We start from the raw sequence: 62,500 nt of genomic DNA, 5'->3' as shown, positions 1-62,500 counted from the left end.
CTTATTTAATACGTTGTCCCACTTATTTTTTACTTTTTTCCCAGTTTCGCCCAAAGCAGAATGTATGTTCACTTGAGCTCCCTTTACTATTGCTATTTGGCTACAAAGAGATTGTTTTTCACGTTCTAATTGTTCAATGCTTGCAGGTATGAAAGAAAAGTTTGATGTTATGTAGGCAATATCGTTTTTCACTCGTGAGTCATTCAGACAATCTTTCACTGCTTTCACACACGCTGCACTATCAGTTTCAGGTAATTTATCAATAACTGTGACCACTTCTTTAAAATACTTAGAATAATACACCACTGACTGAATCCAGGTTCCCCATCGTGTAACAACCGGCTGAGGTGGGAGTGGGATATCTGGAAAGTTCTCTCTGAATATTGAAATCCTGGATGGGGCTTTACAAAAACATTTTTTTGTGTTAGAAATAAACGAATTGACAAGAGGAAATTCATTCCGGATTGTTTCAGAAACCCTGTGAAGGCCATGTGCTAGACAGGTTACATGCGTGAGGTTAGGATAAAATGTTTTAAGAAGTGGAGCTGCAGCAACCATGTATGAGGCAGCATCAGTACAAAACAACAGAACTTTAGAATCGTCTATATTACCTGAGTATAAAGACTGTAGGCCTTTATTTACAAAATAAGCAATGGCTTGGCTATTCACTTTCGAAAGTTCCTTAACACATACGAGGTGTGGAATCGAAGGTCCATCAGGACTAAGTTTTCCTACTACCATATTTGCTATATACCTATTCATAGGATCTGAGGTTTCATCCACAGAGACCCATATGTAAGAATCACCTATATCCTCCCGAATGGAAGCTAAAGTTTCATTGTATATTCTGTCTACGTAATTTTTTCTTAGGGTCGACTCAGATGGGATATTTTGTTTTCAGTATTTTTGTAAAAACTGTCTTAAAACCGGATTTTCAATTGCATTCCAGGGAATGTTAGCAGCAACAAACGCTCTGGTTAAATCAGCATAGAAATTGCTGCTGAGATTGGATGAAGTAGGCTGTGTTAGTAAAGTTTGTTGCAGTTGATTTTTCTGCTGAGCTTTAGCCTTATGAGCCGCTCCTTGCACATGCTGCTTTAGGTGGCACTTCTTTTCTTGCGAAATCTAAAAATATAAAGTAAACTGAATTAAAATAAAATCCTAATTGTTGTATTGCCGTACTTCTATCACAAAGTTAGTGGGTTCGAACAATCAAAATTTTAATGGCCTGCAAATACTTTAACTATCGGAATTTAAAAGGTTAAAATGTAGTGGTCTTAAAAAGAATTATACCTCAGGATAGCTCAGTCAATGTATAAATATTATAGGCCTACTCATTAAAATTAATAGAATTTATATATTTCAACTATTGTTACATACCTGTTTGCTACAAATCTTGCAGAATATTATTTTTCCATCATAAGTGAATTCTGAATATTCTGTTAGCCATTGCCGAATCAATGTAGATTTTGCACTTATATTTTTCGGCATTATCGCGTTAAACTTCACAGGAAAACGTCCTACCGCTCAAAACTTCTCAACACAAATAAGGTGAGGGAAAGAGCAACTGTTCACGAGCATTCAAATGAACCGTTGTTATTGAGATTCAATTGGACAAAAATACAAAGTTACACTTATTGTTGCATTTCCTGGTAGTGTTAACACTAGGAGGGCCATTCTTTTAAATATTTTGTAACGGTTTACCCTACTAATTCGCAGTTTTACGACTTTTCATAAACATTTCAAAAACACTCTTTCTCCAAAAATTGTGATTTTATGACACTCTGAAGGGCAGTACAGCTAATCGGTTTCAGACCGAAAACAGTCATTTTTATAGTATAGTATATCTCTGAATCGGTAGCAGCACATGTTGTGATTGTTGCCTGCTTCAAAACTAAGGTTGGTTCTTTGTCGGCATTTATGCCTCCAAACATGTTAAATTCGGTGAAATCTATTGCGAGTGTCGTGAGATTCAAAACATTTTGTTTCCTTTGTCAATGGTTTCATGGCCAGTGTGAAGCAAACTTTCCACTTTTCAAATGCCTTAAATTTCGCAGTGAATGCATATATAAATTATAAAAAGTAAGAGTAAAATGCGAAACTTTACAGTGAGTTAGGCATTTTTAGGCGAATATTAACAAATTAGGCTCTAATAACCGTTTTAGGGCATTTTAGGGCACTATAAAACTCTTTGAATACCTTTCAATTTCCATGAAACACAAATATTAATAATTATTTTTACTTTTCTCCTAAAGAAACAAAATAGGCATTTGCCCTAGAATCCGATGTCTGCTCATAACCGACAAATCGAGCAAATGCGTTGCACTTTTTCCTACCTAAAACATTTAAGTCTCTACTCCCCGGTATAATTGCGATATCGAGGAACGGGATGCGGTGCTGTATTCCCCCTTAACTTATTTTGGACACGGTAGCATAAAATGGGAATCCCGAACAAAAGCTTCGAGAAAAACAAAATACCAAGGCTATCCGCCAACATTCTCGCCGCCATATACGTTGCGACAACAAACTTCATAAGTGCGGTGAATAGAGCTCCTCGAACTCTATCTGCTGTGTAAAGGACCACCCTCTGCCCCCAGGCATATCGACGGGAGAGGTCGGCAATTAAAAAAAATGGTGATTTTGACTTTCCAAAACACACTTTTCCCTACACAAGGAGAACGAAGGGGCTCAGACACCTTCCCTTTGAACTGTACCATCCCCGCATGTTTACTAATGACCACCAATAAAATCGAGCAAATCCGTTGTACTTTTTCCTAGACTTATTTTTTGCCTAACAAATGTTTCAGTCTCTACTCTGCGGAAATAACTGCGATATGGAGGAACGGGAAGCGGTGTTGTATTCCCCCTTACCTTATTTTGGACACGATAGCATCAAAATGGGAATCCCGAACACAAACTTATTTTCGAGAAAAAAATACCAAGGCTCTGCCTACCAATATACCTCTATTCCGCCAACATTCTCGCTGCCATAACTCCGCCATATTTGTTGATTTGTTGTGACAACAAAACTGGTAAGTGCGACAAATAGAGCTCCTCGAACTTTATCTGTAGTGTAAAGGACAACCCTCTGCCCTCTTGCATGTGGACAGTAGAGAAAAGCAAATTTAAAAAAAAATTGGTCATTTTGACTTTCAAAACACTTTTTTCTATACAAGAAGAATGAAGCTGCTCACACACCTGCCCTTTACACTGTAGCATCCCCGCATGTTTACTAATTAATAATCACCAATAAAATCGAGCAAATCCGTTGCACTTTTTTCTACACTTATTTTTTTGCCTACCTAAAATCTTTGTCTCCACTCTCAGGAAATAATGCGATAGTAAGGAAAGGGATGCGTCGTTGTATTCCCCCTTAACTTACGTCGGACACGATAGCATCAAAATGGGAATTCCGAACACAAGCTGATTTTCGAGAGAAAAAAATACCGAGGCTTTAAACCTTTATTTCGTGAACAATCTTACTGCCATTAACTTTTCATGATATTAGGTCTGAGAAATGGAATGATCAGTATCCCCTACCGGTCAACAATGGAGTGAAAGCTGTAAAGATGGACATTAAAATTCCGATACCCACATTATTGAAAATCGGCATGTACACAGCATCTTTAACTTATCCTGGGGCAAATACAAGTTTGTTTTCGGTGTGGTGAACCAGGACATTTTAAACAAGAATGTAAACAACAATTTACTACGTTACCCATCCGACCCCATAACAAGAATAGACTATTAAGTGACATTGTTCGGCAACACACACTCATAAATTGTGAAAATGTTCTACTCAAAGAGAATCAAACATCTTCCATACAAGATTCAACAGCTCCTGAGGCAGTTTCTTCTCAACATATGGATATTCCAACGGATGGCGATCTTCAAGGCAGTACGGAGGTAGGTGATACTTGTAAACATACAATTCCAAGCACAGAAAATATTATGAATGTTCAGCCAATGCCCACTGACATTAACAGTAATGTTGACCAACGAGAGGAAAATGAAGGGCCTAGCAACAAAAATTACGACAAGAGGACGGATCTAGTGTACAGGAAACACACAAACAGTCAAATAACACAACACCAGAAGTTATGCAGATAAAACACTCGCGTGACCCTCGATTACGACGAACAGCTGTTAACATTCTACCAGAGTCTCCCGCGGTAGTAACTACGCAGACACAAGCAGCAGAAGCGGCAACCCCAGATACTGACTCCACTGTGACAGATGACGGAAATAAACTAGATCCCTTGACTCGATCCTGGAGCGACGATATGATTGACGAAGAAAGTACGAAAGTAATGGAACAAGACGAAGATATACAGGTACCAAACAAAACATCAGCTTTTGCCAAAACAAGACAACATCCATATAGAAAAGAGAAACCTAAACCTCGTGAAGAAACCAAACTGGGTTTTCCACTCTTACGTAAATAATTTCTTTTCTAATCAAATAATAGAGCTGCATCAGAATAATCATATGGCTGCGACTTAACTGTGCCATCTACCTGATTATTATGCAGTTTGTAGTTAATTACGCTACCTTAAACATAAACTGCCTAAGAAGTCAACCAAAACAACAGTTGTTAAAGCAGTTTCTCTATAACAATGATATTGATATATTATTGTTACAGGAAGTCAATATTGAGAATTTCAATTTTATAGGTCCGCAGTATAATTCAATAGTGAATGTTGGTGATGCAAACAGAGGAACAGCTATAATTTACCGTAGTGGATTATCAATACAACTTTATGAACAACATCAAAGTGGTAGAATAACGTCATTATTGCTTAACAATGGTGCTTTAATAGTCAATCTGTATTTACCATCTGGTTACAACAACAGGGTGTTACGTGAACAAATTATTGTTTTATCTAAGGCGTAAGTATAATACCTTAATTTTGGGTGGCGACTTTAATAACGTGTTAAATGCAAGGGATCAGAAAGGTGAATATCATCTATCTCCAAATTTACAAAGACTGTGTAATTAATTACAACTTTTAGATGCTTGGGAAGTTGTTCATGGAAACAATGTACAATTTACTTTTCATAGAGGTCAGGCTGCTTCTCGTCTTGACAGAATTTATGTGAATAAACAGCTAAAAGATAACATTCTTAATGCACAAGTATAACCAGCAATCTTCAGTGATCATCATGCTCTACTAGTTAAAATGGAGGTCGACAATACCATCCCATCACATGGAAGAGGTTATTGGAAGTTAAATGAATCCTTACTGTATGATGATAAAATCAAAGAAGAGTTTATGCTGAGATGGAAAGCAGCTGACAAACGAGCGAACAACCGCGCACTAACAAATATACAAAAATGGCTTACCATATATAAACCTACCATTAGGTCCTTTTTTAAATATGTTGGTATTGGTAAAGCTCGTGAATGGAAAAATATGAGTGAATTTTATTACCGATTATTACAAGAACTACTGATGAAGCAACGTGCTGGTCAGGATGTGGATGCGGAAATTAAAAACATTAAAACAAAAATTGTGCAAATACAAGAATACATTATGGATGGCATTAAAATTCGATCACGCACTACATCAGTTGCAGATGATGAACGTGGATCATTATATCATTTAGTGTCTGAAAAGTCGAAAGGATCAAACAAATATATACACTCACTAACAAGTGGAGATAATGGGTTAATCACCTCGACCAAAGATATAATGCACCAGGCAGAAATACATTTCACGCAATTGTTTGCAACTAAACAGGTTAACATTGATGAGCAAGATAAAATACTGGACTATGTAACATCTTCTCTCTCCGATGAAGAAGCATCGTCCCTTACACAACCAATAACCTCTGAAGAAATATTATTAGCACTCAAGACTGCCAGTTCAAAATCAGCATCAGGACCTGACGGTATTGGGTATAATTTTTATAAAATATACTGGAACATTATTAAAGAACCGCTAACCAAAATTTTCAATGCACTTTTACACACGACAGGACAACCAATGGGATTCAATGAAGGTATTATCATTCTAATTCCTAAACTGTCACAAGCACAGACTATACAAGATTATAGACCTATAACCCTATTGAATACAGATTGCAAGCTATTTGCCAAACTTATAGCAACTAGAATCAGATTTCACTTAAAGGAACTTATAGGGGAAGAACAAACATGTGGAATACCGGGACGGAAAATAACTGACAACCTGGAAGCACTATGAGATACAGTATTTTATTTTGATACCAATAGACATGAATCGGCTGGACTACTTTCGTTAGACTTCCAAAAAGCATTTGACAATATCAATCACCAATATATATTTAAAACCATGAAAAGGATGAACATTCCGGAAATGATTATCAATGTCATTCGTTTTATGTACTCGAATGCACACTCCCGCATACAAGTGAATGGATTTTTTACAAAACCAATCAGACTGGCAAGTGGAATCAGACAAGGCTGTCCCTTGTCAATGTTACTTTATACCATCTGTACAGAACCATTAATTAGAATGATTCACCATAATCTTCATGCCGAGAATTGTAATAATAAATTGTTCACAACATTAGCTTACGCGGATGATATGGTTATTTTGTTAAGAAAGGAGCAGCAACTTCCCGTTCTTCACCAGGTCCTACACCATTATGCAATGGCATCTACTGCTAACATAAATTTCAGGAAGTCAAACTTGCTACCCTTGGGACATTGACCACCATCTCTGACTACGGCAAATATACCAATTAAATATTTTGTTAAAATACTTGGCATGTTCATACACACAGATATAAAGAAGATGATAGAACTAAATTGGAATCCAATTTTAAACACAATCCGTTACATGTTCTCGAAATAGCTCACTAGGAACTTAAACCTGATACAAAAAATATGGAACATAAATTTATTTATACTATCTAAAGTTTGGTACATCGCACAAATAATACCTCTGCCGGAAGATGTAGCTCAACGCATGGAATTGGGAATTACTTATTACCTGTGGACAGGACATATTTATAAAATTGCTAAATCTCAATTGTGGAAACGGACAGAACAAGGTGGATGCAGTCTGATTGCAGTTAATAATAAAAGCAAAGCTTTACTCATTAAAACACTACTGCAAAGGAAAAATAAATATAAAAATTCCATTACATCTGGATTAATAGATTTTACTTTGCAACATCCCATATTCCGAAGGATAAAAATGTGCCTGAATAAAATACCAGAGCGACTTCTCAACGATCCTGAGTCTATGACCACAAAGGAAATATATACGTCATTATTAGCTGTTAAAGAAACTGTTCCCTCCATTATGACCAAATACCCGAATATGAAGTGGAAAAGAATATGGAAAATCTTCACACTACCAAATATTTCAACTGATTGGAAAACAAGTGCATATAAAGTAGTAAATGATATTGTTCCCACAGAAGCAAAACAGTACCACCATAACATCACGCACTCACCTCTATGTCAACACTGTGGCAGTTTTGATACTCTTCACCATCGATTAACAACATGCCGACCTGTAGTATGGTCTTGGTTGTGTCGAAAACTAATAAATGCCTCTCACACGGACAACCCGAACGACGTTCGAAGGAAATGCCCACCCACAGCAATAAATTCGCACTAACATGGATAATTATGGGATACTTACACTACATGAACAGTGACAACAATCCAACGATAGCTGGACTACAAAAGTTACTAATGGAAGCTGAAAGGAAACAGAAGAAGAGGACGTAACAATTTGTTAATAATTGAAAATAAGAAAAACATTCTCAATATATGAAAATAAAACTCAGTAATTGGTATAAAAAGATATGGCGATTATGTGAATAAGTTACGTAATTAATTGTACTCTGTTAATATATAGGCCTATGTATATACATATATCTTTTAACCCATTAACGCCCAGTGGTCTATTTATAGACCTTTGCACACTCGACTACATTAGATTTTTTTATTGTCGCCTCATTGATTCAATATTAATGATCATCATACATATATCATGTAAGATGTTAATTAAACTTGCCAACATTTTATCCTCCTTCAAAAATAAGAATTCATTAAGGTATCTTAGTTCGAATTAGTTAGGTATAAAATGATGTCGCACTGTGTAAAGAATATAATTAATTTTCCGTATTATAATGTGTCGATATTGTTATTGATTTGTGATTTAGTAGTGTCAAGGTTACTACCATTGCATCGCACAAGAAAAACACAGGTTTATGTAAACTGATTGGAGCTATATGAACTGAAACGGCTGAGGTCTATAAATAGACCACTGGGCACTTATGATATCACGTGAAAATAACAGTGGAGAAAGGTGTGTCATTGCACTCTGTACCGTAACAGTTGATATCAGCAAGTGACTGTCGGCAGTAGTACTGTGCTATTGCAAGTAGAATAGCATCTGAAAGATGATTAGCACCTATTCGATCCCCAGAACGTGTTATTGTATGCCCTAAATTGGAAATAAATGTGATACGGTGTACGTCTGCAGTGTATACATTTTTTAACAATGGATATATTCCTTTTTACTTCTAAGTACAATGGTCTATAAAATATGCAATAATACTTCTCGATCAATAAAGAAAACCATGCATCCTATTTTCACCAACATATTATAACAGTAAACAGGAAATAATTCAATATTGTAATGGTACGATATATTGCTGTCCCATGCTGTGGCGTCGTTGTCTAAGGCATCCTGTCTAGGATTCACGCAACGGAATGCACGCTGGTTCAAGTCCTCATGGGGGAAGAAATTTTGTCATGAAATTTCGGCCAGTGTATGAGACTGGTGCCCACCCAGCATCGTGATGCACTTGGAGAGCACTTAGGGAACTACAATAGGTAGCGAAAATCCGGTTTCACAAACCAGCTATAACGGCTGGGAGGATCATCGTGCTAATCACACAATACTTCCATTCTGATTGGATGATCGTCCACCTCTGCTCCGGCATGTGGACGTGAGGTCAGCAACCGGCTGGTCGGTCTTGGCCTTTCATGGATTTACTTTTTTACGATATACTGCTCCATTTTCTTTCGTAATATTATGTCAAATGGTATCACTTTTGACTAATTTCTTCTGTGGCCAACATCACATTGAGGTTTTCTATTCCCTGTGTAAAAAATCTCTGGTAAGGACACAGCTGAAATGACGTCAGTAATAGGCACGACTTAGTCTTAGGCAGCAGAGTTGTGCTGAATGTGCTCGATTGCATTGTACATCCTCATGCTCAAGACACTTAATTTGATAACTTTTTTTATAAGTAGAGACCTTTCGCTCCAACTTCAGGATCTTGGTTTCTGGGTTACAGAAACTGTGCGAGAAAACAGAATGGATGCCTTTACTCTTCAGGATACGAAATTACTACAGAATGCAGTATGAGAGTCCTACGATTACACATTTAACACTAATAGTGAAATTCTGTTCGTGAAGTGGATGACAAAAGATGTGTACCTGTAGGATCAAATTTTGATGTTGGAGCTTCTGCAAGCAGGTGGGACAGAAATGTAAGACAGAATATAAGTGTGCAGCAACCAGAGGTCATATTTTTTTGGTAGGTTATTTTATGACGCTTTATCAACATCTTAGGTTATTTAGCGTCAGTATGATATGAAGATAATAATGTCAGTGAAATGAGTCCAGCATTTGCTTATATTAGGTTGAGAGAAAACTCCGAAAAAATCTCAACCAGGTAACTTGCCCCGACCGGAATCGAACCCGAGCCACCTGGTTTCGTGGCCAGATGCGCTAACCGTTACTTCACAGGTCATAAAGAAACACGGTAAGTACATGGGTGGAGTGGACCATCATGATTGGTTAGCAGGGAAATATGGCACTTAAATCCATGGAAAAAAGTGGTACTGAGATCTCTTTGTCAGAATGCTGGATATGGCTATAGTAAATGGTTGGATTGTCTACAGAGAAATACATGGACGAGACTCCCTGGACCTACTTGAATTCCGACGATGCTTGGCTGTTCAATATCTCTAGATGTTTTCGAACTGCAAGAGAATGGAGCGCCCTATTTCATCACCTCGAGGAGTGAAATTTGGTATGAGGATAAATAGTAGAGGTCATTTCATGACAAAACGACCCTCTCAGAAACACTGCCGGATGGAATGGTGTAAATGCAGACCAGTAACATTCCGCAAGAGGTGTGATGAAACTCTGTCAAAGATGCTTTGAGCTTTACCACACTCGGTAAAGACAGCTATTACTAAAATAAATGTGTTTCATTATTGCTGCAGCATTGTATTGTTGCATTAAATACTAAAACAGTAATAAATAAATTTATTTATATTGGTGTAAGTGTTTCTGGTTATACTACATTAAATACACAAAAAATATATTTACTTTATTACAAATGAATATTAAGATATCGTAAGTGCCCAGCGGTCTATTTATAGACCGGGTGATTTTCAGCTACTTGATGCACTGCAGAATAAACAAAACATATTCTTGGCATCATATGGATTAAATTTATGAAATAGATATATTATTTTTTATTTTTTTAAATAAAAATAATTTGGGCGTTAATGGGTTAAATTGCTACCATATTAACTGTAGGTGTAGTTTCCAAAAGTTATTTTGTAAATAGTGATGGAAGCCTTCAAAAATGATTTAAGATCGAATATATTTTAGTATTACAGTATTTTGTTTCATATGTTCATATATTGCCAAAATAAATATCATAGTTTGGCAGATTTTAACGTAGTACAAACTTCAAATTGTTCTTTTGCGTAATGTCATAAAATAATGTTTATTATGTCATTAATGTGTCACAAGATCTCAGGTATTGTAGTATAAATAGTGTTATATAACTCATGTCATATATCATGTAAAAATTGTACATGACAAATAAACGTGTTTAAAAAAAAAAACTCCGCTGTATATGTTGTGACAACAAAGGTGATAAGTGCGGCAAATAGAGCTCCTCGAACTCTATCTGTAGTGCAAAGGACAACCCTCTACCCCCAGGCATATGGACGGGAGAGGCCGGCAATTTTTCAAAAAATGGTCATTTAGACTTTCCAAAACAGACTTTTCCCTACACAAGGAAAACGAAGGGGCTCAGACACCTGCCCTTTTGGCTGTAGCATCCCCGCATGTTTACTAATAACAACCAATAAAATCGAGCAAATTCGTTGCACTTTTTCCTAGACTTATTTTTTGTTTACCTAAAATGTTTCAGTCACTAATCTCTGGAAATAATGGCGATATCGAGGAACAGGATGCGGTGTTGTATTCCCCCTTGACTTACTTCGGACACGATAGCATCAAAATGGGAATCCCGAACACAAGCTGAATTTGGAGGGAAAAAAAAAACCCAAGGTTTTAAACCTCTATTCTGTCAACATTACCGCTGCAATAACTCTGCCTTATGTAGAGTGAGAACAAAGATAAGTGGGGCGAATAAAGCCCCCAAACTCTATCTGTAGTGTTAAGGACAACCCTCTGTTCCCAGGTATATGTATGGTAGTATACAGCAACGTTTAAAAAAATGGCCATTTTGACTTTCCAAAACAGACTTTTCTCTACTAAAGGAGAATGAAGGGGATCAGATACCTGCCCTTTTCACTGTAGCATCCGTGCATGTTTACTAATACTGGGTGTTCAGTTCAAAATGTGTCTTGGCTCGCTGTATGCCGTCATGTGGCTAGCTGATGAGCCTAGAGAATTCAATCTTCCTACACTTCCGCAGCTCAGGTGTATAATCTAAGAGGCAGAGAAGTTGGCTAGCAAGTACGGCGTTCATTCTGAAGAGTACGTACCGATACGTACAGTAACGCCGGTAGTGGCAGGAATGTGAATTGTTTGGAAATACGTACTGTCGGGATATGGGGAGAGGGTTAAGACGATTACTTACGTATTTGTTGACATTAACTTCGACGGTCAACAGGGACACGGAGCATTTGATTTGTGTTGTGGAATGTTACCGTACGCAACCGATGATAACAAATACCCTGCGTACGACTTGCCGGCGCAAAACACAGTTCGAAAGAGGTTATGGTAGCACACAGACTGTACAGACCACCATCTGTTGCTACGACGTTCAAGTTATACCGTACACGTTCTCAAGTTCAGATTGAAGAATGCCTTAAATAATAGGCAACTTCTCTAACATATAAGTTGAAACTCGCTTCAAATCGGTGACCCAACAGTGACGTCATGACACACTTTGAAATGAACACCCAGTAGTACAACACAAGTGAAAGAGAATTTATGATTGGGTTGCTCCTCTTTTTTCTCCTCTACTTCAGTTGTCAGAATGTCTTGGTCATTTGTATAATAGGGATACAAATGCTGCAACTTTGGGATCACTGTTATAGACAATTTATAGTTAGTTGCCACTGCAATTCTCTAACCATGATGCAAAAAACGGAGTCTTAAACTGTGTTCATGATAGGTGCCCATAAAACTGAAGATTACTACATGAAAAGCATAGGATCAACCTTGGAATTTTTTTTTAGTGCACTTTTTTTTTACTGTTAATGGTAAAGTGACAAGAGGCAGCAGATGGCTTTCAAGAAATTCAAGCAAACTATCTCCAAGAAAAATTGTATGCACTACTTACAGAATTGTGAGGAAATTTGGTCTATGGATTTGAAACCACAAAGCATGACAATCAACATCAACAATGCATTATGGAACTTCGTAGTAGCAGTAAGTCAAATGTTCTGAAACTCTTCACGTAACATTATTTTCTTGCGAGCTTCCCAGCAATATCTATAAACTTGGAATTCTGGAGTTTGGGGCCAAGTCGCTAAGTGATCCTCATTCATTATTGTATTTGTGTTGTTGCATACTACACAGTATAACAAGTCTAAGTTCAGTCGCTAGGCTTACAGGTCATAATGTCCATCGTAGAATGTCCATTACATTAACGTCCAGTCGATATTAGGACCAATGACAAAAATGTCCACACTAAAAATGTCTAGTTTTCTTATGCCAAAATGTCCACACAATAATGTCCATCTTTTGACCGATATTAACATAAAATTATTAGAAAATTAAATTATTTTAATAGCAGTTGTGGCACAAATGTATTAATGAACATGATTACTAAATGTGTGCAAGTAAGTGAGGAGTCACCAAATTTACACGATTTCATCAAGTTAAGAAAATTACATCATTCCTGCTCAACAGGAACCGTAATAGTACTTATATTGCTGATAAGATCATACTAGATAGATAGATAGATAGGTTTATTGATATTGGTTCAAAAAAGTACAAAACTTAATAATTTAACAAAAAGATCTATATACAAAAGTAGTTATACATAATAAATATACAATTTCCTAAACTACTTAATTAATCGCAAATCTCAATAATATATTGGTTCAAACTTGCACTTACGTCTGGTTTTAGTGCATGTTTAAACCAATCGTAATAACCATTAAGACTTAAAACCTTATTTATCTGCTCCTTTTTTACAATTTACTACCATAAATATTTTAATACTATTTTAATTTTAACTCTACGATAAACAAGTGTAAATCAATCTTTCCTGTTGCTCTATTTATCCAGTATTTATGTTTAATTTTTAAGTCTTATTTTACATAATAACTTATTATTTCAAATAGGTGAGCAGATGTCGACTTACTGTAAGTCATGAGCCTGAAATAGCTGAATCGGTACATTCCATATGTAGGTTAATCTTTACTATTGCAATATTTTCTTGTCAGCAGAATCGTTTGCATAACTTCTATGAAGACTACCGCATACCTGTTTAAACACAAACTTGACAAGTTGATTACATAGCCTAATCATCCTCAATTCAGTTTCATCATTGTATCGCATGCACTCATTTTCGATTCATTGCTATTATGATGACTAATAAATTTATTATAAATGCATTCTTATTGAATTTAAAATATAGTAGTTAACCAATTTATAAAGTCAAATTAATCTTCTGAACCTTTACTAATTAATATAGCTATCGGAATGTATTAATAACTTCATTAATTCTCTATTTTCAAAATTTTTTTATTATTATTTTAAAACCTTGACGTTATTCTATCTTATTTTCAAAAACTGTCTTATCTTATTTAGTTAATAATTAGTTTTTCTAATTTTAGGAAAATTTAATCTTTGTTGATGCCTATCTCTTAGTAGGTAGTTTCGTTCAGTATCTATATCCTTGTTTGAATTTACTTTATTCCTGTTACAGTTTCTATTTGTCATTTTACCTCTTATTAACTGTTCACCAGCTTCTACTTCATCGGTCGGTATCACACAGCTCCTCCATATTGCAGCACTTCCTCTCGAGCACCCCGGACTACCAACGGCCTGTGGCATTCTTATTAACTGATCTTCACTTGCGCTGATCTTGCTGGTTGATCAACAATCGCTTCTCCTTGTATGGTATTTTCACTTGCATGCTTCGGCCTACCTTCACTGGTCATTCAGTCTGTGCCCCAGCTCCCCAAACAGCATCTTCACTGGTTCCAGCATCTTCTTCCATACTAGGTTTCCTTTCTTCTAAAGGGATAAGATCATAATATTTGTAGCATCCTTCATCGATTTGTTTCATATTTCACGTTTACTGGGCGTCTGACATTAACATGACCAATATTTGCAGTATCTGATTTTCCGTTCATTTTGTTCTTGTCTCATGCGGTTGAGAAATCTCCAAATACTAACATGGTGGGCAGATACTATCCTCTGGAACCTTGACAGAAACCCTTCAACTACGTGTTCTTCATCTGATAGTGGCCATGGAAAGTTGATTCATAAACATTCCATTCCTCTGGTGTAAATCTAGAAGCAACAGCTCTTTGTCTATCCCTTACATAAACATGTTTCATATACTCCACAAGCTCGAGAAGATCCTCATGGTTGTCCTCATACAGGATGTCAAATGTGGCTTGTATGTCTGGAAGAGGAATGAACAACACGGCTAATAGTTCCTGCATTTGCTGCCTGCATGTTATATTTCTACTGTTGCAGCAGTTTCTTTGGTCACAGTATCATACTGGAATTGCATTACTACGAGGACATTTCGCTATGGACTAGTAGCCTTGTGGACGTTTTCGGTGGTAGACCTTTTGGGTTGGACAATATGGTGCAGGACAATAGGGTGTGGACATTTTTGTGCATTGTGTCTGCTCACCGTTGATAGACATAATATGCTGCTAGACAGTCTTTACCAGTTTCTAAGTGAAATGAGATTGGCTGCGTTCAGCCAGGACAGCACTGAGGTAGCGCTGAAATAGTGACAGCATTGAACGTCTTGCTGGCCGACAGCACTGAAATAGAGGGCGCCATTTTTCGTAGCAAAATTTTTTTTGCTGCAAGCCAGCGAAAGTGGAGGGAGTAGGCAACAACCAATGGTATCATATATTCCGGAGTAGACTGAACAATAGCAGCGTGTTTCTTTGTAAACACAGCGGACATTTTGCAATGGTCGTTCAGGAACTCACAGCTGCTGTAACTCTGCAAAAATGAATAGCTGAATTAGCGCTGTCCTGGCTGAACACAGCCATTGTTTGGTATTATGTTGGACACTAGCAGTGTTTCTCATTCTTTGTCAAAGTCTAAAATTACACCATGAAATACAGAAAAGGTATATCCTACGGAATTTAGTGTTGTGTTGGAGCACAATGTACAACCACATGCGAACATATGACACTGAAGTTGCTCCCTCAACCAATTTCGCTGAAAACAATTCAATCATTTTTCTCTATGGTTCAGGTTCATCTAGACTTAATCCTAAGCAATTTCTATTTGATTCAATGTCTAAAAAATTATTGACAGTGAGAGTCAACAGCAATGATGAGAAGAAGGAAAACATCTGGAACTTACTCAAAATATTAACGGAGTAGGGGTCCCAGTAGTGATAAGTATTAATTCACATAACTACATTCGAAAGACACTATGTATTTATGTAATAACCACACAATACTTTTGGGATGAGCATCTTGTTAGTTTCTTCTTTCAGTTTTAAGTGTACTATTCACTTCATAAATGAAACTCTTAACTGAAGGTTGGGACACTAACAACATAGAAAGCCTGAAAACTTGATTTACATTCTTTTTTTCACTATGTTCTCTTCTACAATTTATTTATCAATAATATTCTACAAATTAAATATATCAGGTTGTTTTTGGCTCATAATGAAGGAAACACACAATACAAGTTCTATTTTTCTATTTACACAAATGAAAAATAACAAACAAGCATCTCAGTAATAACGCTTTTATTGTGCAGTGTTTAATTTATCCTGAACATTTTGGACCTTTTGTTTTTTCAGTTTTTCAATTAACAGTCTCTGAAAAATTACCGACTAGCATGTGCATTAGCTACAATGCACAGCAGAATCTTTACACATCGAATCACATTGGGAATAACTTCTTGTTTCCAGTAACTTCTGCTAAATGACCAGAAAGGTCACCACAAGGTGATGCAGACATCCTACTTGTTGCTAATGAAACTTAGTCCTTGGACTGCATGTACTTAATAAGATCAATGACCCTATTTGAATACCCAAACTCGTTGTCATACCTGCAAAAAAGAAAAAAGTGTACAATAAATTCATAAAATATTACAGTAGAACCCCAGTAATTATTATATGGGATTAATATACTTTTAAATTTGATTTAACATTATTCTATTTGCTCTAAAACCCTCATTGCAAGTTAAAAATTATTATGCAAATCTGGCTTTCAGGTAGTAGCTCTCTGTAAAGCAAGTTTGAATAACTTAAAAAAAAAAAAAAAAAAAAAAAAAAAAAAAATTGTTCTAGGGCCGGGCCAATAGAGTATTTGTGCACTAAGCGAAGGGTCCCAGGATCGATACTGGGCCCTGGAACAATTTTTCCTTGAAATTATTCGAACTTCCTTTACAGGGAGCTACTATCTGAAAGCCAGATTTGCATAATATATTCGTTACTGGAGGTACGTTAACAGGAAGCCACAATTTAAGTCACACAGAACTTGTGTGCACTCATAGTTGGGTTCTGGCATCCTGTCAGCCCATTTGAGTTGTGTGGAACAAAGGAAAAATTGTGACAGTGTCGTGTATAGTTCCTGGGGTATCTCAGTCGGTAGAGCTTTCGTGCGCTAAGCAAAGGGTCCCAGGATCAATACCCAGGCCCAGAAAAATTTTTCCTTGAAATTATTTAAAAATTATTCTTAAATGATTTTTTAATTATCGACTAATGAAAAAATAAATGCATTTCTATTCATCGTGTAAAGTTTTAAGAGAGTCCAGAAACGCTGCTACTTTGCTGCCATGTGTTAATGGAGTGGGCCACACGATCCTCACTCTCTACCTGAACCTACACGAAGACGCATGCCTGTTCGTCTGCTAATTCCTGCCCTTTGCAAGTACAAATCGCATTCAATGATGGACGTAGAAACCATCCATCACAATTCACAACTAAATAGCATCAGTCTTTGTTGTGCTCACTGATGTTCATCATGACAGTACCGGTACTACAACAGTGAAGAGACAGAATTGTTTTCACTGTTACAATGCATATCACTAGAAAACTATAGCTGCGGAAAGAAAAAAGTTTTCTGTCGTGGAAAAAGTTAATTTAATTTGCGAAATGGAAAAAAAAAAAGCCAAATGCAAGGAAAAATATTCGAAATGGTGCTAAGACTTGATTGACACCCAGAGTTTCTCCTTAATGTTTTCCTTTTTTTTTTTCTTCATTATTATCTATAACACTAGTCAACAAATTTTAACTTTTTGTCTGTCACAGAAATGAAATCGGCTGATTTTTACTAAATCGACCCTGCTGATTACGAAAATCGCAGTGAAAAATCTGTAACACGTAACATTTTTGTGTGACAGAAGGGGAAGTATTTTGATTAAAAAAAAAAACGTTTTCGTGCGTTTCAAAATACATAATTACAACAGTGATAATAAATAAATTCCTAAGATACAAAATTTATGTACAAAATACACTGACGTTTCACAGAAAAATAATAACGCTGCATAAATTAGAATTACAATAAGAAAAAGTAGCATTATATTCCTTTTTTTTCCCTTCAAAATAACCTTTTAATTTATTAATTTAAAACTGGATCAAATGAACTATAATTTTTTTCAGATTTATAAATTAAATTGATTAAAATCTCAAATCAAATAACTTAGGAGCCCTGCACTGAAGTAAACGGCCATATACAGACTTTAAGCTAGATTTTAAAAAAATATTGTGACAGCGACGTGAGATTCGAACTCACGACCAGCGTCCCGCAAGAAAGCAGATCGCGCGGAGCATGGTGGAATGGCGCGCGGCGGAGAGGGGAAAGGGCCAACGCGGCGAGAGAGTGGAGCGAGAGTGAGCGCGCAACTGCTGCGTACGCAGTGAATGGGGAACGGACCTTCCCGACTCTTCGAGAAGTCCGTCGAAGTGGAGATATCCAGATAATTCTCTACACACCTGTAGAAATTTCTCGCAACTATGATTTTGCTATAAAAGAAGAAGCGCCAGCGAACTCGAGCAGAGTTTTCAGTTATTCAATGAGTAAGCCAGAGCAAGCAAGCCAGACTTGTGTGCCAGAGTACGACTCGAGTGTGCGTCCGCATCTGCGTCAGCATCCGAAGGCCTGAGTTCGAGTGCAGTGGACCGCAGTTGGAGGGACCTGAGTTCGAGTGCAGTGGACCGCAGTTGGAGGGACCTGAGTTCGAGTACAGTGAACTGTCTCTGAAGGTCTGTGGTTCGAGATACTGTGAACTCGAGTGACTGAGATAGAAGAACTGTGAACTGAGAACTGATAGTTCTGCTTTGTAAATATTAGTTAAGATTAACAGTTTCATTGTTGTTCGTACTAGTCCAAGTAAATTGTCATTGTCATCAGTGGAGTGCTATAACGAATACTGTGTTGAGTGAAAATCCAATTGTTGACGAGAGCGTTTAAGGCGAATTGTAGAAAGGAATTATTGTTGTGACGAATAAATTACATTGTGGTTACTAATAAAATTCACAATATATTTAGTTACTTAGAGTTATTTTTTCCTCTTGTAGTTTGAGTCACTTTCTCTGAACAAAAACCAAGAGTAGTCCCCAATCATACTATAGTCCCACCTTCCTTGATATTGTTGTTCCATCCTGTGCATATCTTGATGGAATATTTCCCCTTGTTCATCGCTTACGGCTCCTAAGTTCTTTGGGGAAAAGTCGAAATGGGAATGTAGGAAATGTATTTTCAAAGACATTTGACAACCAAGCTTCTGGTAACTAAGCAGGAGTTCTTGCATAAGCTGTTGGTAATTGTCAACTTTATTATTACCTAAAAACTCACTAAAACGCTTCCAAAGGCATTCCAAGCTTCTAGTTCCTCAACACGTAATTTTTTTTCGAAGCCCTTATCTTTCAAAAGTTTCCTAATTTGAGGGCCAACAAAAATTCCCTCTTTCACTTTAGCTTCACTCAGATTCGGAAACATATTCCTTACAAATGCAAAACCTTCTCCATTTTTATCCATAGCTTTAACGAAATTCTTCATTAAACCAAGCTTGATATGTAAAGGAGGAAGGAGTACTTTTTCCGGTTTTACTAAAGAGACATACTTGATATTATGTTCTCCTGGGACATAGCTTTCTCTGGGAAGCCAGTCTTTCACTATATAGTGTTTTTCAGTCGCTCTACTATCCCATAAACAGAGAAAGCAACATATTTTGTGAATCCACCCTGAAGTCCGAGCAATAAGGCGACAATATTCAAGTCTCCGCAATTTCCAGCAGTATGTTTTATATTGGATTGCATCTAGTAACACTAACAAATTTGTATAAGTTTCCTTCACATCCACTGAATACGCCACTGGAATTGATGGTTTAGTGTTTCTGTTGTGCATTAACACTGCTTTTAAACTTATTTTGGAAGAATCTATGAATAACCTCCATTCCTCTGAAATGTGCTGAAATTCTAGTTCTTCCATTAAGCCGTCTATATTTATATACGCGCACATAGAATTTTTCATTATAAAATACTTCAAAAACCGTTCATGTCTCTTCCTGTACAATGAAATTCTAGTATCTGGTGCTAGCAGGTTCCATTGTTGCAGTCTAGACCCTAAAATCTCAGCTTGTTGTTTAGTGAGATTAAGATCTCTTATTTAAGTTGTTCTGTTCACATTGTTGGATTAAATGGGGTTCTTTATGATGTTCAGGATTATAGGACGGATCAGAGGATGTTTATGGTTGAGCCAAGTCATCTGTTTGTTCTATTGGAAGAATCAATTCCTCCAATTGCGAAGGTGGACTAGGAATAGGAAGTTTTGGTCCATGTGGTACAGGTCTTATTGCAGATGGAACATTAGGATATTCAATTTTAAATCTTGTTTTCTTAGAAAATCCCGTAATCTTTGTTAAATAGAAATAACAGTCTTCTGCATGGCTTGTCGATTCACGCCAGATCATTGGAACTGCAAACAGCATACTTCGATTCTTCTCTCCATTCATCCATTTTATCAGTTTTGAGTAACATGTTATGCAGCACACATGGGAAGCCCATGATTTGTCCTCATCACACACATTACATTCAAAATAGCAATAATATGCTTGTTTCAACTTATCTGATAAAGGCCGACGCTGCGATTTTGTCGTAAATTTTCCATATACGTAACAAAAGCTATCTGGCACGACGAGATTTTTTCATTCTCAGAAAGCGTAAATGAACGCGAAGATAAACACTTAAAACCAGTAATACAACTTGTCACAAGCTCAAACAATATTCAACTAATCCTAAAATGCAATCTATTTCACTGTAAAAGCCCACCCTCTCAGTGCTTTCTCTTGGTCTAGCACCATAAAGCAATAACGTTATACAGATATAATATCGCCCACTACGCGCCTTATTAATGCAGAATCACACATTTGAAAGAACCTATTCCTTAATATACACTTCTAATATATTCTGAGCAACAATAAGTTATAAAACGTATGAATATACTGTGTAACCGTTTAAATAAAGTCCATAGTTCGATACCCAAGTTCTTTAGTAAATTCATGATTTTTTTTTTTTTTTTTTTTTTTTACGATTTCCAATTTTCCTCTTAAATGGTGCGTGATGGAAAATTTTCAAGTTTAGATCCACTATCAGCACACAAAAATTGATCTAAAATGACCATTTTAACCCTTGTAACAAAAACCTTGTTGACTAGTGTAATTTATTTACTTACTGTAAGTTTTTGTCATTAAATTGAATTTTTTCAAAAGTATTAAAAAAATTTAACAAAAATAGTAAACCCCTTTTTTTAATGGCAACCCCTACTTAAGGTTAATTATTTTGTGTCCTCAGAAAAATGTTAAATAAGGAGTTCTACTGTGCATTGCTTTTGAATTACTAATACTAACTACATGCGTTCGTTCATTTACGATATAACTAGATAATATTTGTTCAATAACAATCAATTCATTAAAAAAATTTAAATTTAGGCTTATTTAATGACACTCGCAACTGCTGAGGTTATATCAGCATCGCCGATGTATCAGAATTTTGTCCCACAGTTCTTTTAGATGCCAGTAAATCTACTGACATGAGCCTGTCGCATTTAAGCACACTTAAATGCCATCGACCTTGGCCTGGATCTGCAACCTTGAGCACAGAAGGCCAGTGCTATACCAACTGCGCTACTGTGGCCGACATAATAAATTCATAAAATATTACACTGTTTTTGAACTACTAATACCATTTATACATGCATTCATTAAATTACGACATTATCATACAATATTTGCATAATACACACTACCTTCAGTTTCCAATTGGATACAGACCAATATGAAAATAAATATCTTCAAGTAGCAACAATGTAGGCATGACTCATCTAAAATACTCACATATAGCTTTCTCTTATTAGTTGTGTGAATATTGCATTAAGTAAACACAGAACAAAATCTTTATACATGGAATTTATATCATGTTTTTTTTTTTTTATTAACTTAAATGTATCAAGAATTTAGATACGATGATCACAGAGGTTAAAATTTACGTAGAAAGTGACTTCCGAACATGATATGTTCCATCCACAGAAATTTGATGTGTAAACCTTAGAAAAATTCCAAGTCCATTTGAGTAACTTCATGTAAGTTCGTGAGCACTCACTGTATTCACACTTGCATGACTCATGCAGTTGCATAGTTGACAAACTTTGTTGTCACTGTTTCAAATGCCTCTTAAAAAGATAGATAGTATCTTACATTAATAAATCTAGAAGTATGATTGTGGTTTATAATTGTAACATTCTGTGTTCAAATCAGAAATTTGTCTCGTGTAAGTCAATTGTATTACATATTTAAATCAATGACAAAGTTAGTCAATTTTGAGGGGCAAGTATACATTACAAATGAAACAGTTGTGGTACAAAATTATTTTCCATTAACAGTAGTAATGCAATAATTTAATAATAATGCGATTGGCCATATAAATATGTTTCTCCTAAAATAAAACTAACCCTTTCTAAAAAAAAAATAAATAAATAAACAAATAAATAAATAAAGAGTACAATAACCTATTAATATAAGGTGTGCCATCCCTCTGCTTCTATGTCAGCCTGCATCCTCCATGGCATAGATGATACCAAATGCTTAGAATAACAACAATATGAAGGTACACAATTCCAAATGTTCTATATTCTCTTAGAGGACATACTTGGTGATTGCAAATCTAGTCTTTCAGGTAAAGCTCCCTGTAAAGCAGATTTGAATAATTTCAAGGGAAAAATTGTTCCGGGGCCAGGTATCGATCCCGGGACCTCTGGTTGAATGTACCAGCACTCTACCAACTGAGCTACCCGGGAACTCTACCCGACACCGTCTCAACTTTTCCCTTTATATCCACACAACTCGCGTGGGCTGAAGAAACGCCAGACCCACATTGAGTCACACTGTGTAGTTCAGTTGGTAGAGCCCTGGTACATTCAACCAGAGGTCCCGGGATCGATACCCGGCCCCGGAACAATTTTTCCCTTGAAATTATTCATCCTTTGTGATTGATGGATGAGAATCCTGTGCAATTTTGATTATGGCTTCTCCACCTCTGCCCATGGAATCTCCATCGGGTTATTTATATCTGATTAATGAGGAGCCCAATCTATCAGTCTTGATATCTGATCACTCTGAAATCCAGTTAATCAATAAAGCAGAGGTGTGGAGAGGATTATCATCATACTGGAATAATTTCATCCTATCTTTCACACAGAGGGAACCCCATACTCCATTTGTACTGCACGGCATTTAGATGCCAAACAAGCCTCCACAAAAGTCACTGGACATCCATCTCTAACACACCACAGATACCCAGCCACTGCTATAGCATGTTGCCACGTATTTAGGATCGTAATAGGATCCTAGTGAATGATAAGACTATTTGCAGTCCATCGTGTGCAGTGGCAAATGTAACCATGTCTGAAAACATTATTCTCCTCCAGTTCCAATTAATACTTTCTTCTACAAAAGCAAGGCAGTACAATCTATGGTCGTCAGTGAGATACCATCTCACTTCTTCTATTCAAGGAAAGTATACTGCAAATGGCTTATGGCTGTGCAGAATAATCCAGAACTGAGCATATACTGTAAATTTTCGTCAAATTTTCTGAATTGGAATTTGAAATGTAATATAGCCTATCAGTCAGCTTTGGCTCTACCCAGCTCGGATTTCCTATAAATAATCTTACATTCTTTAAGACCATGTTATAAATTTGAGTAGGTACTGTATTATGGAGTCAAAGATATCTCCGAAGTTTTACATTTCTCTTGTGAAATAGTACATTATGCAACGAGCCTATAATGATAGTAATTAAGACGCGAGGATGTTTATGAAACGAGCACAAGCAAGTTTCATAATTTTCATACGAGCGTCTTAATTACCATTATAGGCAAGTTTCATACGACTTTTTATGCTCGACCATCTTTCTAACTTGAAATTATTCATAACTATTCACTTTATTCTTATGTGAATGGGAAGGGAACTGACCTTGTGCAATCTCGTGAATTTTGAGATGTGCGCAGACGCGAAAGTATTGATTTTTTCCCCGAAACGAATGTCGACGACCTTGATGTAATCTCGTTAAACTTGATATAACCTTGAAATTGAATTCGACATTGAAAAACGAGATGACAAATTGAATTTATTTGAATATTATTTACAATTAACGCTAATGATTATAGTAACAGAACATAACCTTCTGAGACAGTACTGGATTTCCAGCCTGCGTGACGTTTTGCTAGTTTTCTTTCGATTGCATATCCGAGAATAATCGAAAACCTGAACTTTAATGAATAGGTGTACTTTAATGATATGCATTAAAGGAATGCTACCAGGTGTATAATTACTACATTTCGGCATGGTCGAGCATAAATGTTACTAAATTGACTTAACTTGTTTCCCCCATATAGTCTTCAAATGTTATTTCAGATGTTATTAATGTCATTTCAGTTATACACTTTTCTCATTTGTAAGTTTTTTTTTTTTCAGATCCCCATAAAAACGTGTAAATGAAATTTTACTGTAATTGGTGTTTAAAAAATACGAACATCACAAAGCTAGATTCAGCCTTTTGCATGAGAAGCACATGCTTTACCAGTGAGCTATGAACATTGCTTGCTACATAGAAGAAGCAGTTCTGCATTATACAGCATAATATCATATGTGAACCGCATTGACTTTGTCCATGACATTCAACATGGGGGTTCTTGTTGGGGTGGGGAGGTGCAATGGTGTATTTAATTTTGCATCCCTCCAGAAAGCGTCAATTACCTTTTCTGACTTCATTTCATGCATCCAAAAAGTTAGAATCATCCTCCATTTTTACCTACCATGAAATAAGTTTGACGAAATTGTTGTTCAAAGGAATTCCAGCCTTGGCATCAAAGATGGAAGAGTGAGTATCACTAATGAAATCAGAGGACACAACATCATCTTCAGTGTAGTCCAAGATGCCCTTCAGGGGCCCTGTCGCTGCCTCTTTAACTTTAGCCTTGATGTCGTCGTAACTTGCAGGTTTGCCCAATCTAGATTGTAAGAAATCAATATTACAAACATTTGCTAAAAATTACTTCTGAGGTAATAGCAAATAAGACTACTTCTGAGAAGTTGTAAATTAAAAATATTTGCTAACATATTAGAACGACTTTAGGAATTTCTCACTGTAATGACAAAAATGAAACAGGAATGCATCAAATTTTAGGCTTTCATAGTGGTTTTGTTCAGAAACAAATGTTTGGATGTGCTGGAAATTAACAGCCCTCAACATTTCAGAACTGCATACAGGTTCCATCTTCAGGGTAATTAAGTAAGAACTGAAGAATCACCTAGCCTGTTCTGCCCATGATGCTTTGCTATTCCAAAACAACTGGGCATTGACCCAAGTGTGTTTCCTTTTACTTATCAGCTACACAACTACGGTAGTCAAATGAATCATTAAAAAAAAAAATGAAAATATGTAATATGGACTTATACATATGAAAGAAAGACATATGAATTAATTTATGTGATGTGAAAAAGACAATTTATATTAAATAATTTAGACTGTTTTGTAATATTATTTGTTAGCATAGGGAAAAAAAAATTTAAATATTAAGTCTCAATAATGCAATTAAAGGCTCCTCTCCACTATTAAACATTTAACAACAACATGTTAAATGTTAAATTGTTTACCGTTAACATCCCAACATGTTGATTGAACATGTTAATGCTAATTTCATTTAACACTTTGTCCACACTGTTAAACATGTTAAACTTGACTGTCTTTGCGTAGTCCACTACAAACAGTCTATGAAATTTTAATATAGATAGTGTTTTATTTTCAAACCTTCGAGAATGGACTCAGATGATGATATGACTTTTGTAATTGCCTCTATTGCTTGTTACAAGGCTTTGAAAAGGAAGAAAATGAGAATGTGGATGCGGCAATATCTTAGTAAAAGATACTATGCAGGATACATTCTAAACGAGCTTAAAGTTGAATACAGTATCGATTTGGATTCAAAAACTTGCTGAGAATGTCAGAACAAGATTTTAATATAGTGCTGCAAAAATACTTCCTGATACATCAAAGAAATACCCAATTTAAGAGCAGCCATTTCACCTCAATTAAAAAAATTACAGCGCGATTGATTATCATAGGACCTACGACATGATAGATGTTAAAGGAGTGGGTAATATCGTATAATTATTCTTTCCGAAGTTTTACGAACGTTAACATACATCACCAAATACGACCATTACTGACGTCAACATAGCATTAACGTTTAGCATATGATGAGAGTGCAAAAACTCTCTATTGTATTCTCGAGAACAATTAAATAATAATTCCAGTTCTCTAAAACAGTCAGCCTTCTTAGTTTTGTCCCTGTATTCTTTTGCAGACACATCCCACAAACAAGGCCTTTCCATCAGAGCATTAAGTTTATTCTAATGTATTTTCTTTCGTCCACTCCATTATTTCGAACAACTTACAGCCAACACCAAGGACCAATGATAGTAGGCCTATAAAAATGATCAAGATACATGCCACAAAATCGGAACTTATGCTTGTTGCTATGGAGACTTGACATGTTTTCCATTTCTGCTGGAAAACACGCCAACATGTTAAAAGTGTTAAATTCAACATACTTAGTTAACATGTTAATTCAACTGAGACTTGAAATGTCCATATACATGTTAAATTCAACATGTTATATTTAACATGTTGTTAAGTTTTTAATAGTGGAGACACGCCTTAATACTCAAGCCGTAGTGAGACGAAGTCAGAAATGAGAAGTACTGAGCATTTATATAAAGTTGTAACACACAGTGTTTAGAACCTGCACCATGTTTTTCTTCTGTGTTTTTTTTTTCTAAGAATATGTCTTGCTTAATATGAAACCACTGTCCTTGTTAATATTTCTAATATATTATTAAACTAATACATTCAATTATAGCAAACTTATCTGGTTGATATAATGTAATGCAGCAATGTCAGTCAGCGTGCATATGCACCACAGAGCACATATATGCTGCTAGAACATGCTGAGCAAGCCAAATCAGGATATGGGGACGTGGTGTACATTTACCACAAAAATCTTGTGACAGGAACAATATGCACAATTGACAAGTTGATTCATGATGCAACTCTGATGGAGGTCATGTTTTGAAACCTGCCATTTCATTGCTAGGCTTACCGTACATCCAAGATTAGCTTGGACAGTCCTGGATTTTTGTTATGTCTGTGATTGTAAAATGTCTGGGACTTTGAGAATCAGAACAATATTATTCACTAGTGCTTTGACAGTTCACGCTTTGGAATTAGGTACAAGAAACATCGATAGCGGTATGTTGGTCTTGGTCACAGTGATGCATTGTATGGGTACAACTTCCTGTCTCATCAGCGCCTTCTGTTTGCATAACCAAAAGCAAAAGGCACATAGCATGCATGTTTGTTATCATTTATGTGATCTGCTTTTTAAATCAGTCTGTTTTACACGAAATCTGTATCAACTGTAAATATAGTTTTGTGTTGGTATTGAGAATTCACAATGGGGAAAAAGAAAGTGTGTATTCAGTGGAAATTGTAAGATGACTACAAATTTCTGAAACTATGTAACAATTACTAGTCACTGCATGCAGTGTACGAAGTGTAATGGAGTATTTTCTGTTGCTCACAAAGATGTAGGAGATAGTAAGGAGCACCTTGAAAATGAAAAACATAGGAATGCTGTTAAAGCTGCATCTTCATCGAATATCACAGTGTTTTTCAAGAACAAGGATTTGAGCTGCATACCATCAAAACATTGGGCTACACATCAAAACTTAAGAAATTATTTGAAAGAAAGTTCTCGTCAGATAGGATCAAAACTGAAGCAGTTATTGTAAATATTATTTCCCCATTTATTTTTAACATCATATCAACCGACAGTTCCAATAGAAAAATCAGAAACTTGTGTCAGTTGTCAAGTTCTTTTGTGTACATGAGTGAGTTTAGGTCAACTTTTGCATTTTGATGAATTGTCAACGGAAACAGTCAAACTATTAAGTGAATACCTTCTGGAGAGATCGAAAAACATAAATTTGAGACAAAATTGGTTTGTTATACTGCGCATAACACCAATACTAATTTTGGAGATGGTGTGCAAAGGAATGGTGAAAAAAATGTACTAAAGAAACTTGAAGTTATTGTAATTAAAGTATTTTCATACATATATAGTGAGAGTCACAAAGCTAACAAATAAGATATAGTAATTCTGTCAATTTGTTGACACTGATTTCAAGAAGGTATTATCTTACAGCCTAGACCACATATGTAAAGATATGTCGGGGTTATAGGCTTTGAGGTTAACAACTTACTACGTTCCCATCTAGTTCTTACATAAGGAGTCACGTCATAATACCCATCTGAATTGCATTAGCGACTGTGCTGCCATCTCGTGTTCATTTACGGCGGACAGGTGGCGATCCTGGCGGTTGTTCTCTTCAAAGTGCTGCCGATTTTAACGTAGTGAGGAGTTATCTGTTACATATATGATCTAGGCTTACAGCATTACTAGGTTGCTAAGTTGACTGCCTGCTATAGAGAGAATTCTGGATCTTTTTTTTTTTTTTTATTTAAGTCATATTTCCTTTCTCGATTTTACATTTTCTGTGATTTTGCATTCATTTTAAGCAGTCCCCCCAGAAACCTAAAATCCAGGTTTCACTGAAATTTATACTGTAGGCTAAAAGTATTTACACAATATAATAAATATTCTATTACCTTACGGTCAGATCCACAACAGAAACATTGGGAACAGGAACACGGAATGCCATACCAGTTAGCTTTCCATTAAGAGCAGGAATGACTTTTCCTACAGCCTTTGCTGCACCAGTTGAAGCTGGTATGATATTCTGGCCTGCACCACGGCCATCACGCCACAGCTAGAACATTTAAATGAATAGAGTTCTCAACTGCTCCTGAATATGAAATGTGCACATATCCTAGATAGAAAGAAAAAAAAATGAATGGGGGCTCAGGCATGTCATAACAACTAATTATTTTTTGTGAGAATGCAGGGGCAGTTTGCAATTTTTAAATATGATAATGAGAGGGCAGGGTACTACAGTGGAGTCCAAATCTCCTGAAGTTTTGCGAGAGCCAGTAACATGCAAGCGCAAAGTTGTCAAACCTACAGAGTGAGTGATGCGTACTCCAACAAACTCATTTGGCAGGAGGGATGGGCAGTCAGTGTTGAAAACAAGCTCTGTTCTCAATAACAAAACAGTATAATATAATAATAAATAATGTATTAAAAAAATCATACCTTTAAAGTGATGTTTGCAATACCAGGGGAAAAGCCAAAGGTGTGCTTTCCAAATCACTTAAACTCGTCACTCTTTTCAGTATATTAAGGTTTTCTTGGCAAGATGAACAATTTCTTAGCACCCTGTGTTTCCGATTTTTGCATTTCTCTGCATACATGTGACATGGTTGATACACTTATTGAATACACTTTGGCAGTTCTCGACACGTAGAAAAATTACCAGTAAGATTTTTAAGTTTTGTTCGAACAAATAAAAAAGAAAGAGAATTCAATATCCAATACAGTGACCAACACCTTCCTAGGACTTATGAATCCAAATATTTTGTAGTTATTTTCGACAGTAAGTTAACATGGAGCAACCATTTGAAATATATTTCTGAAAAAGCTCGTAAAAGATTCTCCCTTCTCAAAAGACTAGCAGGAAAGAAATGGGGATGCTCTAGGAATGCTTTGAACACTACATACAAAATGTTTATATAGCCAGTGCTGATGTAATGCGGAGAAATTTTAATTACTTCACCTTTTATAAACAAAATAGAACGTGTTCAAAAGCAAGCTCTCAGGCTCATTACTGGTGGAATCAAAACAACTCCAATAGATTCTATGAGATTCCTCACTAATATTAACAGCATCAAAATGATAACAGAAGAAAAAGCACTGATTCAATATGAAAAACTTATCAGATTACTAGGAAACAAATGGCATTCATACAGTCCTAGCTGTAGATTAAAAACTCAAAAAAGTTTCATATCCATTGTTCAAGAATTAAAACAGAAAATCAACATCTCGAATTTAAAAGAAAACTTACAAATTAAACCAAACCCTTTAACTCTATTAAATATGGAGTATAATATAAATTTAACAGAAGAAATAGTAAAATCAGAAGTAAACACTGAAATATTGAAACAATTGTCTTTAGAGACAATTGATATTAGATACCCTCGACAAAACTGGCTTCATTTAAACACCGACGGATCCTTGATCTCCAGAGAACAAGGTGCCGGTGCAGGTGTTATGTGCTGTCTCTTCTCACTTTATAGATCTCTTGGATATGGAACAACAAGTTTTGATGGAGAAATCATTGCAATAAGTGAAAGTCTCAGGAATCTTCTATGTCACATCGATAAATTTAAGAATGCAGTTATATTGTCAGACTCCAAAGCAGCTATTCTATCAATAGTCTCTAAACACACACCTTCATCTCAAACAGCACAAATAACTAAAATGCTCTCTCAATATCACTCAAAAGAATTATATTCCAATGGATATCATCCCATTGTGGAATCCTGGGGAACGAGAATGCGGATGCTTTAGCAAAGAAGGACAGCACTGCTACTTACAGACCTGTTATTAAATCTACATATTATTCTGTGACAAGATTTATTAAATCTACACACTTAGACTTCAACAAACAAAATTTGATAACACAATCTCAAGGGAAAAAATGGAACACACTGCATCATAATCCACAGTTAATTCCCGATTTACCATGCAAATCGTCTGTAGCTGCATTTAGATTGGCAACAGGCCATGACTGTTTGGTCAAGCACCTGCATAGAATTGGAATACGAGTATATCAATCCCCTAACTGCCCATTGTGCAATTCAAATCAAGAAATGGATTCGGAACACCTCAAAATCTGTGCTTCAGTGGCTGACCATGATATCTTCGAAAAATATTGGAGTGCAAGAGATCAAATGACTTTGTCAAACACCTGGCATTAGAAAACAATAACATATTTCCTGAAGAAACTGTAAACAATAAATACAATTTTGCGAACTTTGCTACAATATCCACTGAATCTTTCACTAGTACTGGCCCTGCTGAATGATGTAATTGAATTTTATACTACTAATAAACGAATGAAGTAATAAACTGATAAGAACACACAGAAAATGGTTATTATAAACGAATTATTGATTTCACTGACAGATACAAAACACGTCGAATACCTACACACAATGCAAACAGAAATCGAACTAGCATTCTCTGCTCTTGTTTCATATATTTATGTTGCTGAATGGACAATGTTTACAGTTAATAGTTTTGGTGCTTGGAAAGGCTTTCTTATCAACACGCAGCTGTGTAAATATCATTCGTGAAAGACCATAAAAACCAATAATCAGCTGAGACGCGATTAACATGCATAAAATATGCACCAATTGGCGTAGAAATGAGATTCTTGTTTTTTTATATTGAGAAAAACAATGTCATTCAACCTAATCACATGTAGAGGCCCTGTCATGAAGAACTTGTCCAAGTGCACGTATTATTTTTACAAGTGGCATCAACGAATGTCTGTATGCAGCACTATTGCTGTACAAGTAAATATGCCCCAAATGTCAGGAGATTTGGACCACACTGTAGCAGGGTAGAATAGAGTAGGGTATGATAAGGATCAAACATCCACCAATGACACAGCATCACATTACTTGAATGAGCAGGGTATGTGTTCTTTTTGAAATGGCAGTATGTTTGTTAATTGGTTAGGAAAGGGTAGGGTAGCGATCAGCCATCCATAAACAACACAGTATCATGCTATTCAGGTTTATTACAGCAGCTGGAATAGCAATACAGCACACACGCACACATTATACACCTTAAAAACCCATTGGGTTACATCCATCCTGCATGGTGGTCGACTCACAACTGCATTATGTATTATGTGTAGCCTCACTCTGTGTGTGATAACCATGTAGTCTTTTTAGTTGGTTATTTAACGACGCTGTATCGACTACAAGGTTGTTTAGCGTTGATGAGACTGGTGACAGCAAGATGGTATTTGACGAGATGAGGCCGAGGATTCGTCATAGATTACCTGACATTCACCTTACAGCTGGGGAAAACCTCGGAAAAAACCCAACCATATAATCAGCCCAAGCGGGGATTGAACCCGCGCCCGAGCGCAACTTCAGGCTGGCAGGCAAGTGCCTTAACTGACTGAGCCACCCTGGTATCCATGCATCAACACTGACATCCCCGTAGTGATACGACCACATACTTATACAATGGCTGCACGGCATGGCAGTCTACTCACAACTAAATTCGCATTGCTCTTCTATGCAATAACCATACATCACACTGCAATCTAGTGGTGCAACCACATACTATGAATTCCATATGACATCTCGTGATACCATCGCTTAACTTGGCGGGGGGGGGGGAAATAGCTGCCATGCCTAATGCATCAATCTTCGTATTTTACGAAACGGTCTGTACATATTAAATGCACCAGACATTTAAAAGTAGAATTATTAAATGGAAGTTCCATTTTCAACTGAGAAAATAAGTGTTACATAAAAAAATAAACCTCACTTTTGATTCACATGTAACAGTCCACATTCAGTATTACTTGTCTGATGTGGATATTTGGTTCAGATACTAAAAATATTGCACATTCACTATAGGACATTATCACAAGATAAGACTCTCAGTGAAATGTGAAATTTTCCATTGAGTTGAACATGATGTCAGTGTTGAAGATGCCAATGACACTTTCGTTAGCAAGTGCATCCACACATTTGCGAAATCATAATGGACTCGAAACTGTAGCAGAGAGCCAACATCAAATTCTTCGGAAAATCGACAACGGAAACCCATGGAATGTTGAAGCAAACCTACAGGAATAAAGCAATGAGTCAGGCGAGACATTTTGAGTGGCATTCGCATTTCAGAAATGGCAGAACATCACTGGAGGATGACGAGAGGTCAGGTCGATCACACAAGTGCAACACTGCAGAAAAAATTCGACAAATTGTGCATAATGATCCTCACATCCATTTTGAACATGAAAGACCACAACTCTGGATTGAAAACAAATGGATCCTTCACGACAATACAATACTCCAGCTCACAGAGCTCTCGCAACATGTAACAAGATGGTAGTCGTTCCTCACCTATGTATTCACCAGATTTGGCCCCCTGCGACTTTTTTTGTTTCCGAAGATGAAATTGAAGCAAAGGGGTCGCTGTTTTGGCACAGTGGAGGAGATCCAACATAAATCGCAGAAGGTGCTTGACAGGCTTCAAGAACGCGACTTTCAGGGGACTTGGAAGGGAATGGCAGCCAAATTTAAATCAGGCAATTTTATTTCCATTTATGGGACAGGTCTCGGAATTTAATGATCACACCTCGTACGTACTTCATATTAATAAAGGACATGCCACTTTTTACAGAACTAAAATGGTTTAAATTACAATTCTAATTTAAAAATTCCTTAAAAATAATGTAAGTTTACCTTTCCTGAAGGACCATCTACAGTCTTCTGTGTTGCAGTGACAGCATGTACTGTGGTCATAAGACCTTCCACAATCTCAAAGTTGTCGTGGATTACTTTGGCAAGTGGTGCCAAGCAGTTGGTGGTGCATGAAGCATTTGAAACAATCTTCAAGGAAGGATCATATGCCTCAAGATTCACACCAACAACAAACATGGGGGCATCTGCACTAGGAGCAGAAATAATTACTTTCTTAGCACCTCCTTCCAAATGTGCCTGTAAACAGATACAAAATTACATTAAAAAATACTGCTCTTCTTATTTTACATTTATACTTCATCAAATGTAAACACAATACTTACAGAAGCCTTATCAATGGTTGTGAATACTCCAGTAGACTCTACAACATAATCTGCACCAGCCTTTCCCCAAGGAATAGCCTTGGGATCCCTTTCAGCAAAAACGGAAATCTTTTGTCCTGGATAAGGAAAATAAGTTTTATCAGTATGTAGATAATACCGTACACAAACATTTCATATACAAAACAGTAATCAAGATTACTACGGTATTATTGCAAGAATATGTAAACAGTCTCCATAATTCCAATCTTTCATGCCCAATATACTCTACCAGCCTGTCTAGTCTGTGCCTATATCAGTCTCCCATGCTTGCAAGAGCACACTTGTTTGTAACACTGTAATTATTATTTACAATATAAGTGTTAATGACATTTTATTTTGTGAGCAGAAACTTTTGTGAAATGAGGCAGCAGGCCATGTGTAGTAAACCTCCGAGTGAAATAAAACAATTTTTAACATATGTGTCACTATTTTTTTAGAGAGCAGTTGGTCTGTGCTGCTATAAAGCTACGGTTTGTTTACAGCGATCGCTGGGCGCACATCGCTGGCAATTGTTGCATGGAGTTGCTAGCAGTTAAAATGAATGCGCACGGTTTCTTTACAGTGATGGTCACCAAGATAAATTGTTGGATGCGACGCAGAACGCTGGAGGTTGCTTCTGAAGCAAATTCAGGACGAACATCACCGCATACATGTTCAATAATCGATATTTAGAGAAGGCCATGTATAAATATTGAATCGAGTTATGGCAGCAAAACAAATGAGAATTGGCAGCGATGTATGCTGATAGAGGAATCACTTCCTGATGATCATCGCCAGCATTTATAATCGCCGGCAATGTGCATCCGGTGGTGATTGCCGTAGCATTAGAGATGATCCCCCCCTACCCCTCAAATAAGACAATAATGTGTTACTCTGAGTCACCACAAAATGATGCACAGCACACATATTACAAAAATTATTAGGCAATGTTAAGGAAACACTACTCATGACAAAAAGTTTGTTACAACAGTAAGTGTCCTTAGATTTCGTGTTTCCTTTAAAGTTTTTGTACCAAACAGACCATACTTCATGTCCATCATTATGCAGGAGGCAAATGAAATCTTAAAGAACATCCTGTGTGCTTGATAAGCCGTGCATTTTTTTTCCTACTCCCTACTCTTTATTTCTTGTGTAGCTTTACTTTGTAATAGTTTTTTTTTCTGTTCATTTCTATTATTGTATTTGTATTCCTGGTGTTGTGGAAGAGAAGGCCTGATGGCCTTAACTACACCAGAATAAATAAATAAATAAATAAATAAATAAATAAATAAATAAAGAAGCAAGAGACCAAGAAAAGTGTGTTTGTGACAACATGAAAATTTGAGGCTATTAATAGAGGCATTAAATGAGCAAGGTCTCAATATTCCAATTAAATTTTCCAAATTGACAAAAGCTTTAGCATATGATAAGAATTAGCAATGCATGACTTGCGCCTGTCAAACTCATTCCAAAAATACTGATATCACCTATACAGAATGGACAGCAACAGATTACCACGAAAGAGAATAGATTTACAAACCTAGAGAAAGATCAACAGATTAGACCTTTGAAAATATGGACTTGAGACCGGAACAAGCCTTCAAGGCCTAATCCTTGAACAGAAGAAGAAGAAAAAGAAAAATACTGGCAAATTTTTACCACCAGAAGAAACTGCAGGTACCAATGATAGGCTGACTGAAAACTACGCAACTCGTATTCAGGAAACAGGAATTATTCAAGTTTGATGCCCATTAATTTTAAAAGACACTTTCATTAAACGAATGTAATTTAATTTTTTTAGTTGGTTATTTTACAATGCTTTACCAACTGCTATGGTTATCTAGCATCTGAGTGAGATGAAAGCGCTGGCAAAATGAGTCCAGGGTCCCGCACCAAAAGTTATTCAACATTTGCTCTTAATGGATTGAAAGAAGACCCTGGAAAAAACCTCAACTCGGTCACTTGTTCCAACCAGGATTTGAACCCGGGCCTGCTAGTTTCACGCAAATGTAAAGCCATACTCTGAAAAATCATTATCAGCAGTATAATCCGTGATATTGAAGAAAGACATCCTAGCATTGAGCACATTCCCATATTTTCTGGTGGTGCTGCTAGCCAACTCAAACAACATTTTATGTTCACGAACATCACATTCTACAAGACAGACTTTGATGTGAGCATGACTTGGAACTTCTTTGCATTGGGAAAGAGTACAGGTGATGGTACTGGTGGAGCTACAAAGGTTAATTTAAATATTTCCTTATATACAAAACAAGACACGCACATAGATAACTATTATGTAGTTATGTTAGTAAAAGAAAATACAGTTTAGACCATAGTAAACAGTTCATTTGAAGCAATATAATTACTAGATCAACACTTCTCCCATGTCAGAGCTCTGCCACAGACCCATGAAGTACCTTTCATAAAGCCAATCAGCAGATACATAGTGCAATAAAAAAAAATCAGGGTGTGACTGTGACAGGGTCACAGCCATGGGCTTTACATGGATACATCTGGCTTAAATCAACAGATCTAGACGAGATCTTTCGTTTGACACCAAAGTAAGTAAGTTGCGAGATATTCTGCCATGAAATTGTCGCCCATGCCCAAATGGCTGCCAGTCATCACGGACCTCCAACCCACGCTTCACACATGCAGGACGCGAACTAAAGGCCATGCTCGCATCGTAGTCGTATACCAGATGGAACAAGACCACATTTATTTCAATTGTCTTATTAGTCACAAAGTTATAGTGTCGGAATGGATCATCCTGCAAACATTACATCATTGTTTCCATCCTGGTATCCCATGTGTCAATCAGATTTTAAAGATATACTCACAAGATCTTTCGTTTGGCACCAAAATCAGCGCATTAGCACATCGGAGTAGAGAGATTTACTGCCCTGAAATTATTGCCCAAGTCCAAAATGGCCGCCAGTCGCCATGGGCCCCCACCCATGCCTCACGCATGCATGACACCAATTCATGCTCGCATCGTAGTTTTATATCAGATTGAACAAGATCACATTTATTTCAATTGCAAACGTTACATGATCGTTTTCATCCTGGTATCCCATGTGTTGGTCAGATTTTAAAGATGTATTCATGAGATCTTTCATTTGGCACCAAAATCAGCGTACTAGCACATCAGAGTCACGAGAAATTTTCGCCCACACCCAAAATGGCCATCAGTCACTGCAGGCCTCTTCCACCCATGCACAGTGCCAACTCAAAGTCATGCTCGCATCCTAGTCATATACTCGACCAAACAAGACTACATTTATTTCAACTGTGTTTTTAGTCACGAAGTCAGAGTGTAGGAATAGATCACCCTACAAATGTTACATCACCATTTCCGTCCTGGTATCCTATGTGCTGGTTTGATTTTAAGATGTATTCACGTCAAAAAATATTCTGTCCAGGAAACCAGTACAAACCATTCTTTGTACCCTGACTATCCTTGTATAATTCCAGAATACAGCGATGAACAATAATTTCAATTTGGTGACTTTATACTTGGAATGCTGGATAAAGGAGCATGATTGTGAGAAGTGACGGCTATAATGTGACCAAATTTAGGAAATGTGACAATGAAGGTAAACTGCTTAGTGACTCCCATCAAAAAAAGTATGTTTTCTGTAGACCAATGACAACATAAACGATTACCAGTTCCAAGTTTCAACAGTAATTAGTGGCAGTTTGATGTACTGATACCAGAAGCAGTGTAGTAGTAAACATTCTGCAGACAACTGATTAATTAGTTGAAAGATATTATTATTATTATTATTATTATTATTATTATTATTATTCCTGTACTGTTACTATTACAGTACTTAAAATGTCACATAACAACCATATGTCGTGCTAATAGAGTGTTGTTTCGTTTGAAAGTACGAGGCGCATCCAGAAAGTAAGTTTCCCTATTTTTTTTTAAAGAACACACACTTTCAGGAAAACATTTATTGGCAACAGGTACAGCAATGTTTCAGCTATTTTGCAACATAGCCATCATCAGAATTGAGACACTTGTATCGTGGTATCAACTTTTGTATCCCTCTGTCATAGAACTCTGCTGCCTGTGAATGGAACCAGCGTGTGACAGACGTCTTCAGCTCTTCATCATTGCCAAAACGCTCACAGGAGGACAGGAATTTCTTGAGGTGCAAGAAAACGTGAAAATCGCTGGGAGCAAGATCAGGACTGTAGGGTGAATGATCAAACAACTCCCAGCCAAATTCCGTCAAAACAGCTGCTGTGCGCCGAGCCGTATGTGGACGAGCATTGTCATGGAGGAGCACAACACCTGCAGTAAGCATTCCACGCCTCTTGTTTTGAATGGCACGTCGCAATTTTCGCAGTATTTCACAGTAACGGTCAGCGTTCGCTGTTTCACCTCTTGGAAGGAAGTCAATGAGCAGAATGCCCTTCCTGTCCCAGAACACCGTGCACATCACTTTCCGTAACGACAGCGTCTGTTTGAATTCCGTCCTGACCGGAGATTCACTATGCCGCCACTGCATTGACTGCTGCTTGGTTTCCGGGGTGAAGTGCGAAATCCAAGTCTCATCGCCTGTGACGATCCTGTCTAGGAACTCGTCGCCGTCATCATGATACCATTGCAGAAATGTCAGTGCTGCTCCTAAACGTTGCATTTTGTGTTCGGGTGTCAGGTTTTTCGGCACCCACCTGGCACACACTTTTTTGAACAGCAGGTGCTTAGTGACAATCTCATGCAACAAGGATCGAGATATCTGCGGAAAATGGCTGCTCAGCTCCGTAATCGTGAAGCGACGGTTCTCCATGATGCACTGCCGCACCAGCTCAACACGATCATCATTGATGAGGGACGGTCGCCCACTGCGCTCTTCATCGTGGACACTTTGACGACCTTCGGAAAACTGCCTACACCAGCAACGCACCATCTGCTTACTCATGATGTTCGGCCCATAGACCTGACAGAGCTGCCGATGAATTTCAATTGGCGCAATGCTTTGTGCATTAAAGAACTTTATCTCCGACCTAACCTCGCAGGCGGCGGGAGAAGGAATAAGAGCTTCCATTTCGGACCTCTGCTGCCATGCTACTGGCACCAGGCGGGACCTGTCTGGCTGGCATATGATTGATACATCATAGATCTGTTACGCATGTGCAATTGACACGGCTAATTACACTTACTTTCAAGGGGAAAAAATCGGGAAACTTACTTTCTGGATGCGCCTCGTATAATTACATCACGGCATTGTATAATTACGTTACTACAAGTTTATTCATTGTTGTGCGAAGAATATTAAATACAGAAATTTCAGAAGCCAGAAAAAAAGAACCACTATAATTCACAGATCTTTTAACCTATGTAATACCATGCAAAGTACAAAGTTTGCATAGCATAATTACGTCACAGCATATCGCATATTTTCATTTCATTTCATTTACTGTTCTGCTCTTTCATTTAGTTTTCTTCTCAAAGGCAGGTCTTTCTGCAAACCCAGCTTTCTCCTATCTTTCCTATTTTCAGCCTTCCTCTTTGTCTCCTCATATGATCCACATATCTTAATGTCGTCTATCATCTGGTATCTTCTTCTGCCCCGAACTCTTCTCTCGTTCACCATTCCTTCCATTGCATCATTCAGTAGCCAGTTTCTTTTCAGCCAGTGACCCAACCAATTCCTTTTCCTCTTCCTGATCAGTTTCAACATCATTCTTTCTTCATCCACTTTTTCCAGCACAGCTTCATTTCTTATTCTGTCTGTCCACTTCACACATTCCATTCTTCTCCAAATCCACATTTCAAATGCTTCTATTTGCTTCTCTTCACTTTTTTTTCTGCCCCCATACAATGCCACATTCCATAGTACAAAGTACTTCACTAGTCTCTTCCTTAGTTCTTAATGAAATCATTAATAACAGACTTTGAGAAATATCAAATTGTTACTATTTTTTCCGTAATTTATATTTATTCCTTTCCTTTTGGTACAAGTTTCATTAGAATATTATCAAAAAAAAGTTAAGCATGAAAATGTGTATTGATGGACCATGTTTAGTAGTGAGTTCTGAGAATGGAGAAGTGGGGCTAAGGGAAGCTAACCTCGCGACCTATGAGTGCAATATGCCGACCTGAGATAACATTCTGTATCATCCATTCAAAAACATTACCACTCCAGAGTCTGTACAGATATTTTATTAAATCTCTGCCTCTGTGCGTCAGAGTTCACATTTAGTGGGAAGAGAGATAGTAAAAGATTGTAATGCTTTTTAATACTATGCTAAAAAGCAAGGAATTACTGCGGAGAGATTACAGGATTGAAGACTCATTCGAGAACGACTGAACATTATTATTGATTGACGTTGCAGGAATATCACATACTTAAATGCTTTAAAGCAGAGCAATGACAAATATTTTATCTATACAAGTCTTGGATAGACATTGATTTGACTTTCCAAAAATGGTAGCAGAAAGGAAAAGATGTTACAAGAAAACAAATCCAAAAGACTTATATAATAGCAGATATAGGATTTCTTGATGGTGGTCTTCTCATTTATAAAGGTGGTTCAACTACTGAGAAACTCTACCAGCTTCGAGAAATGGTTGAGGGAGCAAGTAACTCCAAACTTGCCACCTGCCTCAGTAATAGTGCTTGACAATGCTACCTATCATTCAGTGCAAGTAGCCTTCCAGTTACCAGACAAAGAAAGAAATTATGGCTTGGTTAAGGAGACATGGCATCCCTTGTGAGGAAAAAATGACCAAAACAAAAGGTAAAGCCTTTGCTTTAAGAGAATAACACAAGCGGAGAATTTTCCTTTGGAACTCTAAGGAAACTGAGCGTGCAGGTAGTAAATGAAGTTTCACTGAAAGATTATTGTTGCCATTTAGTGAAAATTGAGGACAGGTATTGGCAAAATGGCCATATGCTTGAGTACTATGGACGAAATAATTCGATTGAGTGAAGATGATGGAAGTGGTGGTGATGATGGCAGTGGTGATAGTGGAATGCTAGTACTAGTGATAACTCTGTCTTGGAGTGAGACTAATAATACTTGGGGTGTACTATAAGCAGTAATATGAGCTGCTGTCAGGAAGTCAAAAGGAGAATAGCAATGGTGGAGGAAGCTTTGAATATAAAAAGGAGCATCCTCTGCTGACCTCTGGAAAAAGAACTAAGAAAGAGACTAGGGAAGTGCTTTGTGTGGAGTGTGGTATTGTATGAGGCAGAAACATGAACGTTACAACACGTGAAAAGCAGAGACTAGAAGCATTTGAAATATGAATATGAAGAACAATGAAGTGTATGACATGGACAGACAGAATAATAAATGAAGCTGTGCTGGAAAGACTGAGTGAAGAAAGGATGATGCTGAAATAGATCAGGAAGAGAAAAGGAATTGGCTGGGTCACTAAGAAGAAACTCGTTACTGAAGGATGCACTGGAAGGAATATGAATAGAAGGAAAGTTCGAAGCAGAAGAAGATATCAGATGATCGACAACATTAAGATACATGAACCATATGCAGAGACTAAGAGGAAGGCAGAAAGTAGGAAAGATTCGAGATTGTTGGGTTTGCAGTGAAAGATATGCCCTTGAGCATAAAACTATGAATGAATATATATATATATATATATATATATATATATATATATATATAAAATTTTCCAGAATGTAAAAAAAATAACATTTAACTGCTAATTCACACAATATTCAAGGTGGGTAGTCTATGTCTATATTTGTATTTTACATTGCTTAAAGTTCAATAACGTCATAAGGAATGTGTGCAGTATAAAACACTTTCGGCAATAAGCTTATAATCATAAATAAAAGCTTGCCACTACATTCACAGAGCATAGTCTAGTTCTCCTTATCGGAATTCCAATATACCTCCAATATACCTGTGCTGTGGATACAGAGCAAATGTTTTTTGTACGCTAGTACTAACTATTGTAGAATGCTGTCAACACATCTTGCTTATCGAGATTACATCATAATCAGGACTTCGGAGTCCAGCTCAATACTAAACATGACCATACAGTATTTATGTAATTACTTACGTCATGAATGGAATTGACCTTTAATAGATTCGTTCTACATAGTATTCAATTACACAAATACTCATGATAACTCAATGATAATAGTGTTGTTTTCGAACATAAGAATAATGGACATGATGTTCACTTGCTCTGTTCTTACCAGGAAAAATTTGGTTTTCTTCACCAACTGTTTGTCCTCTTCCTTAACCTTAAAAAATTCCGAGATTGTCCCAAGCATTGGACCATACTAGGGGGAAGGAGGCAGTGGAGAAATTCCTTTGGTTTGTAGATATGTAAGTGAAAGATATCTCTTCTTGATCCCAGGTAGTCCCATCATTTTTTTGCTATTTGAATCCTCCAAGTGAATTATGAACTGGTCAATGACCATCAACAGATCAATCTGACCCTTGATAAAGTATTTGCTCTTTGTATGTTCACACGTATCTTTCCAATTTTCTGCACTTATGTGGACTCAACATCATCAAAATATGAACTAAGAATCTTATAAAAATGAGCCAAATAATGCAAATAAAGTCTGTATTTTAATAGATTATCATTAACTATTTTCATGCAAATTACATTAAAAAAAACTGAAAAATTGCATGAACATGACAAGCCATGGAACACGAATATAAAATAACGAAGTTTGACATTAAAATTATTGGGGTATTTTCTGTGCAGTAAATAAAATACGAGTAAAGCAAATTCTGCTTTCCATGTCATAGAGAAACCAAAATCTTTGAAATTTTGATTCCAGTAAAATAAATTTTAAATATTATATGACAAGAAATTCTAAACCATAAAATATGGAAATAAAAATATTGAAATTTGTAGAGATACATTAGTTTTCCTCAAATAGGCAATTGGCTAGTCTCTTAAATTGAGACAACTCATCCTGCCTAAGGATTTTCCGTGATTTTTCTATGATGCTAAGACAAATGTCGGGATAAGCCCCAAAGAAATTAATCATAGACCTAAAACTCTCTCCTCATAAAGATAGCAGTTTTTTCCAAACAAATTTTCGACACAGATGCCCTGGCTTAGTTTTTATCCATTATCCAGTTAAATGAGCGAGGTTACTTGAATCTATTTGCACTGTGAAAGGACACTGCACCTAATCTAATACAAAATTATAAGTGTGTGTCTATATATATATATATATATATATATATATATATATATATATATATATATATATATATATATATATATATATATGCATTCCTACTAAACTAAAGGTCACTCCTAAGATGTAAGAGTTAAGCAGCCATAAATTTCTTTCAGTTACAACAGACAATGCCAAAAAAAATTCAAGCTACATGGACAATAGTTCAACAACAGTATCCCTACATTTCTGCTTATGGATGCATGGCTCATGCATTGAATTTATTTATGAAAGCTGTAATGGCGTTACAACCAATGGGTAACCTTTACTCACTAGCCAAAAATATTTTAAAATATTTCAAGTTCAGTCACATTCCATATGTAACACTGGAAACTAAACAAAATGAGAAATGTGGACAATATACAGTTTCATTAAAGCTTCCGTCTCCTACAACATGGGTGAGCTCCCTCATCTCCTTTGAAAGTTGTTGCTATATTATATTTGTAGCATGTATTGTGAAGGAAATTGACTTTCAGTTTTTCAAGCTCAAAAGTATTTAATTTTGAAAAGACGAAAACTATAAGTTTTATTATTATTATTATTATTATTATTATTATTATTATTACTGTTTGTATCCTCATTTTTATTATTACCATTAGTGTCAAGAATCTTTTTCATTTGCTATATAGACTATAATAAAACTATAATAAAACCAATTAATCTAATAAAACGTGATGAAAAACCATTTTAAACAGCATTCTGGTCTAGAACCAATAAAACCGAGCCTGTTTAAAACTTGCCGACATCACGAGCTTTAAAATTCCTGTGTTGTAGCTATCTTTCGCCAGTCCTTTAAGCCAGTTGTTCACTGCATTCTTCAATTCGTCATCACTTCCAAAACGCTTCCCGCCCAGGAACTCTGAGCTTCGTAAAAAGATGAAAATCACGAGGAGCAAGGTCCGACTATAGGGTGATCACAAAGTCCCCATCGAAATTGTTCCACCCGCAGTGTGAGGGCGGGTATTGTCGTGAAGAAACACAATACCGCGGGAAAGCATTTCCATACCTATGATTTTGGATTGCTCGCCATAATTTTCTTAGAGTGCCACAATATCAATCTGCATTGATTGTAGCATCTTTTGGCAAGAATTTCACCAAGAGAACACCTTTACGATTCCAAAAAAAAAACCGTCGCCATGACTTTTCGTGTTGACAGAGTTTGTTTGAATTTTCGCGGTTTTTTGGGTGATTAGGGATGATGCCACTTGAGTGATTGGCACTTGGTGTCTGGAGTGAAGTGAGACACCCATGTCTCATCACCAGTAACAATTTGATCAAGAAAGGCATTTCCATCTGCGTGATACTGAGTCAAAAATGTCAGTGCTGCAACCATTCTCTGTGTTTTGTGTTGATCACTCAGTTGCCGGGGAACTTGTCGTGCAGAGGCTGCTGCAACCAGAGGTTTGCTGGAACAATTTCGATGGGAATTTTTTAATCATCCACCCTATAGTCTGGATTTTGCTCTAGTGATTTTCACTTTTTCATGAAGCTCAAGGAGTTCCTGGGCAGGAAACGTTATGGAAGTGATGTCGAGTTGAACGCAGTGAACTGGCTTAAAGGACTGGTGGCAGATAATTTCAACAGGAGAATTCTAAAGCTCACGGACAGATATGACAAATGCTTAAATAACGGAAGTGTTTATGTGGAGAAATAAAGTAAGCTTCAAATTTGTGACATGTTTTTGGTTAATAATTTTTTTTTTCAATTTATTAAAGCCAAACAGTCGTTACTTCCTGGATTACTCTCGTACCTACAAAGTTATCTGCTTTCAGTTGTGGCAGTGATATATTATTGTGACTATGAGGGTACAAGAAGGCTTGGTTTTATACTTTGTATCAGTAGCAGCCAGTGATCGAAATCCTCGGTGAGGCCAGATGCAACTAGTTTAAGGGCCTCCGATAGGAAATGTTTATTTATAATGATGATGATTATTATTATTATTATTATTATTATTATTATTATTATTATTATTATATTAATATTATTACTGTATTATTATTAACTTCTATTATTACTATTAATGAAAAATAATAATTTCACTCACCAAATAAGCTGTTATGCTGCGAGTTTCAGTGATTGTTTCAGTGTGATGAAGCATCCCACATTATGTGTTGAAAATCCCCTTTCTTTCTTTTCTTTTCATTTTTTTCCCCTGACAGCAACAAACAAGGCCAACAGAGAAGTTTATTTTGCACCACATTACCACTTAACCATTTATGTTGCCCATACCAGGATGCAATAGAAACTCGCGTTTTAAGATTATCTGTCAGAAAAATTGTCAGCAATATCGTAGGTATCTCGATAGACCCTCTCTTTATATAAAACTTCCTTTCTTTCAATATTATTTCTTCTCGAAAAAGGACACTCTAACAATGAATTAACTACACCAGCATTATTTATTGTATTTGTATCCGTTTATATTTTCCCGAAATGCATAACATTGGCCTAGATTCACTACTGTACTACGAAGTACACCCTCGCTTATGTCATAAACTAAGACATAAGGGGAGAGAATAGTGTGGGTCTCTGCCTACCAAAGAGCTGGAATTTTTGTTATTTATGGCCTATTTAGGAAGACAAGTCACCATTGCTATTCCCACCCCATTCTACCCTTGAGGCCGGCCCATGGATGGGAGGAGTGAAACCTGACCATGCCACGAGGCCAGACAAATTGTGCCTCAGCTACAACGTTTTAAGCTCAAGCTCAAAGCTCAAAGCCCGCGAAAATACAGGATATGCTAAAACCAGACCCGGCACGAGCGAACCTGGCCTCAGGAACAAATTTTACTGCAAAACAGATCTATATACATCACAAACCAGACCCAGCACAAGCGATCCTGGCCTCAGGAGCAAATTTTACTGCAAAACAGGTCTATATATATATATATATTTATATATATCACAAAGTTTTCAAATGCTTCTACAGTGATATATGCTTCATTCAAATACCTAATACATTATATAAAAACATAACATTTGATTTCAGTTAAGCCAAGAGACTGAGGCCCGGCCTCACTTGCCTCAGTCAATCAGCCGCCACTGCTTTGTATATGCGACTTTCTGTACAACCCAATCTTTTGAAGTCTGACATACTCTGAAAACGACATTTAGGTACCATACTTCAAAACAAGTAGCAGACGAGCACACCTACTAAACATTTTTAGTAGGCTCATATTTTGTGAGTTAGTGTCCTTTATTCCATAGTATGTTTGTATTTGTAAATGTAAGACACTTTCTTTGAAAATACTTGTAGCAAATGCAATTAATATTTAAATTAAATTTAGCTATACATTATGTGTTCAGAAGGTAACTAACATTGCAAATACAGTTTATTATCTGAAGGCTCACGCAAAATCAAATCCTGGGTGCGCCCCTGTCTTTTGATATAAAAGTGCAGTGTAGATACGGTACTGTCCGTCCGAATGATTATGTCGCATGTTGGCTTCTTCCATCCATTTCTGTCGGACCTTCTGTAAAGGCTTGTAGCTGAACTGTTTTAGCTACTTCCTGAAAATATTTGCTTTTCAGAATTGGACTTCTACGTAATATTATACAACTGTTTAAAATGACTTAAAGAAAAGGGCCCCGTTAAGTAACTGTCACATGATTTTCCTCATTTTGATGACCCTGCGACATAACCATTCGGACGGACAGTAGTAGAGAGTATAGAAAGTGAAGAGAAACGGAGAAAAAGTGAAGAAAGGGTAGATAAAATAGAAAGGTTTTCATTCCCCATCCCTTTACTTCCACAATTCCGTAGTGCGTAGCGAGATCGAGGATTCAATAGGGTAAATATCTAAGTACTGGTTCTATATCTATATATTACGTCCAATATCCATAATAAAAAGAGTTCTTTCCCTAAGTCACTCACCATTTACAACCAACTGATCTCCTTCTGCACTCACTTCACCCTTGAACCGTCCATGAGTAGAGTCGTATTTGAACATATACACCATGTAGTCCAATCCAATAAATGGATCATTAATGGCAACAACCTGAAGCATAAAAGTTGTATTACAACAAAAAGTTGTTCTGAAAACACATTAGGCCTAATAGTAAATTGTACAATCGGCTTAAGCTCACCTGAGCCCCCTTTTCAAGCGCAGCTCTCAGCACAAGTCGACCGATACGGCCGAATCCGTTGATTCCAATCTTTGACATGATTCGTTAATACCTGCAGAAATTTGACAAGAGTATTTATTCATTATATGCAATAATTATACCTGAAAATAATACTAGCTTTATATTGCATCATATTTCCGTGGGGGTGTGGCATATAAGGCAATAGCATAAGTGTTGCAAAATTTACAAAATAGGAATATTTTTCGGTAGTACATCAACAAATGTATTCAAAATGTTCCTCCTTAATGTTCAAAGTTCAAAAAACGAAGAAACCGATAATAGAACACAATGTACTGGCTACTTGTCATGGAACATACAATAGAGGGCATTTTAAGGTCAAACAGATACGGTACGATTTTACATTAAAATTGCACCGGCTTTTAATCCATAATAATGAGAAATGGAGGCATTACTATATTTAAAAACAAACTACCAAAATAATATATTAAATAATTAATCCATGATTAGTACAAGTAACTCGCTGGCAATTATATGTTAAGAGACGTATACAAAAATGCATATTATCATACTTACTAACTTCATTCTAAGTGAAATTTACATAAAGGAACATACAACACATTATATCTGCATTACTTACCAATTAGATAACAGAAGAAACCGCTGGTTGCACTCCTGGAGTGGTCCAACACCAATGTAATCTGTATCCCCACGGAGCGCTTTCAACGCTTCAAGGGCAAAGAGGAGAATTACATCGGTATAAAAGGCTCCGCCAGTCACGTGATATCCCCCCCACGTCTGAATATCGACACGACGAGAGGAGAGCATTGCCCGACTTACGTCACGTAAATTGTGAGACAGGGCGCGGATAATGAAAATTACAGCCCAGAGTTCTTGCCAGATTTATATTATTGATCTAGTGTTTGCTATTGTTTCTCACTTAATTTATTGTAGGCCTACTCAGAGACCTTACATCAGTACTGAAGCTTTAAGATGTGGAACAAGTCATTTATATTTTTTTCTTCCCTCCCTTCGCCCGAGTTGTATCCTGAATTCAGTGGTTCCCAAACTTTTTGAAGGCGCGACCCACTTTTGGGCAAGACTTTTGTTTGTGAGCCCCTACTACCGGTACTTAACTACATATTCGAAAAATATGAAACCCTGTAAAACTGAAAACAACGATAATTTTACTCAAAACAAATGGATCCCACCCACATGGACTTCGCTAGTGGGAAGCGAAAGGATGCGCAAGCACCCCATCAAAAAATCGGAGCACCCCTTTCCGCACCTCAAAGGACATTTAAAGCCCTGATTTGGGCAATTTATTTTAAAAAAATACTAGGCATAAGTTATTTTAAAGACCAAAAACAAACATATTCCTGTAAGAGTGCAAAACAAATATCATTAAACGCCAGAAATAAAAACTAGCCATTATTCAAACTGTACTTACTTACTTACTGGCTTTTAAGGAACCCGGAGGTTCATTGCCGCCCTCACATAAGCCCGCCATTGGTCCCTATCCTGAGCAAAATTAATCCAGTCTCTACCATCATATCCTACCTCCCTCAAATCCATTTTAATATTATCTTCCCATCTACGTCTCGGCCTCCCCAAAGGTCTTTTTCCCTCCGGCCTCCCAACTAACACTCTATATGCATTTCTGGATTCGCCCATACGTTCTACATGTCCTGCCCATCTCAAACGTCTGGATTTTATGTTTCTAATTATGTCAGGTGAAGTATACAATGCGTGCAGTTCTGCGTTGTGTAACTTTCTCCATTCTCCTGTAACTTCATCCCCCTTAGGCCCATATATTTTCCTAAGAACCTTATTCTCAAACACCCTTAATCTATGTTCCTCTCTCAAAATGAGAGTCCAAGTTTCACAACCATACAGAACAACCGGTAATATAACTGTTTTATAAATTCTAACTTTCAGATTTTTTGACAGAAGACTAGATGACAAAAGCTTCTCAACCGAATAATAACAGGCATTTCCCATATTTATTCTGCGTTTAATTTCCTCTCGAGTGTCATTTATATTTGTTACTGTTGCTCCAAGATATTTGAATTTTTCCACCTCTTCGAAGGATAAATCTCCTATTTTTATAGTTCCATTTCGTACAATATTCTGGTCACGAGACATAATCATATACTTAGTCTTTTCGGGATTTACTTCCAACCCTATCTCTTTACTTACTTCAACTAGAATTTCCGCGTTTTCCCTAATCGTTTGTGGATTTTCTCCTAACATATTCACGTCATCCGCATAGACAAGAAGCTGATGTAACCCGTTCAATTCCAAACCCTCTGTGTTATCGTGAACTTTCCTAATGGCATATTCTAGAGCGAAGTTAAAAAGTAAAGGTGATAGTGCATCTCCCTGCTTTAGCCCGCAGTGAATTGGAAAAGCATCAGATAGAAACTGGCCTATACGGACTCTGCTGTAAGTTTCACTAAGACACATTTTGATTAATCGAACTAGTTTCTTGGGAATACCAAATTCAATAAGAATATTATATAAAACTTCTCTCTTAACCGAGTCGTACGCCTTTTTGAAATCTATGAATAACTGATGCACTGTACCCTTATATTCCCATTTTTCTCCAATATCTGTCGAATACAAAAAATCTTATCAATAGTCGATCTATTACGCCTAAAACCACACTGATGATCCCCAATAATTTCATCTACATATGGAGTTAATCTTCTCAAAAGGATATTCGACAAAATTTTGTATGACGTCAACAAAAGTGATATTCCTCGAAAGTTAATACAGTTAGTCTTGTGCCTCTTATTAAAGATAGGTACGATTATGGACTCCTTCCATTGTTCTGGTACAATTTCCTTTTCCCAAATTGCAAGTAGAAGTTTATAAATTTCTCTAGATAATGCCCTTCCACCCTCTTGTATTAATTCTGCTGGAATTTGATCAATACCTGGAGACTTGTACTTTTTCAGATTTTCTATCGCAATTTCGACTTCAGAAAGTGTGGGTTCCGGTATAAATGGCTCAGCAGTTTGTATTTGAATTTCGTCCCGATCATTTCTATTTGGCCTATGTATATTTAGTAGTTGTCCAAAATAGTTTTTCCATCTGTTCAGGACTGAATGAGAGTCTGCAAGTAAGTCACCATTCTCATCCTTGATCACGTTTACCCTTGCCTGATATACGTTTTTAAATTCCTTTATACCCTTATATAAATCTCGAATGTTTTTATTCTTACTATTTGTTTCTACCTCATTCAGTTTTTCCTTCAAGTTTATTCAAACTGTATTCCTACAAAACATTTGACATTTTACACGATTCACAGTTAAACGTAAATCAACGTTAATCTTGTTTTTATTCCATCACTAAATAGCGTTACATCTGCTTGAACGTCGTTAGCATTAATATGTATCGGTGCAATGCAGTCGACTTGACAATGAACATTCCCGGATGTCAGATTCATTATTGGTAAGCCTATATTAATTATTATTTTTCAATATATTTAACACTTTTATTAAATGAAATTAATATGACTATAATCCACGTAGAACAACAAGACTAGTGAAGTTTCAGTAAGATTGAATGAATTTGAATTTTCTGTGTTACGAACTGAGCGCGTATCACGACAATAATGTATCTATAAGGAAATCTTTCATCAGTGCGACAGTGCAGTATACAGTTGACTTCTCATCACAGGCGGAGAGAGAACCATTTCCTTGGGAAGGGCAAAGCAAAACCGTAGAATCACTATGTAACAGAGTTATGGGGGGTATCATTTACCTCCTCCCCCGTTACAGCTTGACTGTGGTACAGTATATCGGAATATGATCATTTAATAAAGGTATTTTCGAGGGGCATGTTTCTTACAGTGTTACATCCATATCCGCGATGTTTCGGACCGAGTTGTATAGGGCTTGAATTGTAGGTCTACTACAAATTATAATAGGGTATAACTTAAAACACTCTCCCTCTTTTTCTCTCTCGTACAGAAACACATGCATAGGCCTACATAAATAAAACTACGTAACAGTGCTAACAGAAACTTTTTTATATGAAGCATACCTTCCTGAAGATATATTATGAAATGTAAATTCTAATTATTTTATTTAATCTCATCTTTAAGTTTGCACATTATACTGGGCTCACTTTTCTTTTTTCTGCATTGTTGTGCAGTAGCCTATGTTATTCATACATCTCCAAGTGGCGGCCTGAACACCTGCAGACTTCCAACACATGAGTACAGGCTAATACAAAAGAAAAATTACAGTGCTTTCATTCCTCAAATGAGGTATGGGAATTCTTATATTGGGTGTTCATTTCAAAGTGTGTCATGACGTCACTGTTGTGAGTCAGCGATTTGAAGCGAGTTTAAGCTTTTATGTCAGAGAAGTTGCCTATTATTCAAGGCGTTCAATCTGAACTTGAGAACGTTTACGGTGTAACTTGAACGTACGGTCTATGTGCTACCATAACTCTTTCGAACTGTGTTTTGCGCGGGCAAGTCGTACGCAGGCTATATGATATCATCGGTTGCATACGGCAACATTCCACAACACAAATCAAATGCTCCGTGTCCATGTTGACCGTCGAAGTTAATGTCAACAAATACGTAAGTAATCGTTTAAACCCTCTCCCCATGTACCGACAGTAAGAAAAAAACTCACCTCAGTACGTGTTTCCAAACAGTTCACATTCCTGCCACTACCGACGTTACCGTACGTATCAATATGAACTCTTCAGAATGAACGCCGTAATTGGTAGGCAACTTCTCTGGCACACAGGTAATACACCTTTGCGGAAGTGTAGTAAGATTGAATTCTCTAGACTCATCGGCTAGCCACACGACGGCATACAGCGAGCCATGACACACTTTGAACTGAACACACAGTACATTCGGAAACTTAAAATAAATACAATATTATAGTCCAGACACATGATCTGAAAACATTAATTCATCAATTTAAGCACAGAAACTTAATCATAAACAAAAGCAAAAAAGATTTTTTGAATTCAATAGAATAATAGAAAAAAAAAAGAGGTCAGACAACTTTGGGGGGGGGGGGCAGTGCCCCCCATAACTCCGCCTATTCTTCTAACATAGTGAGTGTGTTTTTACTAGTTACAATTTTAGATAATATTTTGTTCATAAGTATAAGATATTAAGTGATTTGGTTGTAAAAAGGCAAATTCTACAGTCTGTTATAATATCTATCAGACAAAAACTTAATATTTCGGACTTCTTTTCAAAAATTACGCAGAAACAAACAAAAGTAAGTGAAGATGAATATGTTACGATAGAATTTGAAAGTGAAGTGAAAGCGATCGGGGTTCGATCCCAGGTGGTGACAGGATTTTTTCTCGTTACCAAACTTTCAGAACGGCCCTGAGGTTTACTCAGCCTCCTATAAAATTGAGTACCGGGTCTTTCCCGGGGGTAAAAGGCGGTCAGAGCGTGGTGCCGACCACACCACCTTATTCTAGTGCCGAGGTCATGGAAAGCAAGGGGCTCTACCTCCATGCCCCCCAAGTGCCTTCATGGCATGTTACGGGGATACCTTTACCTCTTACCTTTTTTTAAGTGAAAGCGATAGAGTATGATGTACTCGCGCTTAAGGCCCGCAACACACTTGCAGAGTTTTCGCCAGCGATAAATGTGTTGCGAGAAAGAGGCGAAGAGCCTTCCTCCACACACTTGGCGAGTTCTCGCTATCACAGATCACATCTCGCTATGATCATCTATGCACTGCCTTCATGCAGAAAGCATTTTTCTGATTATAGTAATCACTCGTTGGGGGAAATATTATAGGTTATGTATTTACGTATATTGTCGTACTTAAATATATAACCTGTAAGTATATTGTCGTACTTTACAAATTACGTACGAACGCTATGTTGAATCTGAGTATTCAGATGATGAGGAAATGGAGTTAAATGAACATATTTTGTTCATGAAAAGAAGAAGTAGGCCTAAAATTAAAGCCAGAAATATCTGAAAATCACATTGTATCTTACGAAAATAAGGGCGAGTTTTGGACATTGGTTTCGATTTGAATGATGATACGTTTAGGCGTTATTTCAGGTTCAATGGACCACAGTTTTTTTTTTTTTTTTTGCCATTTATGATATGATAGAGAAATCTTTGCTATATTCTGACTAAAATTACATAAACTGTTAAGACATATAGATACATTATTTCAAATGTTTAATTAATACTATTAAATCTCATCAAAATAAAATATAGCCCTATTTATTTTCAGTTAATCTGATATCTGTCTCCAGATTTCTTCTTTAAGTTTCGTATTTTTATAGTTTTCATCCCGTGTAGGTATTATATAAATAGGCCTACGGGTGACATCGTACAAGTTCGATAAGTTTCTGACTGCAATTATCAGCCATCTTTCCTCATTTTCAAATAAAACAATACAATTCATCGCCACCTGTGATATCCTTTTCTACATTCAATCGTCATGAAGAGTATAAATGTCAAACATCTCTGATAAATGTGTCAAGAAAATTCGCTGAGCTACCGATTCCAGCGAGAAACTCGCGCGAGGTTTTTGCCTCGAGCGAGAATCTCTTCCAGTGTGTGGACGTCCATTTGAATCCATGTTATCAATTTTTTTAATTTTTTCGCAGCACATTTCTCGCTGGTGAAAACTCTGCAAGTGTGTTACGGGCCTTATGAGAGTGAAAAGGCCTGAATCAGTTTCTAACGGTCCTCAACAGTTCGTGTTAAATGAATACCCGAAAAGAATATTTGGGAAGGAGGAGAAGAGAAGTTTCCAATCTGAATGGTTTAAAACTTTCTCCTGACTGGAGAATAGTGTTTCCCAAGATGCTGCATTTTGTTTCGCGTGCCTTTTTTTTTTTTTTTTTTTTTTTTTTTCGACTGAGAGTGATCGTTGTTCGTCTCTAACAACGACGGGCGGAAAAAGGCTGGAAAAAAAGCACTGTCCGCGGACGCAGAGATAAAAAAAAATGAAAATGTTGAATCACATAAGAAAAGTTGTGCTGCATGGGAAGAATACCGATGCATGAAAATAAGAGATCCACAGACATCAGTTGGGACCTTGATAAGCGAAGCATACGCAATTAAGGCGCGAGAAAATCGTATGTATGTTGGACAAATAATAGAAATCCTCAGGTTTACTGCTATACAAGGTAGGCTATCGCTCAGAGAGACAACAGTGAAACCCAAAATAATAAAAACAGCGGAAATTTCTTAGAGTTACTACAGCTAATATCTAAAAACAATCCCATTGTAGAAAACAAACTAAAAGAAGGGCCAAAAAATGCTAAGTATACTCATTCATCAATTCAGAATGAAATCTTAAATGTCGTTGCTAGTGTTACTCTTGAAGTTGTAAGCAAACAAATAAACAGCGCTATTTATTTTGCTGTTATGGTAGACGAAACTAAAGATTTAAGTAAAACTGAACTGTTGTCTGTCGTCGTTCGTTTTTACTTAAATGACAAAGTTCATGAACACTTTTTAGGTTTTAGACCAGCTAGGCTAACTTGTTGGACCCACTTCACTTTGCATGTTTTCACTTTGAAGTCGTATGTTTTTATGTCAGGATCAGCCACGCATTCCCTTTTTATTAATGTTCAATATGAAATGAGAAAATCTGTTATAGAACTGAAAGCTCTGAGTAAGACGAGGTGGATTTGCCAAGCAGCAGCCTGCGAAGCTACGAAGAAAACGTTGTTTGTCATTATTGTCACAGACTAGCAGAAGATAGAGGAAGAGGAGATCGATCAGAAGAGGCTTATGGATTACTTAATTCAATAGATATGGAATTTTTAGTTCATTTATACTTATTTAGTGCCTTGTTGAATGATATAAAAATTGTGTCTGATGTTCTACAGAGTAAAGATTGTGACACTGGTAGTGAGTACACTTTGATTGAAAGCACTATTGATCGCCTTAAGATTCTACGAAACTGTAGGGAGGATTTTAGAGAAATATGGCTAGAAACTTGTTTACTGAAAGAAGAAAATGAAATTCAAGACAGCAGGCGTAGAAGGTCACGCCGTCTTCCTGAGCACTTGGAAAATTTTGTTTTGTACAGCATTGTCATAAAGAGGAACTTGAGTCAGAAGATGAATACTAAGCGGATGCCTTTCTGCAAATTCTTGATAAAATTTTTAATGAATTGGAAGCAGATTTTCTGAACATACTTCAATCATTAAAGGCATGAAGTGTTTGCAACCCTGATCTAAGAATTTCTTGGATGTGAAAGAACTACGTTCCTTAGTGCATCGTTATGGATGTGATGAACAAAGTGTGGAAGCCGAAACTAATCCCTAATCCCTAATCCCTAAAACAATTGAATGTTATGAGAATGAACATGTCACTACTGACAACATTTTAAAACTTGTTAATTTTCTTCAGGAATGTAAATTGGCATTTCACGAAATTCACAAACTTTCCATAATTTCTATCGTAACACCAGCATCTACTGCGGAATGTGAACGTGCATTTTCGTGTTTACGTCGCATTAAAACTTACTTGCAGAACAGAACGGGCCATGAACGTCTCAGCGATCTCACAGTCCTTACTGTAGAGCAGGAGATTGTAAAGGCGCTGGATGTTGAGGATCTAATCGACAAATTTGACGCTGCCCATGGTAATCGACATATAGCTTTACATTAGGAAACTCAACATACATTCCCAGGTAAGTAATAATAATAATAATAATAATAATAATAATAATAATAATAATAATAATAATAATCATAATAATAATAACACATACATACATACATACATACATACATACATACATACATACATACATACATACATAGCAATATTAATAAACAGATGTAAAGTATGCGCGCAACTGCATGACAGAACATTTTGGATTTTTATGTACCCTACCACATTTTTACAGTTCGCACCCCATCCGCACCCCCTTGCTCTGATCCTGGCGACGTCACTATCCACCCAACTTCAAGTATACCAGTACCTGTACCTGAAAGAGAAGACATAGACGTACTTTCCAATTTTCTTTGGTTTCTTAGACTGACCTTCCTTGCTGATATGTTTTTCGAACACATAAATACTTTGACTGACACCTAGTTAACAAGGCCACAATGTGAACATAATAACAGCCAGAGATAAAATCGATAGATTTATAAGAAAAGTTAATTTCTGGTCGACATCACTTGGCAAAAAATAGTTTGAATCATTCCAGTATATTAAAGAACTCGTGGAAAATTTAGCTACCTTATGATAAGACAAACAAGTGGACATGCAATTAATTTGCATAATTTTAAATAACAGTTTTTTTAGTATTTTCAGGAGAAACTCAAAATAATTACGACAGTCATAGACGGATACTGAATCCGTTTTAGACAGTACCGTTCAATTGGCAAACTATAATAACATATATAAAGGAAAGTAATTGAAATATGCGTCTATACAAAACTAGAAAGGTATTGAAAATTCATCGGCTTTGAGACGTCACCATGGTGATCGCTCAAATCAGCCAACCAAAGCCCAAACTGGTTTCACAGCGAGCACGTAGTAGCCAGGCTGTTTCGTGCGAAAGAGTTAAATCTTCCTTGTTACAAAATGTATTGGTGTTCTGTCGTGGCTATTGTTTTCGAAGTTATTCCGGCAGCCTGTGTAGTATTTATTTTACCAACTATAGGTACGTTAAAAAATATGACAGTTTCGCTAGGAAATGCGGAATCTTACACTGCAGTGTTTCTTCGCTGTACACTATCGTAAAGAATTTAGGTTTAGAATATAAAAGAAATCAACGGCCGCAAGATGTTAATGGGGAGCAATGACACTATCTTTCTTGTTTCTTATCATTCCTCATGGTTCTATAAAACAAACTTTTACTTAAGTATATCTCAGAAAGTCGATACATTGCCTGTGTGAATTTTTTTAATCTTTGTCCATATTTTGAGTAGGCCTAACGTAACTTCATTTAGCGATATGATTGCGAAGAGATTAATTTATTATCCACCTTGTAGGATCGTCAAAAATAGGATCATTATCGTCTTTCTCCCTATTTAAGTCATCGGGATAAAATTAAATTGATTGATTCCGCGTCATTATTACTGATATTGATACCGGTATCTGAACGCCTGGCTCAGATAAACCACAAGCCCCACTATTTTCTGTAGGCCTACTGTTCGTCATATTATGATATTCAGATTTACGTGGGCCTAACACTTCTTCATGAGACACATAGTTGATGTAAGGTGGTCCATGTCTACCGCTGTGGAGTAACGGTCAACGCGTCTGATCGTGAAAAGAGCGGGCCCGGGTTCTAATCCTGGTTGGGACAAATTGCTTCGTTGAGATTTTTTCCGAGGCTTTCCCTCTACCAATTGGACCTCGGACTCATTTCGCCATCATTAATTCACATACCATCATCATCCTCCATACCATAGTCTGGCGTGCTGTACTTGTACAAGAGCGTGGCCGTTTGCCTATCCAATCATTCACAGAATAGGAGTGGTAAGCACAATAAGCCTCAGGCTGCAGTGCAAGCCCTCAGGTCCCTTCTCCATACAAGAGAGAAAAAAAGGTAGTCCATGGAACTAAAAACTGTATCTCTTCTTTATAACTTCAAATTTATAGCATGAAATCTTTATTACAGTTTATACTACATATCGTTTGCAGACTGACTAGATCATATTCACATTCACTCACTCTTTTAATGATTCTATCAGGCGCAGCTCGTGGTTTCAAAATTAGGAGAGGCTCTCAAAGTACCAAAGTGACGATGACAAGAATAAAAAACGCAGAAATGTTAATAATATTAACATGTTATATGATGCAGGTTTACCTTAATTTATAGTTTTGTAGATGAAGTGATTAATCTCGAGTTCGTTGACATTTGGTGGTCAGTAATTGCTTTTCCATCGAACACATTGCAAGCGCACAAAGTCTGCCTCCCTTCATTGTAGTATTTCGCGTGATTGCGTGAAAATGTTTATCCTTTTCAGGGTTGAAAAACAATGTTCAATTTTCCTAGTCATTGGTATTGTAACAATTATCTGCAGCAGTTTTACAGTTGCGAGTAAAAGTTCCAAAATATTATTTTCATAAATACAGTTTAGTAGCACTAATGCACCAGACGCATTTCCAAACTCAGTTTTGTTGTACAACACATTTAATTCATTGCGCAGTTCTTGAGAATTTAGTTTAAATATTCTAACAGCTGTTTTTAACTCAATTTCAGAGAAAGCAATGCGGTGTTTTGAAAAATAAGATTCAACAATACTGCAGCTGATAGAAGATCGTTAAACAGAAAGCGAACATTAATTTTCGTCACGGTAATATCACAGGCCTCTTTGGCATACGATTTCCGCGTATCCGTAAAACTTGCGTGAAGGCGTACTTTCCCCTTCTTGATTCTCCACTCCCCAGTGATGTTCAAGGTCAAGTGAAGACCTGATTCGCTGGATTGATGATTGGAAATCGAACACATACTTTCGTGTTTTAACAGAATCAACGGACCTTTGCTGGAGTTCATTGAACAAAATATTGCAATGAGGCATAACTTTGTTGAAAAATTCTAACCAGAAAAGGAAATCATCATGTAGGCTAACAGCCCCTTCAGACTCACAGCCTTACGCACAGTTTTATTTTCATTACTCTCATCAGCTATAATTTTGTACATGCACTCTGAAATTTGATTTCTGTAAGCATAAAAGATGTCACACACCGCGATTTGAAATTCCATCTTATGGATTGCGGAAAACTAGGAATGCGCTTTTTCACAATCTCGTCAAGAACAGCAGTGAGTTTCGGTGACTGTCAAAAAAATGTGGAAAATCCTTCCAAGGTACTGAAAAAGTTCTTACTAGTATATTACACGTAACACAGCATTCTACAATCAAATTTAGCTGATGTGCATAGCAGTGAACAAAATGAACGCTCTCATATTTAGCTCTTACCCTAACTTGAACCCCACTCTTTGAGCCACTCATAATAGGCGCACAATCGTAACCTTGCGCAATTAGTTTTTCAGGGATCTCATATTAACCTTCATTTTCTTTAATTCATAGAAAATGGTAACTTAAAGCTTACTCCTTCTGCATTATGATTTTTCGGTTCGAGGAAACTGATAAACCTTTCATTTATGTTCCCCTTTAGTAGACCTACATACCGCATTACAAAAACTAGTTGAGATAATGTGGCACAGTCAGTAGTTTCATCAACTTCAATAGCAATGTAATTAGTCTGTGATAATTCATCCCAAATCAAGTTGAGACATATCGCACCTCTTATATTGAGTCTAGTAGTTCATTTTGAATGGTTTTTGATAGGCCTAAGAAAACTACATCCTGTTTTCTCTATGTGCTGTTTTAAGAGAAAGTCGAGTTCGGACATTAAATTAATTAGACCTCGAAAAATCACGGGATTTTCGGAATTCGCAATTTCATCATGCCCCTTAAAGCGAGCTCGAACATTCCGCAGAACTTATACAGTATATCAGCTTTCCAAGTATATAACGATTTTTTTACCTATTCGTTAAATTCCTTTATTTTCAGTCAGTAGCAAGTGTCTAACTGGGATCTGATATCTACTTTGCCTAACATTGCAAATCCAATTCCGCTGTTTATGTGTGTTTGGCGTGATTTGTGCGTTTTCACTTTGGCATGAAAATTCTTTAAGTCTGTAACACCTATAAAACAGTCCATGCATTGTCACTGGCTTGCATAATCAAACATGTGAAACAAAAAAAGATATTTTTATTTTCATACCTATATAACCATTCAGCTGCGTTATACAGACCCATATTAAAATTTATAGTAAGCTTTCTTGTTATTACACTCATTCTGAACTTGCCCTAGTGATTTTAATTTCAATTTAGTTTCGAAATCGAGGGTTGTTTTTGCAATGTTCTGAACAGAATTAATTTTTTCAGACATTTTTAACACATCACACTTTATCACTGCTACTGTAATGTTAAAGGCGGCCGGGTAGCTCAGTTGGTAGAGCAGCTGGCTATGGACTGGAAGGTCCGGGGTTCGATCCCAGGTGGTGACAGGATTTTTTCTCGTTGCCAAACTTTCAGAACGGCCCCAAGGTTCACTCAGCCTTCTATAAAATTGAGTACCGGGTCTTTCCCGGGGGTAAAAGGCGGTCAGAGCGTGGTGCCGACCACACCACCTCATTCTAGTGCCGAGGTCATGGAAAGCATGGGGCTCTACCTCCATGCCCCCCAAGTGCCTTCATGGCATGTTACGGGGATACCTTTACCTTTTTTTACCTTTTACTGTAATATTAAAATATGAGCAGGAATAAAACAGAAAATCTCGGTACTTATAACAACACAGCTCTTAAGAACTTATGATAATCGTTCACTGAGAACTATCGTCACCAGGGGCGGCTCCCCCATAAGAGCTGTGGAGCTGCAGCACTCCCTGTTTTGTCAAGAAAATAAAAATAATTTTAATTTTAATTTGTAGAATCATTTTTTTATAGCTTTTCTTAAGTAAATTGCTTTATATTTCATCTGGCCGGGAATATGTACTATTATCTTATGCATAATATTTTTGCGCATCGACTGTATTGGAATTGACACTGCATTCAAAGTCGTCCTGGGGTCTGCAGGGTGGGACAGCTCATAGAGAGTGTATCTTGCATGGTCAGGGGGTAGAGAGGTGAAGGGAAGCAGAGGGAAACTGCCACTGTTTAAAACCCATATTTCGCTGCAGTGACTTGCAGAGCCAGGCTTTCCTCCCCTCCCACACAGCTATTGTAATGCTGCGTCAAATGGATTCTCTATTCCCTTGAAACTTAATAACAAAATTTATATTTTCTCTTCACATACTTATTGTTGTAGAATCTTATCGAGTTAATATAACGAAATTAATATCCTCTTTTGCCTTATTATTATATATCCAGCCTCCTTAACTCAAAATGTTTGCGCGAGTAGAATCCTTTTGATATAGCATGTAAAATACGAAAGAGACCTCTTTCCAGTTTTAGAAAATTGTTGACCATCAGTATATCCGAGTGTTGCTTTGGTATGACATCTTAGTACTGTAACTTAACCAGTGTAAATGTGCAAGCATAAGTGTGTGTGAATTAAAGAATATTAATTTTTCTCAACTTTCCCTTGTGGAGAAGATTGAAGTGAAATTTGTATATACCAAAATCTACTGCAGCGCCCCCAACCCACAAGTTCACGAGCCGCCACTGATCGTCACTATACTGAATCTATCAGCTCTGCAATAAATTCTGAAGGTAAACTCTCTCACAGCCGTTACATGCCAACATGAAAACGTTGGTTTTGGAAAACACATCTTGTAATACTGTAAATATGCATTTAGTATCATTTATGTCTTGCTATATTTAAAGTCTACCTCGTTAAACTAAAAGTTTAAATACCTGCCAACAATTGTATAATTACATCAATCATAAATGAACACTGAAATAAACTCTTTGGAAGCGCCATAACCATATTATGTTTTTTTTGTGCAACATTCTTTATTGCTATTTCTGAAGGCCAGTAGAAGCCTGTCAATCACTCCACCACACTTCAAGTCCCAAGTGTCTTTCTTCAATGTCTGCGGTCGGTGAAGCATAACAGTCAGAGCTTTGCATATGAGAGAAGGAAAGAAGATGTTGTCAGAGAGAGAAAGATGATGTTTCCACCCTTCGTACAATGTTCTCTGCTCACGACAATTTCTTGGTACTAATGCAAACTTTCTCTTAAGGCAAGTTTGCTAGAGCCTTTCCAGAAACAGGACGTTTAAAAATAAGTGTTCACTATAGTATAACACATTTTTAAACTCCGTACCTTCCCTATAACTACGAAAATATCATTAACATGTTTTCTATTCACAATTACTCGTACTATACGTAAAATCCAGAACTCTGTGTACAATCTGTTCGTATTGAAATAGATCCATACAAGCAGTTTACTCCGAAACTGTAATATTAAACATGCTTTAAAATATCTAATTAGCTAATTACATAACATATATTATTCCCCTCCAGCCCTCACGAAAAGAATAATGTATTCTAAACTATTGATATTTGTAATATTTTGAAACATGGTAAACAGGTTTATAAACATTCGATTTTTAAAATCACTGAAATTACATTATCTCACACTTCAAATATTGCACAGAAAATATCTACTTCGGTCGTAAGTATTGTACACCACGTAATTACACTTGAAAAAAAAAAACTTTCGATATTCACAAATTATCAATGTTTTACTTCTTGGTTCTACTAGAAAACTGTATTATAATACTGCAATAATGATACACTTTAAAATTAGTAAACTCAATGAAAAGTAAAACAAAAACAAAAAAACTTTGTATCTTCTGAAACAGACTATAGCCAATGCTTTTAGTATGTTTACTATGACAAGAGACTGTCAAATAACTTTCAAGCAATCGAACTCTCAGTTGAGCTGTCAATCATTGGACCACTG

General features: G+C 36.7%; 1 protein-coding gene across 1 annotated transcript; it reads right to left on the bottom strand.

Moving 5' to 3' along the window:
• Positions 1-16,179: 16,179 nt before the first annotated feature.
• LOC138709666 (glyceraldehyde-3-phosphate dehydrogenase) lies at positions 16,180-47,867 on the bottom strand. The gene is made up of 8 exons (XM_069840608.1): positions 47,731-47,867; positions 47,094-47,184; positions 46,882-47,005; positions 33,802-33,917; positions 33,461-33,715; positions 28,679-28,839; positions 24,765-24,959; positions 16,180-16,499 (listed from the first exon to the last, which is right to left on the bottom strand). Exons 2-8 carry the CDS (start codon positions 47,169-47,171, stop codon positions 16,430-16,432), a joined length of 999 nt encoding a protein of 332 aa, XP_069696709.1. The 5' UTR covers positions 47,172-47,184; positions 47,731-47,867; the 3' UTR covers positions 16,180-16,429.
• Between the last annotated feature and the right edge of the window lie 14,633 nt (positions 47,868-62,500).

This window comes from Periplaneta americana, chromosome 11, assembly GCF_040183065.1.
Source record: "Periplaneta americana isolate PAMFEO1 chromosome 11, P.americana_PAMFEO1_priV1, whole genome shotgun sequence".
In the NCBI taxonomy this organism is placed as follows: Eukaryota; Metazoa; Arthropoda; class Insecta; order Blattodea; family Blattidae; genus Periplaneta; species Periplaneta americana.
This window is presented reverse-complemented; position numbering and strand designations above follow the sequence as displayed.

Excerpts from the sequence above, each read along its gene's own strand:
- LOC138709666 (XM_069840608.1), bottom strand. The coding sequence starts at position 47,171 with ATGTCAAAGATTGGAATCAACGGATTCGGCCGTATCGGTCGACTTGTG. Across the intron at positions 47,006-47,093 it reads CGCTTGAAAAGGGGGCTCAG|GTTGTTGCCATTAATGATCC; the intron begins GTGAGCTTAAGC and ends TTTATGCTTCAG. Across the intron at positions 24,960-28,678 it reads GTTGTGGATCTGACCGTAAG|ATTGGGCAAACCTGCAAGTT; the intron begins GTAATAGAATAT and ends CTTACAATCTAG.